Genomic DNA, 72,089 nt, shown 5'->3' on the forward strand with positions numbered 1-72,089 from the left:
ACTAGAGTTTCTCTTGACAGGTGAATTGTATAATTATAATCATAATTCCCAGTATCATAATGTACATCCTATAGTCAAACCAATGAAAAATTCATTCACTGCAAAACAAAGCAAAACAAATCAGAAAAACAACCCAAAACACACCCACACACACACACACACAAACAGAATTTTAAAGAATATAAGAAATAGACGAAAGAAGTCGCCATGCATTATTTTAATGTCACACATACTTTTTCTTGTCTTTTTGTTCTCATACTAACGTCATAGCAAACACATTCGTTACTATACAGTTATGTTTGCCATTGCATAGAAGGAACATAATGTAGTACAGTATACAATATAAAAAGACGATGATCGTGCGAGAGTCACTGGCTCGTCACAAATGCCTTCTGCGGTCGATACATTGAACTTCGTCTTTTTTACCACCTTGTGAGGACAAGGGCGGTCAAGAAAGGCAATACTCACTGTCAATTACAGTGATAACGCGATGTAAGTTTTGATTTTCGGTTGTATTTTCATGCGCATTTGACGTGTGCGGGTTTAATGTGTGTCTTCAGTCTGGCATGCCAAGATCGAGCTTTAGTGTTCGGCAAAATAATGTTACGGAAGTAAATGCAGATAGGACGAGAGTGGCGTTGGATTTTATCTGTACGTGTGCGCGCTTGATTGTGCTGGGAGTGTATGCAAGCGATGGTGCGAGCGTTTGTTTTCGGTCCAACACTTCGAACCAACTTTGACGACAGTGATGACGCGAAATGACTAAAGAGGGCGCACTACCGCCAAAACAGTGACGTCAACATCACCTTTAGCTGTGTTATTTCAAAGTACACGATGCCTATTTCCAACAAGTTTAAAGTACATTACTTTGTATGATTTCTCGAGCGAGTTTGCAAAAGTCCATAGTGGTCTGGGTGCCTTAGTCGTGTTTATTGTCCGCAAGGGTTTTTGTTTAAATTATTTTACTTTATTTTTGAGATGTTCGAGATGGCCGCCAAAATCTGAAATTCCTATCCATTGTAATGAAGCAAATACAGTAAATAAGGGAGGATGTGTTTCAAAACTAGTGATTCAGGAAGTTGAAGCCCTACTGAAAACCAATACACTTGTACTTCGTAATCTATTTACATTTTAGTCTCGCAAATTTGTCATATCAGCCAAAGATTTACTTGAAATATTACTTACTACTATCTAATAGTATCCAAAATGCCCGACACACTAAGATTCCCCGATTATGTATGCCTCACAGGATGTTCTCACTCGCACAGAAAAAGCTGAAATTAGCAGCTTTTTAAAGAGATAAGGAGCACTTATGGGAAAAAGACGTTAAAAAAATTTCAAAATGGCCGCCAAGATGTCTCGCAAGATGTGAAGATACCATGTGATGTAAACGAGTTGCGTGTGACACGTGAAAAAAAAAATGGATACCATTCTTTCTGATTTGACAAATTCGCTCAACCAATTAATGTAAATTAAGTATGAAATACTGATTCCATAACTCGAATCACTAAAGAGCACTATTTTCATAAGGTATTGATATTGATATTGGTAGTCATCTTGAATATCTCAAGGGTGCAAGGGTTGCACCATCCAGGGATAGGATTTATCACTCTCGAAAAGAGGCTAAAATCACTTTGTTTCAATTTTCCCCATTTCAAAAGAAATGTGAAGGAGTTTCAGATATGGACGCCATTCTTCGGCCATTTGGTAGCCAGTTCGTTTGTCATCTATGATAGACCTAGCTCAAAACACTAAAGGATGAAGGATTAGCATCAATCCAGGTTAGCATTAAGAACTCTCGAAACAGTGTTAAGAATAATAATTTCCCCATAATTATCTCATGGTTGATAAAGAAATATGACTGGAATTTCAGGATTTGGCGGCCAGCTTGAATACTTCAAAACTCTCAAAGATGCAAGAGTTGCACCATCCAGATTTGGATTCAGGGGAAAAAACATTAAGGAAACTTTGGGCGTATGGTGAAGGTTCTCGGGCACCAAGACAATCGCCTTTTGACTACACACATTTGCAAAGTTTTCACCATATAAAAGCATGTAGCTTGATTAAAGAAAGAAACTAAGCATGAATTGATGGATTATTCGTGATGCCAAGAGTAGTTGCCTCTTTTATTGCATGTTCCTCATTTATGAATGCATTCGCATTTGACAGATCTATAATATATAAAAAAAAAGTACAGACAACTTTTCTAATTCGACCTCATACATGTTGAAAAACTGAAAGTTGAAGAAAACTTCGACCCGGATGAATAGACTGTGCCGATTATATTGTGAATGTCAAAATTCACGTTAAGTGGAAGGATTTTCTCTGGTCCCTGTGTTAATAGGTGACGGTAAAACACAATATAAGTTAACTATAATTATACAGAGGAGATATAATCTTCCAGGCGGTTAGAGAGTCTGACTTTATCAATGTACACAGTTACGCTAAAACAGACAAAGAGACGATGTACTGATGTAGTCATAGTTTTTATTAACAGGTGTGCACAGATGCAGAGAAAGGAAGGAGTAGGGGATATTAATTTGTCCCTTTCTGGGGCAGGGATATTGGGGAGTGTGTGCAAAGCAGTGGAGTTACCTGTGCCAATTGATACTCAAAGCTGACATAGGGCTGAGGGGCCAGATAATGCTCTTACGAGACACGAACAAGTATAGGTCTTCAGGTCTACCTCCTCACTATTTTAAAAACAAAAATAACAGGAGTCTCTTTGAGGTCACCCTCCAAGAACCTCTCACTTTATTGAAAATGTACGTCTGTGAAGCATTTGCGGTGGATGGTGGCGGGGAGACACCATTCCCTGCAATGTATTTTCTTCTTCTTCTTCTTCTTCTTCTTCTTCTTCTTCTTCTTCTTTTTCTTCTTCTTCTTCTTCTTCTTCTTTTTCTTCTTCTTCTTCTTCTTTTCTTCTTCTTCTTCTTCTTCTCTGCATGCTTCATCATTTTCTTGACGCATAATCATCATGAAAGGAATTTAGATGATCCTGAACGCATGCTTTAGCCTCGCGTATTATTTATAAACGTGTAAACATTATTTTAAGAACGCATTTAATCAAAAAGTGACAAACAAAAGTAAACATAGTTAATTGATTATCGAAGTGACTAAGTTAACATGATAATACCCATGGTGAGGATTATGGTAATGATAACAACAATCATGATTAAAAAGATAAGTACAGCAACAATTTACAATATCACAAGTATCCACAATGCTATCCACAATTCTACTGGCCTTCGTCATTCACAAAACATGAATGGTACCCTTTATAGTCGACGATACAACGTAAATTTAAGTAATTGCACAAATCATACGAAATAAAATGCATCATCTGTCTTGTCCAGTTTGCATAGTTAATATTTTGATACAATGTGTGACTTGGCTGGCTTGAACCGAAGTTTGAATGTTTCGGCGGGAAGATCATGGTCCCATGAACCTTTGCTTATCATTAGCGCCCCCATGCGGCCGATCTCGTCACTAGACTTCGCGCCGTAGCCGTTCATGCAAGCCAGCACTCCGACCCGAGGCGAAGCCATGTCACAGTAGAGCTGCCCGGATGGAGTGAGTGTTGTGAGACAGCAGTTCGTAACCATGGAAACAGGCTTCAGATCTGCGAGGAAATGTACAGATAACAAAGGAAAAAATATCATTAAACCGAACGTACCAAAGCAAAATAAAACCACCAGTGGTAAAGGGTTCAGGTTTGTTAACTACCAGACACAAATACAATCTGATAAAATGTCTTAAGCAAGAATTCGGCTAAAGGTGACCATAAAATAACTCACTTAGATGTCGTACAATTATAGGGATGCAGTGTTTTGTTTTTGTTTTTGTTTTTGTTTTGTTTTGTTTTGTTTTTTTTTCTGTGGCATCGTATGCTATCCAACTTTAACAAATTACACGACCTTGTACAAGAGACAGGTGACCCGGGGGTCTAATGCTCACCTGAGCAACAGACTTCAAATTCATGGATATCCATATGAGGTATACTGTTTCGGAAATCTTGGGATTCTGGAATTTCTGCAGCCCCATTGGGTAACACCATCCAAACTTTAGGCACTTGGCCCCGACCTAGGGTGGCCCCTTGGGGCTCCACCACTATCTGAACAAAGTATAATTACCTCCCTTCTCCATCCCCTTTCATTAGGTTGATGATTCCTGCAAAGTTTGGTTATAATCAAGCCTTGCATTTTCCATAAAAACCTCTGACAATTATTTATAGCAAAGTTGGGGTATTTGGAGTCACACCCAAGGCTTGGTTTGGAACACCATTTATTACAAACAGTGGTCCCCTTCTCCATGGATGATGTCTGCCAAAATTGGCCCCTGAAGGGACATCATTGCCACTGAAAAATACTGCCCCCTCCCCCTTCTCATTGATAATATGCCATAATATGCCATATTATTTGGTCAAAATCAAGCCCTCGAGCTTTAAAAGAGAAGAAAAATGTTGAAATTATCGCACCCTTAAGAACTAGGGGAAAAGCAGATGTTACGATATTCGTCCAGAAATCTTTTACCATCTCAGTGGTTGAAATTCCAACCCAACTCTCCAGAATCATAATTATAATAATAGCTATCACGACCCTTCTTCAGAACAAGGACAGCAATATATTCATATGCTGTTACTCTCCTTGTGGTACGTCTACTACTACACATTCCTGCCTTGCAGTGATATCGCAAATCACATCCTCAAAACAGGGAGCAATTTTCATAGCCGGAAACTTCAACGCAGGTATTGTTGGCAATAAGAAGACCAAGAAAACATAGTCAATCCTAAAGGTCTTTATGAACCAGTACTTTCTCACCAGCCTCACTGCTCTATACCTCTATACTTTATGGAATTCTCTGCCAGACGCACTGAGAAGTCAGATGCCAACAGACAATTTCAAGCAAAAACTCAAAACTTATCTATAGAAAGAAGCCTATGATTGTTAAATTTGAAGTTATTAATGCAGTTGTCTCAGTAGTACTGGCAACTCTAATATATTGTGCTTAGTAATTTGTAATCTCTGTTATATTTTGTATTATGGTATAATTTGTTTGTTTGTTTGTAAAGCGTATTGAAATTCTTTTCAAGTTTGAAATGCGCTATATAAGAACTTGTTATTATTGTTATTATTATTATTATTATTATTATTATTATACTGCCACGACGACCCGATCTCTTACTGTTCTGATGACGGAAGAAATAAATCTAGCATTGATGGCTTCCTAGTCCCCTCCTCAAAAGCCAGATTCTTTCATAACACCAAGACTGGCTACGGTCCCACCAACACCTCAGGTCATCTCATGGTTCTTACCAAGCGAAAACTCTCCCCAGACAAAACTACACAGAGAGCTGCAGCCCACACTATAATGGGTAAACCGCCAAAGAGGTTAATGATCAAGTGTATACTGGCAAGCAAACAAGAAATCAAGGAACAGTATTCGTTCCCAATGGAAACCTCAGCACTGCACATATTCCAAGAGGTCCCGGACGTCAGATGGACTAACTCTGCCACAGTTAAAATCTTTTTAGGGCAACTTACCCGATGTATGATCAGCTCCTCCCTCAAGCTACCACACTCCTTCCCATCGAGGAAGAAAAGATGAAAGCCAGAGTGGTCTTCCAAACTGCAAAGCTCCTTTTATACAGCACATGGTGTCTGGAAGGCATGGCAAAGGAGTGGTGGTGAAAAAGAAGGAACCCTCTATGACAACCACATCAAACAAACAAAAAAGGAACTTCCGACGCAGTCATCGCCAGTCCAGAGCACGGCAGGAGAACTCACTTATGAAAGAGATCGAAGCAGCCTCAACTTCAAACCAAGCACTGTTCTACCGACTGATTAAACGGAACAGAGACACCTTTCGCGATGGAGGAGAGACCACCTCACTCTCGCACGCCAGCATAACATACGTCGATGAGGATGTGCTAATGGCACAAATACTTCTCAGATCTAGCGCATGATCCTGCTTCATCACCCACCCAGGCAGATAGCACAGTCATCAACCCAGACAACAGCTATCCGGAACCTTATAACAAGAGTGACTGGCAGCTTACCTCATGTGATCTACGAGGAAATCAACCGATTACATACTGGAAGGGCAAGTGGCTCGGATAACATCAGTCCAGAGCACCTCAAAAACCTGGGGATCGGTGCATGGAGACTACTTTTGTGTTAATTACCATCATCAGATGTGGACTTTGCCCAAAGTCCCTCAAGGAAGGCATCATCTTCCCCTTTCACAAAGGGAAAGGCAAAGACATAATGGACCCCCCCCCACCCCCCACCAAAGAAAAAACAAACTACCGTGGGATCATACTTACCTCCGTCTTGGGCAAGCTCCTGGGGCAATGCATAAAATCGAACCTAAAACAAAAAAAAAACAAAAAAAAAAAACAGCTCGCATCACCGAATATACTGGACGAACTTCAATTTGGATTTCGAAAGGGTTCTCTTGTCAACTTACCTCTCTCTGTCACCCACCTTCATCGTCTTCCCTGACGCAGGAAAAGCCTTTGACAAAGTGTGGCATAAGGGCCTCTTAGGAAAACTCAGAGCTGCCCACTTGGAAGTCTGCACGTACAGTGTCGTCTAAGATATGTATGATGGTATGGCAAGCATAGTCTACTGGCAAGAGAGAATCTCGTCATCCTTTCACATCACCCAGGGAGTTCGACAAGGTGGAATCCTTTCGCCCTTCCTATATACTTTATTCATCAATGATCTTATCAAAGAACTACGCACCAGAAACCTTGGATGCACCTTCCTGAACAGATATTGTAAGGTCATCATTTTGGCGGATGACGTAGCATTACTGAGCTCTACTCCCAGAAAATTTCAGGAGCTGATGCTAAATGTGACATAGATGTATGCCGACAGGTGGCACTAAAAGATTAACCCCTCAAAGAGTGCAATAGTGGTAAATAAATGGGAAAAGATTCGACAGTCAAATGCAATAGACAAAAAGTGGCTCCATCATCGAATAGAAGACCTCCTATGAGCATCTTGGGATCATGAAATCTGGAACCCGGCTCGACCTAACAGACACTATCATCGCAAAAGGGCTCAAAACCTTCTATGCCCTCTCTGGAGTCGAAGCCCATACTCTAGTCCTTATCTCCACACAATCCGCATACTTATGGAATACTGTACTTTCTGTCTCCCTTGCATGCTTTTTGGCGTGACCATATACCATGTAACAAAATGCATGATTGCCAAACTCGACCAGGCGCAAACACACCTTTTTGAAGAGGATAATCCGTCTACCCATTTCAGCTGCAGACGAAATTATCTATTTCCTCAACGGCTGAAAAATTCCTACTGCTCGCACAAACCCTCAACCTAAATCACCCAAGGTTTGAGTGACGTACCTTTCTCCATGCAGTACGCTGCAACACCCCATTCATCTCCGCTCTGAAAATCACTCTATCGAAATACAACCTGCCCAAGCTCAATGATCTCGTTAACCGTTTCATTCCATACCCCCAATGGAAACGCCTCATCAGAAATACCATCTCAACAGCAACACAAAAGGCCCACACAGAAAAGGTCAATCTCAAGCCCTCACTTGTATTCTGGATGTAATGGACTCACAACAACCCGAGGATACTCTACGTTGTTACCCCTCAAACTCTCCATCCCATATCATCCGCCAGGCCCTGACAGCAAGAGCTCAACTCCTAACATTCACATACCTGCTACAAACAAGACTCCTCACGATAAAGAAGGATGTGGACCCCACCTGCCCCCATGCAAAGAGGAAGATGAGACCATTGTACACTGCGCTGCTACCTACAGCTACACCACTGGAATCCGCCAAGAATTCATTAGACAGAACAGAAAGTACATACTGGACCATCCCTCTCCTTCTAACGACTATTCCACCAAAACTGCAATTCAGTTCCCGTATGCCACACTTATACCATAAATTATGACCCTAACCTCCCTCAGTCTGTTAATGACAATATCCTGATGTGTTCTCTCCAATTTTATTCATAAAATCCATATTAACCACTGAACATCAATCTATCCAACTCTGCCCCCTGATATACCAAATATCTAATAGGGAGGTGCCCTATCCTGAACACTTATCTGCGATCCACGCTCGTCAATCTCCGACATAAACGGAGGGAGTGGAAAAGAAGAAGAAGAAGAAGACGCTGGAAGGAGGGCAAATGACAGACGACGCACAGCGCATGACACACCATGTACCACGTACGCCCCACACTATGACGATCGGAATTAGCTCCCCTGGACCGACAATGACTCACGTTCAATAATAAAACAAATATACATACATACATACATACATACATACATCAAAAAAAAAAAAAAAAAGAAAAGAAAAGAAAAGAGGGAGGCCGTTTACATGAAGTGGGCCTACATATAATTCCCATATATCTTGCTGCCTTTTCAAGCTCATATCTTTAATTGACTAGGGTATCATTCACATCACTTTGAAGAGCAACTTACGAATCTTTATCAGCATTTTGGAACTTAGTCTGGGATCGACGAGTAGCAATCACATTCAACTAGATGAAAATGAGAACACAACATCGTGCAGTATACCTGGAAGAAGAGCCCTGAAAACTGTCATTGTCTTCGCCAGATCCCATCCTTTCCCGTGGCTCCTATACCACGCCGCGGACTCCGAGAGACCCGTCACCTCTTCGGCTTCGTTCGGCCACAGACCGAGCTTGAGGTAATACTTTCCTGCTTTATGAATGCAAAAAAAGAAATTACTATACTATATATCATATACATATAAAAACACTGTATCTTATATATTCACATTTCTTTAGATAATTGTATTATTATACATAGGTCTATATATGATAATACAATTATCTAAAGATATGTGAATATATAAGGTCTATATAATGTACATTATATTCTTCAAATTCTGACGCACATAACAAGTTCATACATCGTAAGATTTCAAGATAAAAATCAAAACAGTTCATAAACACGTGCGTCCGACATGATGCACACTTTTAGATTTAATTTCCATATATAAGAACGCTTAACTTTTGTGTATATCTGTTTCAGAACGTATTATCAACGAGATTAAGGCACGTGATGTACTTTGGGCAGCTGCAATTCACAATCCTTCAGCAAAGACGGCGTTTTTACGCGTGTTTCGGCGAATGAATTTACGCGTTACTAGCGATTTCCAAAAGGAGTTCACCAGTTTTGATTTTTGTCATAGTTTAGTACCAACGAGATGTTATTTGTTTCTCACGCGAGAGCGTGTACATTGTAAATGTATTATCATACTCAAATAATTTCCAATAAGTCGTCCATGTCGTCCGAAGAGTTTCTGAGTTAAAGTTGGATCCCTGAAGAGATTCTAAAAGCTTCCCAATGATATTCATTATTTCCTCGATCAAAATGGAACGTTTCCACATACAACGTTGGTGGAAAAACATGGAGGAATGCTATCTCTGAGCAAAAGAGCTTTGAATTATGATATCGCTCTATCAAGGAGCGCGGAGTCGCCTTCTTATACATTTTGTTGTATTTTTCTACATTCAAGGGATTTCAAACTCTATACTAGCGATACGAAAGGGAGAATCAGATTACTTACAGTAGACTGAGAGTAAACTGACATTAACAACATTCTATACACGATTGTAAAAATATCAAAGTGACTGCTCCTTGTTCAGTTGTACATAGAGTTTTTGTATGTTTTTTTTTTATGCACCCCTTTACACATCATTCATAAATGGGAAACTGTACAGCAATCTAGTCAAAATACTACATACTCATATACTGGTCTCTTTCATACTTCCAAACGGTGAACTTACACAGACAGGAAATATCCCCGAGTATCCCCTGAATACAACGCAAACCGCGAATCGCCCACGTTGATCTAAAATGCATTAATTTACCAGCCGCTCCTGCTCTAAGGCAAAATCATGTTGAAGGATTTCGGCGATACAGGGTGGCACTTACAAATAGGTAATAGAAGGTAAAGCTAACTACAGACGGTGCATGCTTGAAACCCCCTGTAACGCTATTACGACAGCGAACCAGTCAAATGTTTTACACACTACCCAAGTGTAACCTGTACGGTTCGATGAGCTCTCCAGTCAACAGTGCAACAAGGTCAATTATGTGTACGCGGTTACGTAATTTGATTGTATAGAGCATGCTTGGCAGGCACTACACACGAATTGCTAGAACGAAGTGACAAATTGCTACATCTTTCCTATAACTTATAATGATAGGGAGTTATATCGTAAAGGATACACACATTCATGTGTGTATCCTTTGTGTGAGGGAGCACTATCCTTTCTCATAGGACTAATTCTTTTTTTCTAAATTGTGTTTGAATAATCTCGATTCCAATTCCTGCGTAAATTTCGAAATGTTTGAACACTTTCTGAAATGTATATGAGTACACGATATACATGTATATTATTATCATTATAATTTTACGTGTGTGTGTGTGTGGGGGGGGGGGGGGCATACACCATGACAGAACACGAGTTAAAAAAAAAATGAACAACAAATATTTCATCAAAATCGGGTAGAGTATGAAACACGCACACACACACACACACACACACAAATGTACCTTGGCATGCGTCTAGTTAAAAGCAGTGGTTAATAATAATAATAATAATAATAATAATAAAACCACATTGTGTAAATTAGACTGACTGAGTGATGATGATTTATGACAACTCTCCTATGTTAAGTACGTCAGTGTGTGTAATAATTACGGTGATTCTTTCTGACAATATTTTGCAGAGACACATTATAATGACATTCATCCAGTAAGTGTCTCACCTTGATTGGGACTTCACGAAACTTTCACTATTTTCTATGAATTCACTCCAATTATCAAAATCTGTTTTTACTTAAATTGTTTTTCTTTTCTTTTTTGCCTCTAAATTTGTTTTAATCTGAAAATATACATCAAAATGATGAAAGAAGAAATCACTTACGACGAATATGAAGGGAAAACAAATCAACACACGTTGTGGTTCTGCCCTGAAACTTCATCCGTAGCGTTATACTATAATAACCATCATTATAGATATCATAAGTGGCAAGAGTGTATTTTGCGGAAAAGCCCGGGACCATTAATAGCATTCCTACTTCGAATCCCATCCTTTTTAATCATCATGAAATTCTTTTACCAAGCACGAACCAGCCTCTTTCTCCAGGTGTATAAATAACATTGTACCGATTGAATGGGGGACAACTGTGGCAGGACCCAAATGGAGAACAATATTTGCAGTGAAAAAAAAAAAGATGTTGTCTGGGTAAGTGAATTACATGCATTCATATTTACAAGACATAAAAGTAAATGAAAAGAAGAAGAAGAAAAAAGAAGAAGAAGAAAGAAAAAGCAGATGAAGAAAAGAAGGAGAAGAAGAAGTAGAAGAAGAAGAAGAAGTGTAGGAAAGAACAAGGAAGGACTTGCCATCGGGATATTTGATAGGAGGGAGCGCGTAGCAATCCCAGTGTGCAATGGACGGCATCCCACGAAATCTTGACAGGTCTGCAGCGCTCATTTCTGCAAGGACCACCAGAGTTCTCAAACTTTTATAGTCAAGCTTCTTCTCCGGGGGGAGGAGGTGGTAGAAATTCGTGGAGGCGCCGCAGCAAAGGAGGACCCGCCTTGCCCGAATCTCCGTGCCAGTTTTGGTAGTAACTTTCACGCATCCATCTCCTCCTTCTCCTCCTCCTCTTCCTCCCTCTCGTCCATCTCGATCACCATCCCCCTGAGACTCCTCCTCAACCTTGACGACGACATCGTTGATGATACGGCATTCGTTCCTGAGAGCGATCCGTTGCTGAGCGGAGACCAGAGTTCGTGGGCTGATGAAGCCGGCCCGATGGGGTGTCCAAATGCCCTCCGTGTCTTCCTCAACACGTAAGTAGGGGAACTTGGAGTGGACCCCTCTGGAAGACATGATCTCATTTTTGATTCCCAGGGTATCTGCAGTCCGTCTGCAAGCCTGGTTTGACTCTGAGCCCTTCGGAACGAGGAAGAGGCAGCCGACCTCTTCGTAAAACTTCAGCCCTATATTATAACGGAAGAAAGGAAACTGTGTATAAGGTATACACATTTTGCATTATATCAGGATTCAAACGCTTCTTTTTTTTCAGTAGGAGACGCTCTCTTAACTTCACGTTATACAAGAAACTACTTGGGCTTGTAATACAATGTGAGTGTATTATTATCATTATTGTTATTATCATCTTTGATGATAGGATATAAAATGGAGGTCCTGTGTATGAGAGAGTCACAACTCATGCACGTTAAAGATCCCGCTTCATTCATTCATCGCAAAGAGCAGGGTGTTTAACCCGGTGAAGTAGTCCCGCCTTTACATCCAACTGGACCCCATGGAAGACCAGCTTAGTGTAGCTGAATAGCTATACAATAAACTATACAATAAGTTCATAATTATATTTGTAATCATATAACATATGAAATGACTTGAACAAATATATCAGGATGTGCATAATCATTGTATTCCGCGGTCCTCTCCTTACCACTTTCTCTCTCGATGTCCCTGTAGCGTTCGATCGAACGTTTGGCCAGCAAGGCCCAAATGGGATCCTGGTCCAACTCCCTCGTGATGCGCCCCTCGTCATAGTGACAGCCGAAGATCTCCCTGTCTGGAGAGTTCCATTCCTGGAGGGTTTCAAGATAGCGGGCAGAAAAATATACGAACAATTAACAATAAAGAATAAGCAGGGACAATAATCACATAAATATATTTCATAATATATCAATTAGTAGTAGTTATAGTATAAAACTATTGAAAAAGAAAAGTAACAGCACTGATTTATTTATACCTATTTATTCCTTTTTTATTTTCACAGGGTAGTCCTTTTAGTTAAAGAACTGATTTACAAAGGGGTCCTGCATAAAACAATACAAAATACATACAAAGTTGCATACAACGTATAGAAATACAGTAAATCAAAAAATATATATATATTGCTTACAGACTTAATACAAAACAAAAAAAAATGAATTACAGGCAAAACATATTTTACAAAAAGGATCGGCGAACATTTTCCAACATGTTCCCCCAACATTTGCAACCTGCATAATACATCAATGCAAGAAAGACATATGCGAAAATGTCACTATTAATATACCATTCGCCTGGGATGGAAAGAGGGGCTTATATCATGTGTTTTAGCAGGTGTAGTTCGAGCATTGTTCTGCCGGATCGAGAAACCTCTATTCTGATTACATCATAACATTTATCAATATGCAACCAGGGGGATGTGATGTGATGTTTCACAAAGAATTTAAGTCTAACTTAAAATTTAAGATTGACTAGAAATTATGGTATGCTGTATCTTCAATGTTGCTCAATTTTCTAATGAAAATGAAGATTTTGGAGACTTTTTTTCATGTAGCCTGTTGATAATACATGATTACAAGATAAGATAGATGACAAAAGAATTATTCTGTAAACACTAGTGAAAATTTAACGTGGGTGGTGATAAGGCTAATGAGATTGAACCGGAAACAAGCGGCATGTATACCATAATTTTTAGTCAGTCTTAAATTTAAAGTTAGACTTAAATTCTTCGTGAAACACCCCCAGGGACCAATCTCTACAGCACCTTTACTGCTTAGGATTCAGCATTGTATCCATTACACCTCATAATGTACAAGCAACTGACGAGTTAGTCTGGGCTCCGTCCCCTTTTCCTTGGTGCGACCAAGAGAGGGCACAAATTCTGATTGCGATAATTCCTAAATTATACAAGTAATAAGAAGTATAATTAGAATTCTATTAGTAATAATGAAGTTTAAGTCGAAGAGGTTAGCATTTCCCAGGTGTTTAAGGCAGTGAAGTCACATAATGAAATTCAAAGTAGGTAAAAATTCCGGGCCGTCCCAGTTGGCTATAAATACCCGTGTCAGTGAGCAGTAAGCATATTTTCAAAGAGAATACGGCTTTAAATAGACAGACCAGCAACACCATGCAGTATTGGGTGCAATGCAGACAATTAGCTCACTGGTCCTTCTCATCATACAGACAAGCAATAAATAAAGCACAATCATTGCTGTTCCATAGGCACGGAGCATTCTTATACGTATGGACATCTCAAGTCATGCGATTAAGCAGAACATCAGCATACAGTATATAAAAGGGCCCACCAATTTTGACTTCTGTACAGTGTTGTAGAGGGAGGATTCAGAACTGAAGAGTATCGATCAAATGAGATGCTGGGTGGGAACCTCTTCGACTTATACTTCATTATTACTAATATAATTCTAATTATACTTCTTATTACTTGTATAATTTAGGAATTCTATTACGTAATACTCGTATAAGTCTTCAGAGGTTAGCATGTTCAAAGTTCCGTACAGAAGTCAGTCTAGTGGCATGAGTGAGGGCAAGAGGACAAGAAGGATGATGGACAGTTTTCACAACAAGGTTGAAACTTTGGTCATGACTCCTCATGCATAGAGAATGTCTATCGATGGTGACACACATTGTCGCAAACAAGAGAAGAACTCGAGCAAATTTTGCTTGAGAACCTACTAGTATAAGGTGCAAGGCATAGGTTTTGAGTATGATATCATTTTGATACCAGTTCCTTGCGTGCTTTAACTGGAGCAGGATTAAGCATGATAGCGCACAGACAAATTAATCAAATACAATCACAATTTACATGTATCTTTCTAACTCAGCAGAACTGATAATTGTTGAACTAATGTGGAATCAATTGTTAGATTTGTCTGCCACTTGTCATCGCTAGCAGAGAGCACCCATGCAGGCGGCTAGTGTGAGCTGGAGGCTCGTCGGTGGGTGAGGGTGTGGGGCAAGAATTTTCTCTTGGAGTAATAGAGGTGGGGCTATTCGCATTTTGAGCGATAATGAGACCCATGGCTGCCGCCGCCATTGGGGCAGTGAGGATTGCTCAGGTCACCTTGTTCAGTTGAAGCTTGTGGAGGACTGAAAACGTTCTAGGGTAAGGAAAAAGGGCATCAAAATTCAGGGCAATAAGACTTGGCTTCCATTTGACATGAGGAGTGTTGCTAATCCATATGTAGAGTTTGTGGATTGTGTGGTGAAAAACATGTAAAATAGTAATTAGTTGTTCATGTCTCTGTGAGACAAGCAGAAAACTTCAGAATTATCTACATCTGTTGAGTGTGAAGCTGGTATCCAATTGCTAGACACCAATTCCAATGTTGGCCGTGAATTCGTTCGGGTCAGGTATGCTACTAGCTGTAGAAATGTCTGACCGAATTATGAATAAGCATATTTTTGTACACGAGCCACACAGCGCTTCAAGACCGTTCTGAATTGCAAGAGGTTCACACACATCGCTATGCGGGGAATTCTGTTTGGCACTCCAGACTCTCTGATCAAAGGAATTGTTCAGAATTAACTACTCTCCATACTGAGATGCAAGCATCGCTTGGAATTATCATGCTAATGAAGGTGGAAAATAATTCTTTGTCTTGCGAGACAGCCACCACCAAAGAATGTCTTGTATCGCATGACTAGATAACGACACCAAACTTCGTGTCGATGTCATCTTCTGCTTTACGCAGAGCATTAGTTGATTTATTTTTTCTAGTCCCAAGTGACGAGAATGTAAATTTCTTTGTGGAAGGCATTAAAATCCCGAAATTTGGTTTCGTTGCCATACAAGATTGAATTTCCAAGGGCAGTAACCTTGTCAATCTTGTTCTGAGGAAAAAACTGAAAATCATTTGCTGGGAATTAATATGAGATCCAAGGAAGGTCTCGACGTGCTTTGGGTCGAAACTGGATTTGTCAAAATCCTTACTGAAACTCTTTAAGGGTGACAAGTTGATCATTGGCTTTGTCAAGACACTCTTCTCTGGTGTGAGGAAGAATATGGATATCATCGAAATAGGTGATTACGGTTCTAATGCCACTACTCACCGAGGCAAAGACAGGTTTCATAACTTTAAGGAAATTCTGTGGGGTCGAATTAAGGCAAGATGGAAGGCACTGAAGGAATGCAGTGAAAATACTACTTAGTATTTCCATTCGAAAGACTATGCTTGATGAACAAGGTGAACGGATACGGATAAATATGCACCCTTTGGAGGGGCAAAATTAAGGCCGTACTCAAGCGAAACTGTTCCACTCTGAAGTGTTCGTATCTTACAAATTTGTTCAAGTTTTTCAAATTTATGATTGGACTTAGACCGCCAGTCTTTGGTAGCGCTAGAATAGAGTTGATACTCCATGTGAGGAATCTCTCTAATAGCTTGCTTTGCGAGAATGTTCGGAGACAATTCTTCATGGGTTGCCTTTTCCTCCTCGGTAGAATGTACACTTTGTAGAGGAAAAATTTATTGGTATGGGGTTGAAATGAAATTATTGGCTTCATTGCCAAATATTGTGGCCAATATCCAAAGCTCGGGAATTATTTTGACCAGTCATCTTTGGAAAGCTTGAGATTTCCAGCACTGAACGGTTTTGGACAGTACTCATCCTTTTTTTTTTTTTTTTTTTTTTTTTTTTTTTTTTTTTGCTGGCTTGCGTAGAGACATTCATGACACACGATGTATGCTTATGTGACACTTGTCAATTTTTCTCAGATGTCTTTCTGAACAACTTTCTACCAAGTGGAATCGACTTGCTGCGCAAGTGTTGTTGAGAAGGGTTGAGAAGGGGTTCAAGATACCTCGATGGTGCATGCTCAGATCATACGATAAGCAAAGCCCGGGAGTGTCAGGCCATCGATGGTGACATGAGTTGTTAAAATTCTCGTTGTGTCAGTTGCATTGATGATTATCCGTGCATGATCTGTGAATTTCAGAAAGGATTTATCTATGTGGTAGAAGTCCCTTCACTACATTTTGTTGTAGAAGTTGGGAGCTCACAAGACCCAAGGCCTCGTGAAGGAGGGTCGCCCAAATGTTACTCTCGATTTTTGGTGTGAGAACTGCTTGGGCATTCGATGGCAATTGAGCATTTGCTTCGCGATTTTATAGAGCAGTGGGCAGTGTGACTGCCTTCATTAGCAAATCAGCCAATTTCTAAATTTGGCCCAAATGAGATCAGAATTTAAGTTAAAATCAAATTTGGTACCAGGCTTCGAAAGAGTTTGGCTGTAAGGACATGGCATCCGGATCAATTCGGTTGTCAAAATGACCATAACCACAAGGGCATAGTCACGGCCACCCATACAGGGCAACGCAATCAGTTTTGCCAGGAAGGAGGCTGACATGAGAATATCGTCGTCTGTTGAGCTGCCGATGGGGATGGCTAGCTCGCTGAAGTCTTCGATGGGCGGGGCAGCGCCCCTGTCCCCGCGGACATGGCTCGCATGCCCGGACTAATCGCCGGGAGGAGAAGCTCTCCTGCACCAGCTGGCATGGCTCGCATGCCGTTTGTCATTACCACGGTGTGCCGCCGCCCTATCCATGAAGCGGGAGAGTATCTCGGTCTCTCTAGTTGAGCTTTTAGGCGGCCTTCCATGCCCTGATCTCCACGCGGGGATGGGGGCTGAGAGGTAGCGTCGTCTTCATGATCACTAGACATTGGAGTTTGAGATGTATAATCATGGAGGTGTCTCACCTCCCTGGTATAATTCACTGCCGTCACACTTGAAAAAGATGCTTACTGCTCACTGACACGGGTATTTATAGCCAACTGGGACTGCCCGGAATTTTTACCTACTTTGAATTTCATTATGTTACTTCACTGCCTTAAACACCTGGGAAATGCTAACCCCTGAAGACTTACACGAGTATTACGTTATAGAATCAAGAGACTGCGCGCCCAATTGTTTCTCGGGTATCGCAGTTCTCGGCGTATTCGCAATCCTCGGGTGTCACGCCCTCATACGGCTTGTCGCGTACACTGAATCACCCCTACGAGTAAAAAGAATCCAGAAGGTAGACTACTGACGAGTAGGCCCTACGTGTCAGCCAGAATCCCCCCCCCCCAAGTTCCGACGTGTTTCCACGAGTACACTGTAGGAGCAAGTGACTGATGCCTTGTGGGGCATTCGTCCAACATTCTGTATTCATCATACATTATACAAATATACCAGGCCTGAGAGGCTCTGGTTGAAACTATGCGCATGAGGTGACTTCAGTAGCACTATTTTCTGAGGGGCGCAGCCCCGAAGAAAATAGTGCTACTGAAGTCACCGAAGGCACATAGTTTCAACCGGTGCCTCGAAAAATTGGCCTGGTATATTTGTTTTATATCCCTCCCAATGAATTTAAGAGTATTCGACTGCTGGTATTCTGTAATTTACCTCTTTTTTAAGGGCATCTTGCTTTACTTTTCAAGAAGATTGACTAGTCATTCACGCTCGGGAAGCAGCTCAGCAGGAGGGCAGCGCGTACGCGTACTATGAAGAGACAATTGCGCGCTCAGCCGCTGAAGTGTACTCGGTGCATTGCTGTACAACGTACAAGGGGGGTACTGGTAAACATGCGCAAACTGCAAAGTCACTACGCGCTTCATACATGCAATACGCCTACGCCTATCCGATTTGTCAACAAGTACGTTCGGTTGCCAGTAGTGCGGTGATGTGCGTGCTCGAGCTGATCAACGATGTGACTGTGAGCTGCAGTTGATTGTGTTTTCTGTCGTCTTCCTACCTAGCTGTCATGTCTGTACATGAATATGGACTATCATTTCCTGTTAAAATGCAAGTATACATTGTAAATTTGGGTAGCATTCAGTAACAGCGTATAAGGTTAGATTAGGCACTGGAAAAATTCTAGCAATTAAAGCATCGAGTGCCACTGTAAATTCGTGTGATTCGTACGGTGTTCTAACGTAAACAGTGAACAAGTTTATCTAACTTACTCGCTAGACACTCTAAAAAATAATTATTAGGAATGAGATTACGGGAAATAGGGCATACTGTTAGACAGGTAGAACTAACGTATAGGCTTAACTAGCGCTAACGTTAGAGCAGGCCTACTATCTACTGCACTTTCGTTTGTCAACATCTTTTGGGTGGATCGCTCGAGTTAAATAGTGAACTGCGAGACCAACTTTCAAACGGCGAAGCATGAACTCCCCAAAGGCCTACGGTACGTCGAAGAACCCTAGCTTGCTTATTGTTGTCTAATTATAGATCTACGATATCGCCTACTCTGTTGTAACGTAGAATGAGGGCTTTATAAGAGTCTGAGTCTGAGTCTCTCCAACGTAACCCGTGTCGCATTGAGTGTATGCGTGCCTTGTGGTTCTCGCGAAGTGCAGTGATCTAAGGCGCCGCGATACCTATTCATTTGTCCATGAAATCTCTCGCGAAGCGAAGGTGCTGCGATACCCATTCATTTACACGTGAAATATTTCGCGTCGCGACGCGAAGCAAAAAAGGCGCGAAATCACCAGCGTGGTATAGTTTTTACCATTTCCCTAGGGAGTATAGTCTTTTTCGCGCACTTGTATGGTAGAATTATGTTTTGTTGTTTACAGTGCTCTCGACCAATCAGAGGACGAGATGCATTTTGTGAGGGATATAATAGGAATTATAAATTCTTAATAAATTATTCCACCTCCCTGGCCTGACGTACGTCACAATGTTTACACTAGCAGTGCGCACTCAATCAGTTGTTACAAGTGCGTCACGCGCTACTATACGCGCTGTCAATCCTGTAAACAACTTCTAGTTCGGGCCGCGGGCTGCCACAACAGCCGGCGGCCGCGGCTTTTCTTGTGCATAACACGTGGCGTACGTATACTCTTATACGTACGTACAGTACTTATGTGCGGGATTTCCGAGTGCGACGTGCGTAAATGTTTGGGACGAACATCTTCGGACATCTTGACTTTTGAGCGAGTGCTACATGTAGCTGACTGGTATTGACCCATAAAGGTACGTGAATAATGCTGTTAGTTTTCGACCCATTTTATAAAACAAATGATGCACAGGATTATTTCGTGGCGTTAGTGAAGGTGCGGCACACTCTCGAGTATTGACAACGGTTGCAAACATGCACTCGGCTGCGCCTCGTGCATGCCGCACCATCGTCAATACTCTCGAGCGCGCCGCACCTTCACTAACACACTCTATCCTGTGCATCATTTGTATATTAGGCACAAAATTGTATACTAAGATAGTGCATGTATCATTACAAGCACGCAAACCACGCGGAACATTCATTATATACGTTGATATGGATGCATGATGACACCTGTTGTTATGACTACCTATTGTGAGGAAACACGGTGAAGGTCCATTGATGGATAAACCATAGGTCAATGATTACATAATACTCTCTCTCTCTCTCTCTCTCTCACAAAGGACTTTATAGAGAGTGACTATGGTATCGACGTTGGGTCGCAGAAAATTGTCACTCCATTATGAGCAGAAATAAAGGCTGACGAACAAAATGCCATGGGTCCCTATTTACGGAATTTAATTTAATTTAATTCAATTTTATTTCCATTTCCACTGAATAAACAGAAAAAAAATATATATATACAATACATTTACAGAACAAATTCATATATAACAATTTCAAGGAAAAACGTACAAGTGGTAACGAGTAACAACAGAATTTCGTTTCTGAGATATATACCTAATACAAAGATCAGAATGAAAATGGAGGGTCCCACTTAAAAAGCAAACTTGTAGGGTATGGTACTCTAAAAAAATACGTACACAAAGTCAAAAAAAAAACCAATGTCAACTGACATGAAATTAACTTAGGAAGGGGAAAAAAAGAGAAAAAGAAAAAGAACAAAAAAAAAGAACAAAAAAGGGGGAAATGAGACTATGGTACAACACACGCCATCGTGGACACAAGCATACTGTACTTCATGATGAAAATGCAATAACAAATCAATACAACGCTCCCTGGTTTGAAATTGCGATTGATTGGGTGCATATGCCGGTATGAATGCATAGGAACGGATATTAACTCTTTATGTGCCACGTTCGCACGTCCGACTCAGTCGACGGCGTGCCAACTTCGCATATTCTGCTCAACAAACAAAGCCGCCAAAACCGATCGATAAATCGCTAATCACTGCTAATCCCGCGGCACAATGAAAGCGTTTCTCGTGCTTTTGTTCCTCTCATATACGGCTTGAATTCTATGTGGTGATTGACTATCAAGCAGTGTTCCCAACTAGATTTGCTCGTACATTCTATGTTTCTGTCACGGTTTTATGTGCAAAAGTCATACCTTTTCAGTAATGTAGCAACTGGTCATTCAAAAGAAAAATTGAAGATAGATTCGTCATACAATTTATATCGAAACAAAGCTTAGCATTCCTCTTTAACTTTGCCTGCTATTATATCTTAATCTTATATCTTAACACAAATTTGTAGAAGTTATACAAATTGGAAAAACAGAACTCTTTCTCAAAGAATGACTACCTTCCTGTCTCAGAATAACGTGGCACACAGGGGGTCTCCACCATGGCACATAAAGAGTTAAAAAAAAAAGAGAGAGAAAGAGAATAGACTCACTGTTACTGGTACAATAAAAGAAATATCTGAGGTAAACTTATGTTAGACAGCTTGTTTTCCATAAAAGATGATTTCTGTGTGATATCTTAATACTTGTAAAAACAAACAAACAAACAAACAAACAAACAAACAAACGACTTGATTGAGAGAATGAAACCGAACCTAATTTGGTTGTATATCATAAGATTTCAACAGAAAGAATTTTAATTTGTTCTTAAAAGAATTCAAAGTTTGTGCTGTTATTATGTCGTTGGGAAGTGAGTTCCAATACTTTGGCCCCTCGTAGATGAAGGTTTGCTGAGCCAGCAAAGTCCTAAAAAATGGCAAATGAAATAAACTATTCGTTGGATTGCCTTGTAGGATAATTATGAACAGATTGATTTTTGAAAACATTGATTCAAATATATATGGAAGATTATTTTTATTGTACTTATACATAAATTGTCCTAAATTAAACAAATACAAATCTTTAAGTCTAAATATCTCATTTTCAAAAAATAACGGATCAGTATGAGACAAATATGCAGTGTGACATATAATACGCAGTGACTTCTTTTGTAGCAGAAGTAATTTATCCAAAAGAGTTTGATATGTATTTCCCCATACAAGAATACCGTAATTTAAATAAGGCAATATGAGGGATGAACATAATGTAAGCAGGGACGACAAAGGAAGACAAAATTTAATTTTGTTGATTATACCGATGTTTCGAGAAATAATCTTACATATACTATCAATATGAAATTTCCATGAAAGCTTATTATCAACTGTTATTCCCAGAAATTTGATATAAGAAACATTTTCCAGTGGTGTGCCATCAAAAATAATATCAACAGGTAGTGCCTCAATGGAGTTGCTGAAAAGCATATATTTTGTTTTTTGAAAATTGAGAGATGATTTATTAGCTTTTATCCATTGAGTAACTTTTTCTAATTCAAAATGTAATGTCTTTACTAGGGTAAAAGATTATTATGCGAAAAAAACAAATTTGAATCATCCGCAAAGAGAATGAAAGAAAGCATATCTGATGATTTACAGAAATCATTTATATAAATAAGAAACAGAAGCGGACCTAATAAACTTCCCTGTGGGACCCCACATTTAACATTTAACATTTGTGAATTGCAACCATTTAAAGAGACATATTTCTTCCTGTTCAAGAGGTAGCTCCTGAACCACTCCAAGGCCTTCCCACGGACTCCGTAATGTTGCAATTTATTAAGTAAAATATCATGATTAATGGTGTCGAAGGCCTTCGAGAAGTCCAGGAACAAACCTATGAGATGTGAAGATTTGTCGATAGCATGTGCTACTTTTTCTACAAAACTCAATAATGCATGTGAGGTGCTATGTTTTTCTCTAAAACCAAACTGAGTATTTGAGAGTATATTATTGAATTTCAAAAAAGTAAGAGTTCTTTTGTAAACAATTTTTTCAAGAATTTTGGACAATGTACATAACAAAGAAATTGGTCTATTATTATTAACATCTAATTTGTCACCTTTTGTAAACAAAGGGATGACTTTTGCTATTTTCATACTTTCAGGAACAATACCATAAAAAAGAGATAAATTGAATATATGAGATAAAGGATCCGCAATTGAAGATATTACCCCATTCAGCAGAAAATTACTGATGTCATCGTGTCCAGCACTTTTTTTGGAACGAAAATCAGAAACAATATTGATTATCTCCTGACTATATGTTGGACTAAAAAACATTGAGTTTAAATTTGGCGGACCTAAAAATTCAGAAAAATGTTTACTTGAAGATGGAATTTTACTTGCAGGATTTTCCCCAATGGAAAAAAAAATGATTATTTAGAATATTACAAATATAATGAGGATCTTCATAAATTTTATCATCAGATCTAATTTTAGTAATATTCGACTTGTTATTTGATATATTCATTGCTTGCTTTAAAACTTTCCATGTATTTTGCATATCATGCTTATGAAATTGTAACTGCTTAGTATAATATTTTTTCTTTTCAATACGTATAATTTTCGTCAAAGTATTTTTATAACAAGTATATTTCAGTTTTGATTGCTCATTAGGTTTCATTTTAAATTTGTAATATAAATTATTCTTTCTATTTATTAAACGCAAAAGTGACTTAGAAATCCAAGGTAACCTGGGTACCTTTTTATAGTTGGATGACCTTTCTCTTCGTTTTGGAATATGAATGTCCAAGAGTTGAGTAAAAATATGCATAAAATATTCAAATGACAAATTCACATCATTTGAGTCAAAAATAGACAACCAGTCTGTCCTGTCTAAAGTAGCACCCAGACTGGCTACATTTTCATGTGTAATTCTTCGTCTAAATAAAAAACTAGATTTATTATCAATAATATCATTTAAAAAGAAACTAGTCGAAATGGGGAAGTGATCTGTAATATCTGAAAGTAATATAAGAGAATCGGGAGATGGCAGAATATTAGAAAAAATATTATCAATAAGGGAGGCGGATTCATTAACTATACGCGTGGGCTTAGATATCAAAGGTAAGAAAGAAGCAGATAGAAATATTTCCATAAAATCTTGTGAGATTGTATTTTGTTTCAATAAATCTATATTAAAATCTCCCACAATGAAACATTTTTTTTTTGTGAATAAAAACTGGATCCTTCATTAAATTCGCAAAATATTCCAAAATGATTTCATATTCGCACTGAGTGGTCTATACATTACACCTATGATTATATTTCTACTGCCAGGGACTGTAATTTCAATAAAAAGAGATTCAATAACTTCGGTCATACTGTTGAGCTCATCACGAACTATATAATCATACTTTTGTGAAACATATAAAGCAACGCCCCCACCCGCCCTAATTTGCCTGTTATTAACTACAAAATCATATCCGTCGAGGGCGAAAGGAAGACTTAAATCATTGGAAAGCCAGGTTTCGGTTAAACCTATTATCGAAAATTTTTTCCTGATGGGATCATCTAAAAGTAACCCCAGTTCTTCAAAATGTTTATTAATACTCCTAATATTAAGATGTATGAGTGAAAAAAATGGTGTCATCATATTCCTTGACAACATTATTAAACTGGTTGAGAGTAAGATATTCCGAAGATAGGCTTTGCAATTGGTTTTCTATATCAAAGTCATAATGAAATTCTTTCGACGATGTATTAAAACTATCTGAAACACAATTATCGAAAAACATAGATCTGTGTGAAATAGCACCATATTATGATTTTCCTGTGGGATTTTGGACAGTTCCTGTGGTACTCTCCTGTGGTATACATCGAAAATTACCACAGGAATTCCTGTCGTACTGTCCTGTGGTACGTCCCAAAATTCCACAGGACAATTCGTGTGGTACTGTCCTGTGGTATGTCCCAAAATACCACAGGACAAGTCATGTGGTACTGTCCTGTGGTACTATCCTGTGGTACTTTCCTGTGGTATTGTCCTGTGGTACTGCCCTGTGGTACTGTCCTGTGGTACGTCCCAAAATACCACAGGACAAGTCGTGTGGTACTGTCCTGTGGTACTATCCTGTGGTACTGTCCTGTGGTACGTCCCAAAATACCACAGGACAAGTCGTGTGATACTGTACTGTGGTACTATCCTGTGGTACTGTCCTGTGGTACTGCCCTGTGGTATGTCCCAAAATACCACAGGACAAGTCGTGTGGTACTGTCCTGTGGTACTATCCTGTGGTACTTTCCTGTGGTACTGTCCTGTGGTACTGCCCTGTGGTACTGTCCTGTGGTACGTCCCAAAATACCACAGGACAAGTCGTGAGGTACTGTCCTGTGGTAATATCCTGTGGTACTGTCCTGTGGTATGTCCCAAAATACCACAGGACAATTCCTGTGGTACTGTCCTGTGGTATGCCCCAAAATACCACAGGACAAGTCGTGTGGTACTGTCCTGTGGTACTTTCCTGTGGTACTGCCCTGTGGTACTTTCCTGTGGTACTGCCCTGTGGTACTGTCCTGTGGTACGTCCCAAAATACCACAGGACGAGTCGTGTGGTACTGTCCTGTGGTACTATCCTGTGGTACTTTCCTGTGGTACTGTCCTGTGGTACGTCCCAAAATACCACAGGACAAGTCGTGTGGTACTGTCCTGTGGTACTATCCTGTGGTACTTTCCTGTGGTATTGTCCTGTGGTACTGCCCTGTGGTAATGTCCTGTGGTACGTCCCAAAATACCACAGGACAAGTCGTGAGGTACTGTCCTGTGGTACTATCCTGTGGTACTGTCCTGTGGTACGTCCCAAAATACCACAGGACAATTCCTGTGGTACTGTCCTGTGGTACTATCCTGTGGTACTTTCCTGTGGTACTGTCCTGTGGAACTGCCCTGTGGTACTGTCCTGTGGTACGTCCTAAAATACCACAGAACAAGTCGTGTGGTACTGTCCTGTGGTACTATCCTGTGGTACTTTCCTGTTGTACTCTCCTGTGGTACGTCCCAAAATACCACAGGACAATTCATATGGTACTCTCCTGTGGTACTGGTGTGTGGTATACATCCCTAAATACCACAGGACAAGTTGTGTGTATACTGTCTTGTGGTACTGTCCTGTGGTACTGGTGTGTGGTATACATCCCTAAATACCACAGGACAAGTTGTGTGTATACTGTCTTGTGGTACTGTCCTGTGGAACTTTCCTGTGGTAATGTTCTGTGGTGCTGCCCTGTGGTACATCCCAGAGTACCACACAATCCTGTGACACAGTGCCACACAGTTCCTGTGTTAACATATATTTGTGTGGTACACTGTGTGGTACCAACAAGTACCACAGGGAGTACCACATGAGCCTGTAAAACAGTACCACACAGTTCCTGTGGTAACATTTATTTATGTGGTACATTGTGTGGTACTGACAAGTATTACAGGGAGTACCCTAAGCCTGTGGTACAGTACCACACAGTTCCTGTGGTAACATTACAAGTGTGTGGTACATTGTGTGGTACCGACAAGTACCACAGGGAGTACCACAGGACTTTTTTGTTAGGGATTATTTTGATCAATATTTGCTTCTCTTTCTGCCAAAGAAGGTCCTACCGTATCAAAAAAGTCATCATCAGTAATTGAATTGAATGCAGTGTCTATTGGATTGTGTAGTACAGGGTGAGCGTGATTGCCATTGCTTGTGTCCACGAGGGCACCTGTCGAGAGCAGCATAGGGGATTTTGACATCTTGAATGTCTGTGATGTACGAGACTAAAAAGAAAGAAAATGCTACATCTTAGTTGGAAACAGAGTCAATGTAACATTAATCCCATACACGAGGTACCACATATATTACAGAATAACGTATTAACAATTATCTAAGAGCGTCTTCAGCCTTGCTCTACTATATAATAGGAATTAGAATACACCAGTTAAGAAATCAGGTTACAGAAGGAAAAAGAAAAAAATAAACTAGGTAAAATGTCCCTTGACATTTATGAGTATTACATTAACCATTTTCAGAGAGTGATAGAAAAAAAAGAGGAAAAAAAAAATAAAACAACTCTCCTATACCAGATGCAGACATCTGGTATTAACACATAGGTAAACCATAGGGATTTTTGGTATATATTACCACAAAGACCAGAGTCACTCTGCGGTTTAAGCATGGAGCTACAAGATACCTCCATGGTGTAAGTATTGTCTAATACGTTATCTGAAAAGAAATTGCATAGATTATTACCCGCTTCATGATAACTATAGTATAGGGTATCACATAAACAATTCTCGCACTTTCGAAAAAGGTAAAAAAGGGGAAATATATAACACTTTTCTTTTTGAACCTGTAGATGATTCAGAAAATGAATCAGAAAATGCAGGTCATCGAGTGATACAGTTTCGGGCTGGCGTGAATCAGATATGACCGTCGTGTACTGACCTCGTCCGTAGGTTCTCGAGGCCCGATCAAACAAACTTTTGTTTCTCGTTTCAGTGACAGCCACCTGGCGGCCGCGGAACCCACCATGCCACCTCCCACAACGCAGACGTCGTACATCTTCGGCGGCTGTTGGCACATCATATCAACCTTTCCTCAGTTAGTGCAGGAGTAGGGCGGTGTTTTCCGTAGTCCAGTATACCGGTAGTCTGTACTGAGTAGTATAAAGGAAATTCGGCAGATAGGCCCTATATAACCATGCCCATTATTATGCATACACAGCCTCACGGGTATGGGTAGTACATGTAGTACGTTGTAGGAGGAACGACACAGCAAGAACTGACGCTCCAACGCACACAATTTTGACCTCACTGTCTCGCGCAGATTATCACAATACCGTACTTGAATTATGGAAGCATAAGGCTGCGTTCACATAGAAGTATTCGGTATTCGCTATTCGAGCACCGAATACACCATCACCCGCACCGTCAACTCACCATCCCATGCAGTGAGGATTTCTTCCTCCTACATCCCAGCAAATCTTATTAACAATTTCCAAACTGCATCAAAATGTCAGTCTACATGCTTATTTTTGCTAAAGGGCAAATCCAGACCAAAAGTGTCATTCTTTCATAAACAAGAGACGGTATACGCTGCAAGAAAATCGAACAAGCTCGATTCCCACTTTGCTATACTTTCGCAGTTAGGTACTTTCGAATAGTGTCCTCATATGTGAACCGGTGTGAGGAAATCCTATCGTTCGATTCAAGCTATTCGCGTGCCCTCGAAAAACGAGCCCGAATACCCGAATAGTATACTTCTTTGTGAACGCAGCCTTATATGCACATGTATATAGTCGAATACGCTTTTGTTCTCGATCCTGCCAATGCCCAAATCGAAAATGTACTGAAAATAAAGGTCTCCTTTTGTTGTTTTTTTTTTCTAAGATGCGTACATTTGCTCATGTTACTTCTTTATCATATAATGGCACGTTCAATCTCTCAAATAGAGTGTATTACATACTCTGCTAAAATCGTTGTCCAACATGTTTTCTAATCGTTGCATTTTGATTTGCTGCTCTCATTCAAAGCACACATACTCATTGTGGCTAGCACAAAAGTGAACTATGTACCTTTCGGAGCATTCAACACATTGAAAGAGCACTTGACCTACCTCTTTCAGAAGTAGGGGGTAATATTACCTTCCATACATGTTTATTGTGTCAGTGATAACAAGTCGATGTTATGTGAACTTTTCGTTAACATTTCGTAGAATTCTTCTTATATTTTATCTGTAGAGCTATCGTTTTCCATTCATGGCACGTCACGGAATGTACGTAATACAATCACGTAGTCTTCTCCGGCTCAGCGAAAAAACAACAACAAAACAAACATTAAAGAATTCATACACTGTAAAAATTATCATCGGTGTTAGATTTAACACCACGGGTGTTAAATCTAACACCAATCAAGTGTCAATAGAGGACCATACCCACAGGTGTAGAAAGTATGTTGTGATGGTGTTGAGAAGTGTTCACCTAGCACTTCGTGGTGTTATTTTGACACTGCAGTTGGTGATATTTTTGACACTGCGCTGGTGTTAATTCAACACTGACTAAACATGGTGTTGATTTCATATTGCTGGTAGTAATGTCAATAGTATAACACCCGCCAAGCTTCAAAGGAGACCACACCGACTGGTGTTACTGTGGTGTAAATGTGTTCACACTTTTTTTTTCTAAAAAATCGAGTACTTTATCGGAAAATTCTTGATTTTCTTGTCAACAAGAAGAACAGTAACTAAGAAACTATTCAACAAACAATTTTATATTTTGAAGTGACATCCAGAGGTGTTAATCTAACACCACAAGAGCGCCGGAAATTTAACACCTTCTCGGTGTTTCATATTTAACACCGGACTTTTTGTAGTGTAACGTCTCTACAGAATACCATAATGATTGTCCGACTATCCGCAAACTTTTATTGAGATGTCAAGTGCAAAATGATATTGCTTTCTTTTTGTCTTGTTTCCTTCACTTCATTTTAAGGCTTATCTTTAAATCGGCACGTGCTAAAATACAGTATGATTGTGTAATCTGAAGGTGGACAGAAACGACTATTAAAGGGATCGTATAGTTTTGGTTGAGACCTAATTTCAGGTTTCTAACATTTTTTTTTTTGTGAGATGATGAGAAACTTCTTATGAAATATGAAAGAATGTGTAATTCTATGAAGAATTCAATTTTTATTTGATGAAAATTGGTTTTGAAATGGCTGAGATATCGAAAAAAGGGTGATTCTAATAAAGCGTGGGATCCACACTTTATTACGGTCGTTTTGTTTTACTTTGTTTTTAAATGTTTCAGTCATTCCAAACCCGATTTTCATCAAATAAACTTTGAATTTCTCTTAAAATGGTATGCTCTGTACTATATCACAAGTGTTTTCTCGGTATCTCGCAAAAAGTTAAAAGCCTAATTCTCATCTCCACCATTACTGTATACCATCCCTTTAATCTAATTTTTCTAATGTTATTTTTCGCACATATCATTTCGATGCCGCACAATGTTGCAATCAGAACTTTCATCAGTCTGCATAGTTATCATGTCTCCCTCTCCCCTGTCTGTCTGTCTGTCTGTCTGTCTGGCTCTTTCTTTCTCTATCTCTCTCTCAATCTCTTCCCCCACTTACTTTCTATTCTTTTTCAGAGACTCCCGGCAAAACGCGTTCCCACATAACCTCTTTTCCCTATTACGCCATTGCATAAAAATCGCTGCAGTACATGTACTACGGAACAGTAAATCAATCAGTGGGAAAAGTTAATTTGTAGTCTGGATGAGATATACTCGTACTTTAACACCATTGTGTAACTATACACCATATAGATTGTTTATTCAGGTTCAATAAAGAATGACATAATACAGCGCGTGTAAAACAGTTTAGCCTGTTTATCTACGCTTGTCCATGATTAGATTTACAGTAGCAAACTAATACAGTGTACATACCTTAAGACTTAATATTCCTGTAAAGTGCTGAATAGTGTACAATTTAGTTGGAGTTGGTTTGAATATGATAACTTATATATCAGTTTCATGAAATCCATGATTAATTTCAAAGTTATGTTCCAGATTTTGGTCAATTTTTTACCCTCTGTACGAAACATGAACAATGGACATGGATTCCACCTGTTCAGAGCTCTGCACCAAGGCACATGAATGCTTCCTTAATTATTCATGATGGATTGCCCTGCATGGGCACTGCTAGTCTGAATTCATGGCAAAGGGTGAAATGCATGCTCATGAAAAAAAAAAAAAAATAAGCACACGTTTCCATGTGCTTGCATACGCCACATTTCAGAATGAAAAAAAAAAGACTAGCTGTGATTGTGGAATTCCTCATGAATAAATAATGAACATTCCAATCCTGGCCATTGTTCAGGACCATTGTCTGGCAATCAACTACACACTCCCATACACACCAATTGACTTCTGTGCAAAGTTAAAGTTTTGTACAGAGGGTTGAAAATAGAGCAAAATCTGAAACCTAAATGAAAAATTAATGTTTAATTTAATGAAATTAAATTATGCTGTCATTGCCTCCAACAAAATTGTACATTATTAAGCTAATGCTCGTATCAATGTCAGTGTTATCTGATATATAGTTTGTGAACTACTAAGGCACAACAGAAAAACTGTGTTAGGGAGATATCTTCGTCGCGACGATATGAGACAAAAGATCGTCGCCAATCGTCCCCGACGATCCAAATTTTGGGCCTCATGTGCTCATTACTGCGCTCTTTTTGGCTCATTATAAATATCAACAAAAGATGGTTCCGACGAGTCGGAACGAAGTCGTCTCTTTTCGTCGCGACTAATCAATTAAGGAGGTCTTTTGTCGATCGGCGAAGCGTTTCAGTGATTGTTCAAACGTCGCACATCGTCCCCGACGACTGCGTATTCAACTTGACTAACCGTTTTGTAAAGGTTTTGGTGATGGTTTCGCGTCGCTCATCGTCCCGACGATTGACCATTGAATTTAAATCACCGTTCCGTGGCGAGTTTGTTAATCCATAATTGTTCAAACGTCGCACTTATCGTCCCGACGATTGTCCATTCAACTTGAATCACTGGTCAGAGACGCGTTTAGTAATTGTTAAAGCGTCGCGCATCGTCCCTAGGCTTGCCCATTGAACTTAAATCACCGTTTGGTATGAGTTTGAAACGTCGCACATCGTCCCGACGATTGCCCATTCAATAATAGAAATTGCTCGATGCTGAGGTGTTTATTTTTTCTAACATCGCGAGTGGTCCCGACGATTGCCCATTGAATTGAAATTGTCGTTCAATGATTGCCACCAGGGTAATTCATCTTCTATGAAGCCTTGCTCTCATGTTTACCATACTTGTCTGTAAACAATACAAAAACATTGTAACGAGATCCGATGGCTGTCAGACTCCCGAAATTCTTGAATGAATCATAAAAAAAAAAAGTGATGAACGTACATTATTATTTTTCCACAAATCCAGAGCTTGAAAGAAAACATCCGGCATTTATTTTATCATCGTACGGAGTTCAATATCATTGTTATTCATTTCCGAACGTCAAAGCAAATTTCCGACACTTATATTAACATCTTTCAGAGCTGAATGTTATTGCTATTTACTTTCAAACGCATAAGCAAATACCCGGCATTTATTTTATCATCGTACGGAGTTGTATATCATTAGTAGTCATTTCCGAACGTCAAAGCAAACATGCGATATTTATTTAATCACCGTACGGAGTCGAATATTACTGTTATTCATTTCCGAACGCAAAATCGAATTTCTGACATTAATTTTAGCACCGTACGGAGCTGAATCTTACCATTATTCAAATCGAAAAGTATAAGCATCCTTGGTATAAGCAAACATCCGACATTTATTTTAGTACCGTACGGAGTCAAATATTACCGTTATTCATTTCCAAAAATAAAAACAACTTCTGACATTTATTTTAGCATCTTATACGGAGTCGACTGTTACCGCTGTCCATTTCCAAAAGTAAAGGCAAACATCCGACGTGCGATTTTGGTGGCCCCGGTCCACCGAGCCACCGTTAGTGTCGAGCCCTGGTGTACACCTCACTAACATCAGCTTGTTGGGGAAACTTATACTGCCATACGAGGGGAGATGCTTTCATCTCTTCTAGAGAGCTTCCCTATGAGCGAATGGAAATCTTTGTTTGGCATTTTCATTTCTATACTCCATAATCATTCGTTGTTTTCAAACATTTTCATGATGTCGGTATTTCAATATCATAATATTTTTCTTAATGTATTCCATTTTCATTCCTTGACCAAAGTCAGTATGTCCGCCACAAGTACGGTAATCGCTACGTTTCGCGCAGTGCAATATGTGCCGAAGTGCGAAACACGTGGTTATCAAGTTCAATGAAACGCGCCGTCCATGCGTGATTCTTGTTTGGTTTCGTAGTAGCTCCATGGTTACGGCAAAGACAATAAACGGAGGAGGCACTCCGTATATTTTTTTTTTCGTTTACAGTAAACAGTTTACATTCGATACAAATAAATTAATAGTCACGTCTTTTACTGTTTGATGATCGCCAAGTCGGGAAGAAGTATCTAGAGGAACTTCTCAGTTGATATGTCCGTGATGTTCATTCTAATTTTCACACGCAGTGGTACGCAGATTTTATGAGTGTGAGATCGAAAGAAGTTTCAATATAATATGTTGCCATGATATTAGTAGGCCTACTGTTGTGTAATTGGGTAGGTATAGCTCTTACACTATAAACTTCAGCTTGTTGCAGCGGCATCTAGGAAAGCGATATTTTCTTCGGCATTCGGGACCTTTTTTATATCATCATTTTTTTTTTGACACGTGATTTGATTGTAAGTATGAAGCGACGAATAACCCCTTTGTTTTGTTTTAGTGTTAACATTAATGTGTAATACACCAATACTGTTCAACGTGTGTTTTTTTTTTTTTTTTTTTTTTTACTGTTAAAGAAGCCAAGATAAGGCGACATTTTAATAGAATTATGCCGTTCGTTTCATCAACGAGTTCGTCGGAGGTTTTCACCGACAAATTTGCCATCAGCCAATCAGACGCAAGGATTTCAGTAGCTTTTAACAGTTGTCAGTGTAAATCACTGACAAAAAGTTTCATGAAACGGTCCCCAGGACGGTGGATTCATGGTACAATATTCCGTATGGCATACCAGCAATACAAACAGACACGTTACTGCAAAATAAATGATAGAACACAGCAAGCGAGCAGGCTAGAATCAAACCTCCTTTTGTAGGAAAGTCCAACAAAAGTCTTACAACATACCTGTAATAGGGGGTTCACACGTACACAAATCAGCATGTTACAGAACTCAATTTTTGTTACCCTTTAGCAAACTCCAGTCTTTTGCACATGTGGACACACACACACACACACACACACACACACAACAGAAAATTAGTGCGAACCAGTAGCGCGATGCATAACCTCAGAAATCTTGCTGATATTTCTGAATGAGCGCGGTATTTGCCCCGGCAGTACTTGAACGGTCGGGTTTAGAAACTTGATTGAGTTCTTTTATTCTCATCATTAACAACAGCGTGCTCTCCACACCACTGTGAGGCACAATGAGAACAATAGTTTCATCGATTGGCAATTAGCGGGTTATTTTCTGTACGTGTGAACGGTTGCAAAAAAAAAAAAAAAAAAAAAAAAAACCCTCAACTTTCCGAGGGTGGCTGGAGCGTCTGAACCAAAAAGTGTACAATCCTCGCGTGTACGCTCTTTTGTCTGAGAAGTTGGAAAAAAACCCTCGAGTATTGGAGCATGTTCAGTAACGCGCTATTTTGCACATCGTGAAGGCGGGTATTGATATACCAGACTCAACATGGGGAGGGGGCTGATGAAATCTAGCATTAAAAGAATGAACTACACTGACATACTAAAAATGATAAAACTGGACATGAAGTTCATGACCTCTATCCTCGTGCCTCGGACACGGGAAGTACTATGCATGTATCTACAAGCTACATTAAAGTAAAGCATAATGATATAATCATAAACGCTGCGATTCGAAGTGTTCTTCTGTTTTGCTTTCAGCAATAACCAAAACTGTATTTTTACGCTCGATTCACAGTGGAGCACTAAATAAATCGAGTGTATAATATCAATACTAACTCTTTAAGAAGCAGGCCTGTGATTTCTCTATTTAGTCTGTTGAAATATCTCATTGATATGATTTTTTTTTCAGTCAATTGTGCTCCCCTGACTAAGCTATCAAGAGTATAGCTTTTGTGTTCGGAAACTGGATTTACGCAAAGCATACATTCACCATGTATAGTACAATGCTCCAATATTGATGAAAGCGGTTTCGTGTGTGATACGTATTCCTCTTTCGGGTGAGTGTGCTGTGAAATCCGGTCATTTTGTTTTATTTTCAACTGCATCTCCTTATTTTGTAACTGTGGATGAGACTTTATTTCATTTTTTTAAATCATGCAGGATGAGCCATACGTTTATTTTTCGGCATAGATAGATAATTCGCCTTTTTGAATGACGTACCTTCGTGTAATTTTTGGATTAACAGATTTGTTACAGCTGCACTGGGATGTCTTCTAAATTATATTTTGAGGCCACTGAGATCAAGATGATCATGCGTAGGCGTATATAACTCTCTACACTTAATGTACATGAAGTTGATCAATTAAGAAAAAATAACATATTTACTTTTGCTTACAATCCAGCACATTACAATGCATCGCACATCAACCTGCAAATGCCCAATAATCTTGGTAACAGCTCATTATTCCGAAGGTTCGTTATTCACAAGACTCTTTAGTCCGAAGATTCGTTTTTCCGAAGCTTCGTTATTCCGAATTTCATTTTCAACCTAACGAATCTCCGGAATAACGAACCGTCGGAATAACGCAATGTTCGGATTAACGAACCCTTTTTCATTTTCGGATTAACGAACCTCGGTATAGGAAATTTGTGCGTTTCAGATTAATGACCCTTCGGAATAGCGAACCTGGGAATAACGAACAGCACCAATAATCTTGTAAAGAGAAAGGATGCCCGATATACACATTAAAAATATTGAGGTATAATTAAGATACAGCATTATGTACATAACAACAACAACAACAAGATTAGGATTGAGTAAGCAGACAAGTTTTCAACAATGATTTGAACATATCAACACTTTCAGCTATACGAATATAGACAGGGAGTTTATTCCAAAGGGGTGGGGAAATACAGAAAAGGTCCTATATCACCATAGCGGGTATGTGCGGGACCACGTGATAATTGGAGAGAAGAGAGAGAACAGGCTGAAGTGGAGGAGCGGAAGGGAGGTAAGATTAATCCATAATATTTATCTTGTAAACAATGAGGATGATTTTAAAGGTGATACGTTGATGTATGGGGAGCCAGTGGAGGGATTGGATAACTGGAGTAATTTGGTCAGATGTTTTGGTCAGGGTTACAAGCCTTGCAGCTGTATTTTGAATTTTGAATTTGGTGCAATACTCGAAGCAGGGAGACCAACAAGAAGGAAATTGCAGTAGTCAAGATGAGAAGTAACAAATGCGTGAATTAGACGTTCGGTGGAAGACTGCTCCGATAACTTACGGATATTAATAATGTATTTTTACAAATACCCCTGAAGCAGCAGAACGACATGAGTTCTTAATGTGTGTGTTATTTCATTTGTTCGTTTGTTGTTGTTTTTTAAAGTTCAGATGCTTATCTACCATAACTCCTAGATCTCTGACGGACTGGGAGATGAATTTTTGTGAGAAAACTAGCCCGCCTGACAATTCTGATTTATCAGAATTCAATTTCAAATGATTATCGCGAGACCATCGCTTAATATCATCAACACAACTATGAAGTTTGCAGAGCTCTTCGACGTTGGGTATTTGGTAGTATGATTATGTAAATTTGAGTATATCGTAAGATATCTTCACGATCTTTCACAAATATTTCTTAAATTAATGATCAATATTGGATGCCCGCGTTCTACAGCTGATCTAAATTACAGCGAATTATGTGTCCTGTCAATTGGAAACCTTCACAATACCGCAATTTAACCGTCAAACGCAATAGAAATGCCACAACCTAAGGATTTGAATCCTCGTTCATCATTATAGTTTCTATTAATGAAAAAGAAGGGACAGAACGAAATGAGATTAAGACTTTTATGTTAGTGAAATTGATCACTCTCAGCTGCATATATTTTGAAGGAAAATTAATGATTTCGGACATGTGTTAAAAGCATCGTCGACAGCGCGATGCCGCTCCATTTGGCATGTTTGGTAAAGCCTATTATATCCCCTACTCCATTCCCCCTTTCTTTATGAATTTTGGGGATCACATAAGGGTACGCGCTCTTTTGAAATGAGTCAAATCTTAGTTAGGCATATAATCTTACCTTTACAGTGATCACACTAAAGAACCCGATTCCACATCATTCTATCTAATCAGAGAATCGAAAAAGATAGCTTTTCTAATTGATGTTTGTTGATAGACCAAATCAGTGTATCCGTCCCGTGATTGCCTATCAGTGACGTAACAGCGCGAATACTATGCCCATACTAACTGCTTGTGTTATCATAGGCCTAATCAGTTACACTAAGAAGCTGTTCGTGATGTGTGGTGTTTGCACCAAAATTAGTATGTAAAATTCATACAAATTTTCCACTATTAAAATGGCTTACATGATTTCTTAGCTAGTTGGCAAGAGGGATACCCCAACTCACAAGCGAGCGCACCCTCTGCGAGCTGTGTCTAAAACGAGTCTCGTTGTGTGTGTTGTTGAATCAGCGTGTCTTATTCAATTCTTCTTGTATTGTTCCGCCAGGATGGTGTCTTTCAAGACAGCTGGACACTGCTTTCATTGTTTCTGGGAAAGGGTCATCTTTCTTTTGACGGTCAAGCCTTTCATTATTGTCGTGGTGAACTTCACTAATCGTCCCCACGCTAACGTACAAAGGAAGGAAATGCTTTTATTATGTATCAATGCACGCGTAATACCATTAGTATAGGCCTATAAAACGAAAGTTTCACTCTATGTCCCGAACTGTAGGCCCTGTAATAGCAACTATACATGAAGTCAAGTATGGAAACGATGGATTCCCACTGCCAATCAAATCTCTCTCGACAAGGACGCGATCGGAATCGATCTGGATGTGATCGATCTACCTTGATCGACATTGGTTTTGGCTTCCTCCTATACACGATATTTTTTAACACTCTGTCGGACTATAGATCATAACATGCAGATTTGATCGGCTGTGGAACCCAGCCCTAAGGCGGATTCTTGTTCGAAAAGTAATAGCAGAAAATATCCTACACGAAATTCAGCATTGCATATACCGAAAGACAGATAGAGAGGAAAACATCGAGAAAGTAGTTCCAATCTAGGATTGAATGGAAGGTATATATATGTAACTGAATGCCATAAAAAGATAGATAAATAAATAAAGAAATACAGCTCCAAAGTTATTCGCTTTGCGACAACCGCCACGTACACAATCTGAAAGTGAAGTTGGCTGTATGATTACATATTGCGCATAATGTCCGTTGGTCTGTCGAGGCGGTTGCTCAACCAAAACACGTAGCATTACACTCTTAAAAAGAAAAGGGTAAAACAGCGTTTTAAAAGGGGCGAGGAGCGACAGCGTTTTCAAAATGTTGTATTCACCCTTTTTCTAGCTGTATCTAGCACATCTAACGTTGGATTCAGCTGGATAGATAGGGTGAATGCAACATTACCTTAAAAACGTTGTCACTCCTCAGCCCTTTTAAATGTTGATTTACCCTTTTCTTTTTAAGAGTGTAGGAGGCTAATTTCAATTTCAGATCGAACAGATATAGTCACGAGTTCTTTTGATCGATGTCATGCAATTTGCCGTAATTCGCTATAACGGGTTCGGTTCAAATTTACGAAGGTGATCGGAAATTCTATATTTAGCGTTCTCGTCATTTTGGTGCAAGTTGGTACTTGTTTAATTTGATAAGTCCCCATGGGAATGAAAATAGGCCCTACACTAGCGCCTGATTCTCTTTATTCGAGACAGTGTGTATATTGGTATTGTGCCATCATCACACTTGTGCTTGTTTTGTTCAAAACAGACTGTCTTTTTCTCCATCCTTTACACGTTACTTTCAATACGCACTAGTTCAAAGGATGTTTTGATTTATTATACAGGAAGGTAAACGAGTAATTGTTGTTCGATCACCGCGATCCCCTGACTTTCAGCTAGAGCCGCGTTGGCCAGCACGCAATGATAAATCCCTCTAACCAAAGATTCTACGGAACAGTATTACCCAGTGATGAAAGTAAAATCCAACAAATCTTTATTTCCCTTTTGTTGTTGTTGTTTTTTTTCAGTCTCAAACACTGTCATTTCTCGTTGTAAAGTTATCTTTCGACATTATTGCAATAGTCGGGTAGCGGGAAAACAAAACGTAAGGATTTTGTGTGTGATTCCGCACATATTCTCTTTATTTTACGTAGAGAAAGAAAGAAAGAAAGAAAGAAAGGAAGAAAGACAGACAGAAAGAAAGAAAGAAAGAAAGAAAGAAAGAAAGAAAGAAAGAAAATGATCCCATGCTCGTCTAAAGAAGTTTAAGCTTTTCACGCTGCAACCTATTAGGTGACGTCTATTCGGTGTGGCGCTCTCTCACAATGAGTACTATGTCGCACGTGGAGTTTTCCTGTAATGAGCCAGAGATGAAGGGGATGCACTACTCGGGTCAAATAGGGAATATATTTTATGACGGATAATGATTCCTTGGTGTTTTATTTATCTGTTCAGAAAATTTCAGTGTGAAAAATTAGTAAAAGTGTCCCAAATCACGGTTGCTTTGAGACATTTTTTTTTTCCGTTACATTTTTTTTTTCCAACCATCGACTTTACGGTGCGCTTTGCACCTATTGTTGTTGTTGTTGTTGTTATTTGAATTTATTTGGCGTTTATCATTCCTCGAGGAATATTTACGCCAAATCTATATTCATAAAATTTCTATAAATTTCCAAATTTTACCCTATATTATTTTCATTTTATTGCAAATAAATCAAAATTAATATATCATATCAAATCAAATAAATCTCCCTCACTGGCCTCGGTTCGAGTTGCCCAATCGACGATCGTATTTTCTGGCTAGTCCGGCTCGGTACCTTGAGCAGACTTCTCGGCAAGGAGGGGCCGTGATTGGCTGTCCACCTGCCTAGGCCACTCCAATACACGAGAGGGGCTCGATCGGTGCTCGTGATTAATCGGGAGTATTTAACGCGAATTTTATCACAAATGTACATGAAATTGTTCTTGTCCGATCGTAGCCTTTTGTCAAGGCCCTCTCGCTGTAATGGGCGAGCGAAGCGAGCCCAGCCGACCGCGCCAGCGCGCAACCCCACTCAGCTACATTTGGGCTTTCTTCACCATACAGCGAGAGGGCCTTGACAAAAGGCTGGCCCGATCGAGACTCCGCTTCCGTTGTAGAGCATAAGATGCTAATGAGCATTGCTCTTGACCCCATTGAAGACAAAAGGCATAGAGCGTGCGGCGGCGAGGGCTTTAGAATTGCGCAATACTGATGAGCTGAACAAGACTCTGATCGCCGATATACACGCACCACATTACGTGGTGATTGGCATGACGCACAATGGCGTTTGAAAAGTGTAGACACAAAGTACGATATGTGTATATATATGTAATGTGAGATATTTTATAACAGCTAAAACACAAAATAGGGAACTTACGACAGCTCTCTGTGTGTACATTTACAAAGGTTATTGGCTTCATCAATAGATAATTCATTCAAATAATGATAATAATCAGCTGTTCCCTACTATGTGACAGGCTGTTCAAAGTTTATCTTTGGAGATATACAAGGTTAATTTCCTTTTCGCAAAGACAATTCGTGTAATAATTCATTCGCTAATTCGCCAAATGAATATATGTGTACTTTTCCCAGTCCAAAGACTTATTGAATAAGTTATTGCCGGCAGGGAGGGAAATCGGAACAATAACTGATGCCCATTTTTAACTCGTGTTCTCTTTGTGAAATCTCTTCATCTGAGCACTTTTAGAAGTAGGGCCTATTTGAGAAAATGACAGAAAGCTTTGTCGCTACACAAAATGTGTTTGTTAAATAAGAATGTTTTTCGTGTAGTACGTGTACCTGACAGTTCAGAGGTCAATTAGTGTGCAAAGAATTTGCCTCAACAGCTTTGCGAAACTCGAATCAGTTGCCTGTATTGAAATGTGTAATCAGAATGAAAAGACTCGGACCTTCACGCCTTGTAACTGAGTACCACAGAACCACACACAACGAAACACACACACAAGAAAGGTGAGCTTCCTGCAATCTCAAGGAATGGATAATCAAGCAGCCATCATCCTTTCTTCGCCATTGATAGCAGGAAGTGACGTAATGGAGCGATGCTGTTGGAGAATCTGCATAAATGTCTGCTACAAGTACTATGTACAAAAAAAATTTCAGACCCCCTTTGTGTTCATGTTTTGCCAAAACAAAAGAATCACAGTCAGTGAGACGCTAACTTACTTTATGTCCTATAAACCAGGGCTCCACACTAACTTTTATTTTTGGTGGCCCAAAGGTAAACATCCGTCCTTTTTTGTCTTCATTTCTGAAATTTTGGTGGCCCGATGTGCGTTTTTGATGGCCCCGGGCCACCGGGCCACCGTTAGTGTCGAGCCCTGGATAAACTATGGTTACTATAAGTTGAACGTTGAAACTGCCTTTTGCCTCCAGGCTTTTATGATAACATGGACAAAGCTTTTATTGTTTGCCTGTATAAAAAAAGGCGGGAATACATACACCCTTCTCGCAATCATCCTGACCTGATAACAGAGTGATACATTTTTTTTTTTTGTTATCTTTCCCCCGACCAAGACCGATGCCATTAAAAAAAAACAAGATCAATGCCATTAAAATAATGACCAAACAAACAAATAAACAGATCCATGCATAATCATTATAACGAACAGAATATGCGTTTGTTTCATGTTTGTATAGGTTATCTCTTGATAATTGTTTTTATACCGTTTCCTAATAAGTACCTCTAGCGAAAACCCGACTTTTTTCTTTTTCTCAAGGAGGGAAGTTAACTTCAACGTAAAGATAGCTTACAGCTACATGCAAATGGGGCAATCATACATTCGCATTGTCAATTGTAAATTTGTCGGATGACGCTTATAAACGTTTGATGATTTTTGTCTCCTAAGGCATTTTGGTTATGATTACAGACGTATCTATTTACAAGACATAAGTGATGGTTTAAAGAATTGATCTTCAGTTTAGCAAGGATTAGTCTTATAAAGTCATGAATTCCCTTTACCCATCATGGTTAATGGAACTGCGACATCGTTGAGGTAACCACACCTTTCAATTTTCACAGTTCAAACCTAAATCGTAACATAATCAAAACACAAGCAAAATATCTCAAAATGCTCAGAGGATGGCATGAATCAAAACCTTTTTACGGAGATTGGATATATGGCAATCTTTATTGACCTATATTTAATACAAGTTTTCCACAGCTATAATTTCCGCCTATGATAGCATTCTGATGATTTCGATTGCGTTTTGAACTCGTACCGAGCTATGGAACTATCGAAACAGCTTTGACCTTTATACATGTTGTTCAATATGAACGAGTGTTTCGGACTCATAACCAACGTTCGTAATCGTAACCACACAGTTACAAATCAAACGAATATTGAATAACGACTATGTTTACATATAGGCTGCCTCACTGATTACATGGTTTGACTACTACTTCAAGCAGGCTGAAAATAAAAGAAGAATGAATACACTTTTAATAATGATACGATGCTTTACAGCGTATTCACAGTATAATCATGATAATGTTTGCTTGTGTTTCTGTGTGCATCAATACGGACGGAAAATAAAATGCAGATGGATGCTATTAAATGCTAACACCCAACGCATCCAAATGTTTTTGAAATACATTTCATTGTTTTACTATACTGTTTGAAACGTCGAATTTACGAGTCCTTTAAAGGGTTACTACTCATATTATCAGGCAAAAATAAAAGTATTAGGATTTCGATTTGCTCGCAAGACTAACGATGCTATGGCGATCGTTCGCAGCAGTGACAATCCGCTTCAATAGATCTATTCAATTATTCTGTTTTCATTGAAAGAGGAAGGAGAAGTCAACTTTAAACTTCATTAGTTTTCTCGCCTTTTAAACATGTTTTCATGTATCATGCGTGGTATCGCTATTCCTTCTCATGGTAGTGCGTGAGATGGAGCGTGAACGCCGTCGCTAAGCAGGACTGCTTTAGCGTTTCGTCCGAGAAAAGAAACAGGTTGTAAGCCTCTCTGATATACAATTCAATGGTACGCGGCAGTTTCTTTTTGAATGGACTCCTATATTGTACTAGCTACTTTCAGGAGATTAAGATGACCACGCGCTTAACGTTTCACATAATAAAAGAACCTTCTTCATCCCCATCCCGACAATAGAAAGCGTCGCCTAAGCAACCACATCCTGTGTACCACCGATGCTTTTCGTCCCGTCTCTTTCGCGTATATACTACTGGGAATGTCTACACCATAAAGTCTTTATAGATCCGAGCATGAATCATAAGAGGGCTTGCTCCAGTCGATTTGAGCGACATCATTAGTCGTCTTTAAGATGACAATAGCCTTTCAAACACAAAGTTCAAAATTGATGCGCCCCTCTAGCCTGAAATAACTATCATTCTCATATTCTATATAGACACTGAGGTGTCCACCGCGTACAAAAAAGAGGGAAATTTGGCTCTAGCATAAAAATGGGCCAATGGTGCAATTCTAAGCATACTAATTCTTAGTTGTAAACTTACTAGACATTTGATAGAATGCATGGTACTGAAAAAAAAGCACTTTGAATATGTTTAATGTAACAAACCGTTGTCAAGAATAACTCTATTTGATATCTAAAGTCAAGAATAACTCTATTCAATATCTAAAATGGCGCATGTCCATTTTGATACATAATATATATACTGAAAGTTAACGTAAAAGACGAAAATCGCAAAGTTATAATTAAAGATTACAGGTAACAGTGTATCGTATAAGACTCGATAACTTATTATGATAACATCCATAAGTTGGCTTTCATTGCAAACTATTCCGCTGCTATCAAAACGAAACTAATCTAAACATGTAAAAAAGTACAGCCTCAGTATTGCAGTTTCATCAAATCAATGTGCTACATGCTGATAAACTGTCCGCATTTTTTTTTTTCGAGGTGTTAAGCATGAAATAGTATAATTTGTTGAGATGAGGATTCAGCTATTAGCCTTTTTACAGATACAACGTACTTTGAAAAGAAAGAAATATTAAAGAGCATACAATTCTGACAGGAAATCAAATTTCATTTGGTGAAGATCGGTTCTGAAATGGTAGAGATATCCAGAAACAAAGTGAAACATAGCGATCCTTGTAAAAGGCGGGCACCTATATCTCAGCCATTTCAAATCGCACTTCTCTTTGGGTTTTGGATTCACGATGAGCCCTTCCTGTTATACTAAAAAAAAAATAATCACTGTCTGATTATGTCAATTACTATCGCAGTATTTCAAAGTGAAATGAATATCCCTACTAACTAGTTACTACCTGTAAAAGTGGAAATTTTCGTGGTGTTGAAATTTTCGCGAATTTCGCGCAACCAGAAACTAGCGTGAAAATAAAAGCACGTGAATATTTTTTGCTTGCTGTATGTTCCTGTGCGTGATGTCTTTATTCCGCGGAATTAAAAACACGCGAATCTCTTCTTACCCGGCCAAACGCGAAAAATTAGTCGCGCGAAAATATCCACTTTTACAGTACATGACACAAACATAATGATGTCTTGAAATTTGTTGTGAAGATGATAGATGAATGTTACAAAGAGATAGGAGGTAGAACATATCCTAACCGCATTCATGCAAGACTAATGATATTGTAGCAATAGTACCCTCCCCCCCAAAAAAAAAAACAACAACAACAACAACAACAACCCCGCAATAATCATAATAATAACAATAACGATAACAATGATGATAATTGCAAAAAAGTCTTCTCTATTTAGAGTAGCCTCTTCAATGCTATCAGTGCTCTAGCTATCAGAGGGCCCGCTTGACATTATTATCGTATATAGAGTTGCTATAGGACGGAATAGAACGTAATCGCTGCGGGGAGGGAATTGAACTCGGGTCCTTCGACTGGGAGTCGTGAAGCTTAAATATCCACCGTGCCACGGCGCCCTCGCCCCCCCCCCCCCCAAAAAAAGAGGAAAACCAAAAACACCCAAACAAACAAAAAGAAAAAAACAATGTTATTTGGCATAAAACAGTCATGATTATGACTGATTTTTATGGTTCATCCCTGCAATACTGAAGATTTGCGATTCTTAATATCATTAAAGTAACCGTGGCATAAATAATAATCATGCTTATTGTCGCTGGCATTCAATGCATGTAGTGTAGGCAAGAACTTCCACTTGCATGCTAATCTCTTGGTTCTCGGGAAATTTGCAAAATTATCATGCACGCAATTATTCCTCGTTTTACAGTAAAACCTTGTGTTCGCATGTTGCAACTTAAGCGGTAAAACAATACAAAACCAAAGGCAAGGTTAAACTTCGTCTTCTTTACACATCATTCTTAGGATGATCACTGACATGACAATTTTGTGTGTCCACCGCTTCAGAAAGATTAACTGTCTTATAATTTGATCGACATTGTGGGATTAACATCTGCAGGAAGAGAACCTGAAGCATATTCCAAAATTCGGTTCAAATATATTAGGCGCCAAATCTTCAAATTTCATTCTATGTTGACGAATTCATATACACGGACGAAAGGAGAATGGTTAGCAATGTATACAAATTTCCGTCAAACTTCCAATGGCCCATTTAAAATATTATGCAACATGTAGGTTAATTGTCAGATCATCAAGTGATCAGCAACAGTGTGAATACCGCTGTGCCAGCGTGTAGTCATCACAACAAGCAAGAATAGCTTTTTCGTATAATGTACAAGCACGTCAACAGTACGCGGCAGTTTCTTTTTGAATGGACTCCCGCTATCTACTTTCAGGAGATTAAGTTTGCTACGCTGAACGTTTCACGTTATAAAAGAACCTTCTTCATCCCCATCCGGACAATAGAAAGCGTCGCCTACATCATCATCCCCATCCCGACAATAGAAAGCGTCGCCTAAGCAACCACATCCTGTGTACCACCGATGCTGATGTTGTTCTTTTAGATTTGTGGAGCTCTCTGCCGGGTGTGCCGGGTGTGCCGGGTGGGCAATTTACTCCAAAAAATATATTCAATTTAAATATACACTTAAATTCAATTATAAAAACCTACACTATACTTCTAATTATTTACAAAATCTAATAATAATAACAATAATAATAATAATAATAATAATAATAATAATAATAACAATGATAATAATAATAATGATAATAATAATAATAATAATAATAATAATAATAATAATAATAATAATAATAATAATAATAACCATATATATATATATATATATATATATATATATATATATCAATATTTACAAACGAGATATTTACAGAGAAAGAAAAGAGAAAGAAAAGATATCGCCTGCCTATACTCCTGCACCGACATGCAGGGTTACGCCGTTCCCGTCGGCAAGCAGGTAGAGGACCCGCCCGCCGACGCCGGTGAAGTCTCGGCCTTTCCCGGGGGCAGGCGCCTCTAGTGTTAGCCTATATGATAGGCGGGGATATCATGGAAGAGGAGGGATGATAGAAGAATAGAGGAAAGGGTGAGGACAGAACAGAGAAAACAGACACCGATGCTTTTCGTCCCGTCTCTTTGTTGGGTATGTCGGAGCACTAGACCATAAAATCTTTGTAGATCCGAGCATGCATCGTAAGAGGGCTTGCTCCATTCAGTCGATTTGAGCGACATTATAAGTCGTCTTTAAGATGACAATAGCCTTTCAAACACAAAGTTCAAAATTGATGCGCCTCTCTAGCCTGAAATAACTATTCTATATAGACACTGAGGTGTCCAACAAGTTCAAGAAAGGGAAAATTTGGCTCTTGCATAGAAATGGGCACATGGTGCAATTCAAAGCATAAGATACTCATTCATAATTGTAAATTTACCCCAACGTTTGAAAGAATGCATGTAACTGAAAGAAAATATCTTTAATATGTTAAATGAAACAAACCATTGGAAATCGGAGTAATCTCTCCACCTGAAGCTTAACAATATATTGTTATATCAATAACAGTCATGTTTCTTTACAACTCGTCGTAGCTACCATCAACCTTCTTGGCGACCATTTCTTCGCACTCAGCCGGAAAAGGACAGCTGAAACAAGTTCTGCAGTCGAATTCCCGTTTGAAAGCTGGACAGAATCTCTCCTCCAGCTCTTAAGTATTACAGGACGACATAGATTTTAGCAATTATATTACAACCATCACGAAGGCCGACGACCAGTTGAAGTAAATGCCGCAACAGAATAAAAAGGCAAACCCGGTGTTAAGATACAAAGATTTGATTCAATGGTGTGTCAAAGAACACAAATATCAATGTATTCTACAGCAACAAAAATGACAGAAGTTAACGGAGTTTGACAAAGAACGACGACCAGCTGAAATAAGTATTAGAATGTTAGTCTAGTTCCCGTTTGGAAGTCGGACAAAATCTCACCACCTGATGCCAAACAATATTATATCACTAACAGTCAAGTTTCCTTACAACTCGTAGCTACCATCTTTTAATATCATCACAAGCCCCTTTTTACACTTTCACGGATTGCTTCACGGATGACCACGGATCGTCATCCGTGGTGTTCCGGCATGCAAAATATTGATTTTCCTTTCAATGCCGGTGTGAATACAGTCCCAACTGGTTGTCTACACGGACAAGTACGGAAGCTACAAGGACAAGTACGGTGCCTACACGGACAGACAAGGAATGAACGCGGACCACAGCGGAAACGATACGGAGCTAACACGGATATCAAGGAAGAGCACGGATGCAACTGGGTCCCTTCGCGGTGTTTACGCGGATATCCCCAAAAAGTTGACACATTACATTTGCTTTTTCTTTTGATACTTTATCATTCTTGGGCGACATGCTTCCAGAGCTGAGTAATATGTAACAAGCACACCAGAAAATCTACAGCAGATTACATACGCATCTGCTTGTCGACATCATAAAGGCATATCTCTTTGTTGCAAAATCTCATTTTGCGGGAACATAACAACATAAACAAAGCAAAACAAACTAAGACAAATCAACCCCCCCCCCCCAAAAAAAAAAAAAAAAAAAAAACAGCAAGAAGATGTGTGTGGGTCACTTGAGGATTCTCATGCGATATAAACGTACTAGAGGAGTCGATTGGCTGTACTGATGGGTGAAGATGTAAGCAAATTTCATTGACTTTCTGAGCTTGTATTGGCAAAATATACACGAATTTCTCATCCCGGATGGAGCCGATGCTAATACGGACGTTCAGATGTCTTCACGGAGGCAACACGGAGTAGCCGGTGCCTACAAGGAAGGAATACGGATGCAACACGGAGTAGACGGTGCCGACAAGGAAGAGTTTATTCAAATTTATGAAATTCTTCCGTCGAGATGTTTTCATTGCAACTGATTGACAAATTGCCCTACATCGACGTAAATAAGCACTGAATTGATCAGTGTTATAGTAGTAGCCATGATAAAAAAATCATGGGCGTACATACTCGAGCAGGATTCGAACCTACGACCTCCTGATCACCGGACAGGCGTCATCTCCACTAGACCACCGAGCTTTCGCCCGACAGCAAGTGTTGGTTCTAATCCTTATAGCATGCAGCGGGTACTGCTTTGTTATTCAAATTTATGAAATTCTTCCGTCGAGATGTTTTCATTGCAACTGATTGACAAATTGCCCTACATCGACGTAAATAAGCACTGAATTGATCAGTGTTTTAGTAGTAGCCATGATAAAAAATCATGGGCGTACATACTCGAGCAGGATTCGAACCTACGACCTCCTGATCACCGGACAGGCGTCATTGATCACACTGATCAATTCAGTGCTTATTTACGTCGATGTAGGGCAATTTGTCAATCAGTTGCAAAGGAAGAGTTTGTATTGATTTCCATCCGTGATGTCCGAGATGAAAAATTAAGCAAGCTCATTTTTTTTTTCCGCGGACATGCCGGATTATCAAGGATAATGTCGGATGACTTCACGAAGTCAACACGGTCATGCCGGAAATAGTACGGATGATCCCGGACTGACGATCCGTGGTCATCGGTGATGCAATCCGTGAAAGTGTAAAAGGGGCTTATAGCGACCAATTCTTCGCACTCGGCCGTGAAAAAAAATAGTTCCGTGTGTGTGTGTGTGTGTGTGGTTTATTTTGTATGTGTGTGTGTGTGTTCCCGAAGACATCATCTCCCGAAACATAATGGCAAGTGAAAACATTTGCATAATTTTCCTTTGGTGCTAGTTTCTGGTTGCGGAAAGTGGGCGAAAAAAAAAAATCCGCCTTTACAGTAAAGTTAAAAGGCGAACGCAGATGACATTCTATGGTATGTTGACAACATGAAATCAATTTTTTCTTTGTTTTGTTTCTTTTTCTAAGAATAACAAACAATAAGAACAGTTAACAGGGATCGACAAAAGCGGGATGGACAGCTGAAGCAAGTTCTTCAGTCGAATTCCCGTTCGAAAACTGGACGGAATCTCTCCTCCCGCTCTAAAATTTTACAGGACGACATAAATTTTAACAATTATATTGCAACCATGACGAAGGCCGACGACCAGTTGAAGTAAATGCCGCAACAAAGTAAAAAGGTAAACCTGGTATTGAAATACACAGATTTGATTCAATGATGTGTCAAAGAACACAGAAATCAATGTATTCTATGCAGCTACAAAAATGACAGAAGTCAACGGAATTTAACAAAGAAAGACAACCAGCTGACATAAGTATAAGAATGTTAGTCTAGTTCCCGTTTGGAAGTCGGACAAAATCTCTCCACCTGAAGCTTAGCAATTAATTCGATAACAGTCAAGTTTCCTCACAAGTCGTCGTAGCTACCATCAACCATCTTAGTGACCAATTCTTCGCACTTGGCCGTGAAAGAGAGTTTCGTATTTTACCGAAACCAAGACATCATCTCCTGAAACATAATGGCAAGTGAAAACATTCGCATAATTTTCTTTTTGCGCTAGTTTCTGGTTGCGCAAAGTGGGTGAAAAAAAAAATCCGCCTTTACAGTAAGGTTAAAAGGCGAATGCAGCTGACATTTTCGGTATGTTGACAACATGAAATCAATATCCGTTTTTTAGCATAACAAACAATGAGAACAGTCAGCAGGGATTGACAGCTGAAACAAGTTCTGCAGTCGAATTCCCGTTTGAACGCTGGACAGAATCTCTCCGCCCGCTCTAAAATTTTACAAGACGACATAAATGTTAACAATGATTACAACCACGCGAAGGCCGACGACCAGTTGAAGCAAATGCCGCAACAGAATAAATAGGTAAACACGTTGTTAAAATACAAATATTTGATTCAATGTTGTGTCAAATAACAAAAAAAAATCAATGTATTCTACAGCAAAAAATATGACAGAAGTTGTCGGAGTTTGACAACGAACGGCGACCATCAAATAAGTTTTGCAACGATGGTCAAGTTTTCGTTTGTAAACCGGACAAAATCTCTCCGCCGTGTTTCCTACGCGTAAAGACAAGATAATACAAATTCAATGTCTATCGACTGCGGTCAAGTCTCCTTTCACATCGCCGTAACTACCATTTGCACAAAAGACGGAAAGTCAGCCTGTTATTCACAATTATCTATAGCAGCGAGAGTACTTTTTTTTTTCTCGTGAAAACACAAAACTTCCCATTCATCATCGTACTCGGCATTGCGAATCATATCACCCAGTGGATTAGCTGTAGCCACGCGTTTTGGACGTTGCTCGACGATGGAACAGAGACGGAATTTCGGTGGTACAGTAATGGTAATTCGTCGGGACGATATGCGACGTTTTAGATCACACGGATAACGGGCTTTATGCTGTGACAAGTAAAGCTGAACAAAACATAAACTTGAACACGAACGGCATTGAAACGAAGCCATATAGTCAGAACGTCTCCCAACGGTTGAACAATGATTCGTCGGGAACGATATGCGACGTTTTTAACAAAAGAAACGCAAGGCACAATAGAAGCCGAACTTTGAAAATAGCTAGTAAGTCGGGACGAAGAGCGACGATTAGTGAAAGGGAATCCTTTCTCTATCGTCGCTTATCGTCGGGACGAATAAACAAAGGTATGAATAGAAAGTACGTGTATTCATATGCACGGTTGCTTATTCATATGCACGTGACGCCTGTTCATATGCAAATCATCAAACATGCACAATGCGACATCGTCGCGACGAAGATATCTCTCTATCAGGTTTTTCTGTGGTGCCTAAGGATGAAAAGTGGGTGGGAAATGTTTTTGTAACACCTATTATAATGTTACGGTATTGCATGCGACAGGATATAATATGACTTTGTGTTCACAAATTGATTCAAACAAACATGAATCTTCTCGTGTTTCATAAAAAACAGACATGATTATAATAATAATTTTCTTGGTTGCACTTTGCGTCTGATATAAAGTGAGCGAATTCCGATGAACCGCCCAAACGCCGAGTTTACAGCGATTGAAATCGTAGTCCTCTGAGTACGATATTGAAAACTAGAAATGTCGCTATGGCGACTGGTATGCCTCCGCCATAATGCATGATTCTCCTAATAGGTCTATAGTACATGTGGACAATGTGTGATTACATTTTCACAAAACTGGCAAAATATGACATGTTTGTCACGAATGTGTTGAATGTTCATCTTCCTTGACATAGGTTTAATCGGATGAATAGGAGAGCATGTATTTGGGGATCTAAGGACTTTAACTTGACTTTGACCCTTTCATAAGTTTATGCGTTGAGTAGTTTTCAAGGTGTGGAGAAAAAGTGCAATTTCTGTATTGAATAGTAAATTGTTCCCATTTTCATCTGGTGTTCGACCCTAAAATTTAAAAGAGAATCACTGTCTGGCAGGACATGCATAAATATGTACTAAGTTTCAAGATAACTTGAGCCACTTCCGAGATATGGAGGAACAAGTAAGTTCAGCACCTTCACTCGATCTTTGACCTTTTGATCTTTGACCTTTTTTTAAAAAAAAAAAACCTTCCCACAGAATCTCTATTAGGTTATACATGCATATACCAAGTTAAAAAAAAAATAATAATCCTGCTGGCATTGCATAAATATGAGGGAAAAGCATCAGTGTTATCTGATATATAGTTTTTGAACTACTAAGGATCAAAAGTGGGTGGGAAATGTTTTTGTAACACCTATTATAATGTTACGGTATTGCATGCGACAGGATATAATATGACTTTGTGTTCACAAATTGATTCAAACAAACATGAATCTTCTCGTGTTTCATAAGAAACAGACATGATTATAATAATAATTTTCTTGGTTGCACTTTGCGTCAGATAAAGTGAGCGAATTCCGATGAACCGCCCAAACGCCGAGTTTACAGCGATTGAAATCGTAGTCCTCTGAGTACGATATTGAAAACTAGAAATGTCGCTATGGCGACTGGTATGCCTCCGCCATAATGCATGATTCTCCTAATAGGTCTATAGTACATGTGGACAATGTGTGATTACATTTTCACAAAACTGGCAAAATATGACATGTTTGTCACGAATGTGTTGAATGTTCATCTTCCTTGACGTAGGTTTAATCGGATGAATAGGAGAGCATGTATTTGGGGATCTAAGGACTTTAACTTGACTTTGACCCTTTCATAAGTTTATGCGTTGAGTAGTTTTCAAGGTGTGGAGAAAAAGTGCAATTTCTGTATTGAATAGTAAATTGTTCCCATTTTCATCTGGTGTTCGACCCTAAAATTCAAAAGAGAATCACTGTCTGGCAGGACATGCATAAATATGTACTAAGTTTCAAGATAACTTGAGCCACTTCCGAGATATGGAGGAACAAGTAAGTTCAGCACCTTCACTCGATCTTTGACCTTTAAATCTTTGACCTTTCTGAAAAAAAAAAAACCTTTCCACATAATCTCTATTAGGTTATAGATGCATATACCAAGTTAAAAAAAAAATAATCCTGCTGGCATTGCATAAATATGAGGGAAAAGTAAAATTTTGAAATGTTGCCCTTTACCTTTGACTCCTGATCTTTGACCCCATGAACCCCATATTCCCTAGATAATCACTGCCAGTCAGTACATGCATACTATGTTCCATGAAGATACCTTGAACAATTATTTCCAAGATACGGAGAAAAAAAGTGAAATTTTAACATTTTTACTTAACTTTTTGACCTTTGACCTCATAACCCCAAACTTTCACCAGAGAATCTTAATTGGGTAATACACGTATACACTAAGTTTCAAGAAAATATCTTCAGGCATTGCATAGATATGGGGAAAATGTGAAATTTTAAGCATTTGACCTTGACCTTTTGACCTTTGACCTTGAGCATGTGCACCCAAAAGTTGGCAGGCACAACTTCGCCCCCTAATACACATACATGCCAAGTTTCATTAGGATACCTCAAAAGAGTTTTTAGTTTTTACGCTGTCCACAAAATTCATTACAGACAGACGGAAGGACGGACGGAAGGACAACCCGAAAACATAATGCCTCCGGCACCACTTCGTGGCGGAGGCATAAAAAAATGAGGTCATCCTTACAAAGACACCATGATGGGAGTCTGGTAAACTCTATTACGACCATGAGGAAGACACTTCTCAAAGCTGGAAATAACCAAAACAAAATCTTTACAAAGAAATTATGATGTTAATGTTTGCATGAAATTCAGTAACGAGTATGCCAGTAAACCAGACTGGTATAAAAGTATGGAGCCATAATTATGCTGAGCAATAGATTATGAAATTCTTCCTTAGGGATGGCACAGGTGTGATTGACAATAAGATACGGGCTTCCAACGTTTTATCATCATTATTATCATTTCTTTCTTCTTCTTCCTTTTTTTTTTTTGATAACGAGAAACATTTTAAATGGGAATCCAGTCCAAACACAAGTTAGTCTGATAAGAAAGAATAAAATATTATGAGTTCAACAGTATTACTTTGATCGAAATCGGATGAAAAATAAGGAAGTCATGACATTTTGATGTTTCGCTATTTTTGGGTACACAGTTTTTGAACAGTCAATATGAATATGCAAATGGCAAAGTGAGCACGTCATTTCCTCACAACTTACCATAATTATAGTGTGCACATAAAATTTTGAAATTTCTAGTTTTTCATTCAAACCCAATTATGCCCAAGGCTCAAAGTCTCATATATCTAACCGATCATTATTGTGAAGTTATTCATGCAGGAATAACGTCATGTTTCAGACTTCAATGAAAGAAACATCGAATTTTCATTTTTTTTTACACGATCAATGGAATATTTGTGAGGGTATGACATGGTTACCTCACTCATTTGTATATTCATACACACTGTACAAGAACTGTTTTGGAGAAATTATCAAAACTTCAGAATTCAAATTCCATAACTTCCGTATTTTTCATCCGATTTCAGTCAAATTTTTACCGTTGAACTCGTAAACCTTTACTCTTTTTTTTTTATCAGACTAACCTATAGCTGGACTGAATTTCCTCTTGAAGGGTAATACGAAAGAGCACATAGTTCTTACATGAATGCACAGTTTGAAGTAAAAATTGGTTTCGAAATGACTGAATTATCCAAAATAAAGCAATCATAATAAAACGTGGGAGCCACCTTTTACTGTAGGATCGTTTCGTTTTATTTTGTTTCTGGACATCTCAGTCATTTTAAAACATCAAATGAACTTTGAATTCCTCATAGAATTGCATGCTCTTTAACATTTCATAAGTGGCTTTCTACTACATGTATCTAGCAAAAAGGTATAAGGCTGAATCCTCACCTCAACTAATACTACACCATCCCTTCAACATGAATAGCCTCTCAAATAAGTTTTTGAAAAATTGTTTATGCTCTACTACACAACAGAACGTAACAGTATTAAGCATGACAAGATGGTGCTACACAACTGAGCGTAACAGTATAAAGCCGCCAGATAAAATTACTAAAAGTAACTGTAAAATGGAATAAAACGGTTCGATAATATCTGAGATAAAAATATAAGCACGGACATGAAGACATCGTTACTTCATGGTATTATTGGAACATCAGTCTTTGGAACGAAATTTAGGAGAAATTCTTGAAAAGGCTGTTTCTTCTTTAATCATGTTTTTTTTTTTTTTTTTTTTTGCTACAATTTATTGTGTGACATGTATCTTTTCTTAATATCCTATAACGACCAGAGGTAATTACTAAGAACCTTGCGACATAACATGTGGTTTAAGCACAGTATGTGAGCCAACGAACAGAACGTGAAAAAGTGATCTGGCAAGTCGTAATAAGAGAAATGATTTGCAGCAAATTAAAGTGCTAGCATCATAGCCGTTAGGGCTAAACGAAAATAAAACATGCTTGCATATTCGTATATATTACTTACTTATGATTGAAGTGATATCATCTCAATGCAATTTTCTTCAGCTTTTACGCCTGTTCAAGGTAACACCACTGGTCTATAGCATGGTCAACCGCAGTTTGACCACTTTTTCCGTCATCAACACAAATTGAGTTGGTACACGCATAATAATAATAATAACAATAATGATAATAATAATTGACAGTGAAAAGCGTGTAACACAGTGATCCTGTCCCTATGAACCATGAACTAATTATTCTGCGGTGTGTTTGTCAATAAACTCTCGAATTTTCCCAATTTTGTAAAGTGCGAATGAAGCAGAGCGACGTTTTTTGCGACACAAATTTTCCATGAGCAATTTATCATCCAAGATTACACCTAAATTTCTGCAATATTGTGCTGCATGGATAGTAGTACTATCGAAATCATGAGACTGAATGTATTCTACTGCCCGAAGAAATATTGAGAAATTCTGTTTTGGCACTGTCCAACTTCAGCTCATTAAGTACCGACCATTCCTTTATCGCTTTAATACAGGATTCAATCTGTGGGATTACATTCTTAATTTCAGATTTCTTTACTAAATACAACGTACAATGACAGTGTATATCAAAATACAAAATTAAACATTTTTTTCACTTCTGTTTACTTCGGTGGGAAATGCGCCTAATATTTTGAAGAAGCTGTCCACGCTGGTTTAAAGCGTAGCTTAAATAGGTCTGCATTCAAATCGTGGTCAAAGGATCCCTTGCTAATCATCAGCGCCCCCATGCGGCCGATCTCGTCACTAGACTTTGCGCCCCAGCCGTTCATGCAAGCCAACACTCCAACTCGAGGTGAAGCCATATCGCAGTATAGGTGTTCGTTTGGAGTCAGGGTAACGAGACACGAGTTGGTTTCCATGGAGACAGGTTTGAGGTCTGTATTAGTCATTATATTTCACGAAAAAGGAATTGGAAAATGGATAAGTCTCTTGTTTCTTACTCAAATGTGGCTATCAATACTGTTAAGCGTGGTTGGTGACAGCGTGTCAATAGTTGCAATAACTATTTGTTTTAAACTGTTCGTAAACTAAAATACTTAATACAAGAAGGATATCCTGAGAATGTGTAATGAATTCACAAGGAACAAGCATTTATCTTCACATGGGATAATCCTTCAGTACTGCGATGGTTCGTTTCTTTATGGGCATACAGTCATCTGCCAGACAACTGGATGTATGAAACGCTAATGAATGACTCCGGTAAATTCTTGGTAAAAAGTTACTACTTTTTGGCAATATACACTAAAACGTTTTCAAGGAGTTTGATCACGAATGTTCGACATATGCCTTCTTTAAGGCTATTTTACACTCAATTGACGGTCGTTTAAACTGTGGTTAAAAAATGATTTTTGTTAGATATTATCTTGATATTAATAATTTCATGTCGTTGCTAAAATTACTATCTCTGTTTTCCCTAAGGGTCTTGCTACTTTTACACACATGGGTAGAGGGATGAAAAAGAATAGGAAATCAGGCTCAAGAGAGACACGCGCAGAGCACGAATCAAAACCCGACTTTTTGTTCAATTGCCTAGAGTCTTAACCACTAAATGACAGATACACTCAAAGCCATCAATTCAATTCAATTCAATTCAATTCAATTTAAAATGATTTTTCCATATACAACAATACAAAGTAATATACATAACGCTTACATGAGTACATTTTTAAAGGAACTTTGAATCACGTAAGTTTCAACAAAACATGAAAACAATTATTATAATGATATCACCTCTGGTTTATATAAATGAACAAGTAAGAAATACAATCTTAATTTATAACTGTACCTGGGAAAAGAGGAATTCACAAGAAAAGCATAGCTTGTAAAAATTGTGAATTACTCTAGAATCATTTCAAAGGAAGAAAAGAAAGGTTTGATCCCAAAACGGATGAAGTGTCATTTTTAAACATTTCAATGTAAGTCCATCATCAAATAGAGCGGAACAAAACCTTTCCAAAAATCTTCCCTTGTTCCACAACACGGAATATCCTAGAAGTTGTCTTTAAAAAATACTGAACATTGTTCTCAATATTTACTTTGTTTTACAAAAGGTTTCATTGCTAAAATCTAAATTTGAATGGAGTATATCCAAACTCTTCAATATTTAAGAAATAACTATATAAAACCATACCCGGAAAAAGACCACGAAAGACCTCCAACATCTCTGTGGTATCCCGGCCTCTCCCGTGGCTCTTGTACCACGATGCGGCTTCTACCACCGTGTGTACCTCATCTGCAGGATCTGCCCTGAATCCTAATTTCAGATAGAACCTTCCTGCAAATCAGAAAAAAATAATGAAATCATAGTTTCGACAGTAAATGGTTAAACAGTACGCGTGCATTGAATAATAAGACAACACAACAACGAAACTAACATTGGTAATAATGAGTATTAGCTTCCTTTCTTCTATATCTAATATGTACTGTTAGCAAGTCACTGTTTCACAATAAATTATTCAATACATTTTAGTTTACTTTCCGATCTTGCAATCGGTATTTGCGAAAAAGTACATCTGTTGCTTAATATCTATAATTTCTGTTGTCTTTAAAACAGTGACAATTTTAGAAGAAGTAAATGAATCTTAAGTTCTTTAAAAAAAGAATTACTGCTGTGCCTACTACATGTACTTGCAAATAACATCTGTGAGTTTGTGAGGATAAGCAAATAAAAAAAAAATCAAGATCCAACAAGCTAACATCATGTTTGAATGTAACTGATTGTGCATGATAAAGTATTTTTCACTTGTGCAACTATCGCCTGATGATCATTTAAATGAACTGTTTTCAGCCACAGAGGAAAATTATGTTTGTTTGTTTGTTTGTTTTTGACATCCAGTTAACAAAACTTTTTGAATCATGGACGATATTCAATGAAGTTGAATTTGTAATATACGTAACGATATCAATGTCTGCAGCATGACTGTAGAACATACGCAAGTGTTTGCGGCTTTTTTTTTTCTTTTTGCAAAAACAGCTATCAACAGATCGATCGTCTGTTTGTAATCACTAGTAACTGCGTGTCGTGACTTTCAATTCTGTCGAGGGAAGTTTAATACATCCCGGAAAAAGAAGGTGTGCCTTTCTAGTAACATAACACCCAGATGACTATACTTTTAATTACAGAATATCAAGAAAAAATTCTTTTGTCTTATACTCTCAGCACATGGACTTCTGTGAGAGAACACAACAAAAATTCTTCCCATGGATGAGCTGTAGCTGTTGTATTCATCTACTGAAGTGATAACGTTTGTCAAATCAAAAACAAACGGCCATAACTTAATGAATATTTGCTCATGTCAACCGTACTTCATATGACCTACCGTCAGGATACTGAATTGGCGGCAAGGCGTAGTTGTCATGGTAACCTAAAGAAGGCATCCCACGGAGTTTGTCAATGTCGTCTTTGCTAAGTTCAGCCAGGAGGACAATTCCCCTCAAACTTTTGAAATCCAGCTTCTTATCTCTTGGGAGAAGATTGTAGTAATTCGTGGAAGCACCGCAGCAAAGGAGAACCCGCCTTGCCAGAACTGTGTGGCCAACTTTCGTGGTGACCTTGACAAACTCGCCTTCTCCTCCTCTTCTACTACCACCGCCACGGTTCACCTCTTCGACGTTCACAGCGACTTCGCGGATGATGTCGCACCCTCTTCGCTCTGCGAGTCGTTGTTGTGCTCGCACGAGAGTTCTCGGGCTGATGTGGCCGGCGTGGCGAGGCGTCCATACAGTCTCAGTATTGTCCTCGACGTGAATATGAGGAAAAGTAGCGTGAAATTCTGTGGCGTTCAGGATCTTGTGCTGAATTCCCAGTCTTTCAGCCGTTCGTCTGTACGCAAGATTTGAAGGCGACCCTTTCCCATCGATGAAGGCACATCCAACCTCCTCATAGAATTTGAGTCCTTGAGAAAAAAAATAAACAAGTGAAAGGAATGTTAGAAAAGCAATTAATACATAAACGAGATTCGTGGTGCACAAATGATTGTAAGAATCGTCAGGAGCACACTGGAATGAAAAATAAGAGTAACAAAGTAGTAGACAATGTAAAAGGGTACGCCGTTACTTAGATTTTTTTTTTTTTTTTTTTTTTTTAGGTCACGGCAAAACAAAACGAATCCAATTTCATGTTTGCTGGATTTGAAAGTTAATAAAATAACACTGTCCTCAACGGCGTGAAGAATAACAAAGATTAATTGCTTTTCACAGATGGCATGTCGGAGAAATGTCTTAACTACAACTTTGCCTCATGAAGCACTTTGCAATGAGTTAAACCTGTTAGTACGGACAGCAAAAGCTAGGCAGACGACTGATCAGGCGACAACATCTCGTGTAGACAAGTTGCCATGGTGAGCACTAGTATAGCGAAGTTTCATTCACAGTCACAACTACATGCTTTCTTTTCCCGTAAAAATAGAACCTAAGTATCCCGCACGATTACCGCTTTCTCTCTCGATGTCTTTGTACCGTTGGATGGATCGTCGAGCCAAGGTAGCCCAGACCGAGTCATGGTCCAACTCCCGCGTGATGCGGCCCTCGTCGTAGTGACAGCCGAAGATTTCTCGATCAGCCGAGTTCCATTCCTGCTATGGGAGTGACAAACGAATAAAGATCTTATTCCGATACATTTGTAGACTGTCCCTCGCCTTAACTGTATGTCATTGACATTTAAAATCCGAATCAAAACTTGATAATGATAATGAGTACAAACAAAATGAATCAAGTTTTATTATGATAGGACGTAAGATATTGATATTCAAAATAAAAGAAATATATAAAAAAATAAGTGGAGTTTTAGAATTTTGAAGTTTCACCTATCCTCATCAAACATTCCTGTCTGGATGTCAAGAAATGACAACAATACCCTATACTCGACAGACACTCAAAAATATACTGTATATGCATATCAAGAGTATAGAATCAAACACCGAAATACTGGTGTTATGACTAAAAGTTCGACATTAAGAGCAATGTCCTTCACAAGACAGTGGTTATTGGCTGCTGCCAACATAAATGCGAGTACATTATGCATTCATGTCAACTCATGCAACTATCATTTTGTACGCCACACTAAAAAATACAAAAAAAAAAATCCTGACCAAATTAGTATCACTAAAAAGTAAGTGCAACCATAAAATGAAGTGATTTGCTGGAGAAATCTTGTTCCCTTTGGTATAATTTCGTTAAAAATGTAATTCTATGTGCAGGTCATTTTTTAAAGACTTTTGAGACAATGCCATAATCATAACTTTGGAATGCCAGTGCGACTATCACACTCACCTCACCCTCGGGCTCCCGCGGGCCAATCAGGCAAACTTTGATGTCCGCTTGGTGCGATAGCCACTTGGCAGCAGCCGAGCCCACCATACCAGCCCCTACCACACAAACGTCGTACATTGTTGCTTTCCCCTCCATTTCACATCTCAACTCTCTCTTTCTCACTGGTGAGCACATGTCATCCGTCACATTCTGTCACGTGATAAGCACACCGAATAGTCATTGCTTACAATTCGTTATGCCGAAGGGGTTTGCTTTTTCAAAGGTTTGTCATTCTGAAAATGAAACAAGATTCGTTATTCCAAAGGTTCGTTGATTCGAAAGAGAAAAAAGAAAGAAAACACAACAAACAACTAAATAAACAAACAAACAAACAAACAAACAAACAAACAAACATTCGTTACTCGATCCTAAAGATTGTTTATCCGAAAACAAACTGAGGTACGTAATTCCAAAGGTTTGTTACTACATGTGCAAATATGCACTTTTTTTTTTTACATTTTCTCATCAACGAACCTTTTGAATAACGAACTTCTCTTTTTTTTTTTTGGGGGGGGGGGGGGGGAGGGGGTCTCCTTTTCTTCTCATTAACGAACCTTCAAAATATGGAACCTTATTATTCATTTTTCGAACTAACGAACTTCGTAATAACAAAATATCTTCGGAAAAAAAAAGCCACAAAATAAATGTTTTAATAAAATCAATTTCATATTCGAATTACGACATCTATTTTTATAGGTAAGGCTTATACGAATTTGTGTGTTTCGGAATAACGAACCTTTGGAATAACAAGCATCACCCATATTACAGGTATTATTTTTTTTTTTATTATTATTAAGCCATTTAACCCTCTCGTGAACACTACTAACAACACTAGCACTAAACAAGTGCATACTAGTATATTGATATGATATTTGTGGACGTGTCGAGGCCGAGTGGATGAGAGCTGCGCACGTTTCTGAATCACATGAGGTATGGGTTCGTGGGTTTGCTCTTCAGCAAGACACTTTGTCCATATTGCACCCAGGAGTACCAAGCACACGGGAGGATGAGAATGCCTAACGGATGTCGGTTGATCAGCATGTGCGCGCCTAAAAAATGACGACTGGCTGGAATGTCCCTCGGGGAATGGAGAGTGAGCACGGTCAGTGTTTTCGGAAATAATGCATCCAGTGACCGGGGTTATGATAGTCTGTAAAGTGCATGGAGATTCCTACCAAGTCTGAAATGCACTATATAAAAACTAGCTATCTTTATCATTAGGCCCTATTACTATTCTTATCACTTTTATATATCATTTATGGCGTATTTCTATTAAATCAATACTATTATTATTATGATTTCACCTGGAAATTATGATAATATGGCCAGATTCTTGAATTTATCATGTTTATTGGTTTTAGAAATCCAGAATTGAGGGCTAGCAGTGCTCTTCTAGTAGACCCTGCTATCCAGGGGAAACGTTTGAGTAAGATGGGATACTTTATGGGTACTAAACTATAGCAGTTCTTCTATTTAAAGGGATAATCCAGTCCAAAAAATAAGTTAGCCTGATAAGAAAGAGTAAAATATTACGAGTTCAACGATATAATTTTGATCGAAATCGGATGAAAAATAAAATAAGTTATGACTTTTTGAAGTTCACTATTTTGGGAGGAAACAGGTCTTGAACAGAATTATGAATATGCAAATTGCACAGTAAGCATGTCATTCACTCACAACTTGCCTTGTAGTTTGTATATTAAACTTTGAAATTCCCAGTCTATCATTCAAATGCAATTATGCCCGAGGCTCAAATCGGATAACTGATCACTATTCTGAAGTTTTTCAACCAGGAAGAACACCAAGTTCAGACTTCAATGACAGAAAAATGGAATGTTCGTCTTTTTTGTTTGTGTGTGTGTGTGTGTGTGTGTGTACGTAATCAATGGAAAATTGTGAGGGTATGCCATGGTTAGCTCACTCATTCGCATATTAAAGGGATGGTACAATACTGGTGGAGATGAGAATTGGCTATAACTCTTTGAGAGATGCCAAGATATGATATAGTACAGAGCATACAATTTTAAGAGGAATTCAAAGTTTATTTGATGAAAATCGGGTTTGGAATTACTGAAATATCCAAAAAATAAAGTAAAACAAAGCGATCGTAATAAAAAGTGGGTCCCACACTTCACAATCACTGTGTTTTGCATATCCCAGCCATTTCAAAACCGATTTTCATCACATAAAGAATGTTAAATTCCTCATGGAATTACATGCTCTTGCATATTAGTATTTCATAAGAGGTTTCTCCTTATAACACCAACAAATAAATGTTAGAAACCTGAAATTAGGTCTCAACCAAAGGTATACGATCCCTTTAATATCCATTGTACAATAATTGTTTTGCAGAGAATAGCAAAACTTCAAAATGTCTTCTTTATTTCTCATCCGATTTCAGTCAAATTTTTACCGTTGAACTCGTAAGATTGTACTCTTTTTTTTTTATCTAATCAGACAACTTATATTTGGACTGATTTTTACCCTTTAAAGGACAAACGCACCTGCAAAGACTCGAATCCGGGACTGTCCGAATAAAAGTCTATAGCCTTGGCTACTAAACCACAATGTTGTTTACATAGTTTTTTATGCTCATTTTTTTTTTTCAATTTTATCACTTCAGAATCAGTCTTATAATATTTTGCAATTTACCATTTGCCTTTGGTGCCGTATTCAATGGTGTTGTAAATACATTGGGAGATGTCAATACATTTGGAGATGTCATTATTTTTCTTCAGCTATTTTTAGAGGTCGTTAAGTTTTTTTAGAAGGGAGTTGGGTCAAGATTTGTGACCCACCAAATTAACACACACACACACATACGCACACACACATATACATGCATTTATTATCGGTCCTACTGTAGAGCCTATGTACATGTATACAGCATGGAGCTACAAATGGCTCGATCCATTGTCATATAGGTTCGTACATAATCCATGTACTATATTGCTCATTTTCTCTGGGATTAAAAAAAACAAACAAACACAAACATACAATAGAGTTTGAGTAATCTGCGTTATTCTGGATTGCTTTCTGAGTTTATGACGACTCTCGCTACCTCATGTACGATACCGCGTAATATTTATGCGTAACGCAAGTATAAATTTAATGGCGTATGAACTCCAAAGAAGCATAGCATAAATAGTACGGATACTGAGCAAGCAACGCCCAACCATTCCGAGTGGGACATAATCTCGTATACCGATAGATCCATGAATTAGCACAATACGCTTTCGTTATGCCCTCTATTGATTTAATGAGTACATGTAATGACACCGGTACACGATCGGACGGCTTCCTTGACGCTAAACGTTAAACGCTAAACGACACGATGTAATGTATACAGACTTCTTTTATTGATCTGTATTTGCATCACACACACACACACACACACACACACACACACACACATACACACACACACACACGCCATTGCACACGTGATAGGGGAAATTGGCATGAGATGTTTTGATTTGATGTGTCACAGAAATAACGGTGTACGGGTTTACGTGTAGTAAGAGATGCTCACCTTATTCAGGTCAATCCTGATGGCAGAGCTGCTGTGGTTGCTCCGAGAGCTGCACTGCACAATTCCTTGCACGTTGAACACACTAACATGTATGATCTTTCGAACTTGGGCAAGGTGCACGTATGCACAATAAATGTGCGGAAGAACTCGCGGAGAACGGGTTTGTTTACTTCGCCGGCGGGGGTCACTGTGTGTTGTCCGAGTCCAGTCTGTGGGCAGCTAGCCTTCAGCTGAGGCTTGGTGTCTTTTTTTTTTCTTGATGCGCCTGACAACTGCGATCAAATCACGTTGCCTTGTCTATTCAAGAAGATACAGTTGTACTAGTACCCCCTTGGTCAAGTGGGCAGCTTTGTGTTGTTTTTTTGTTTTTTTGTTTTTCTCGATGCGCCTCAGCAGCGCCTGACAACTGTGATCAAATCACGTTGTCTTGTTTATTAGTCTAGTGGGATTTCTGAATAAAGGGCTCTCTAAAAAGGTGTCAGAGGCATTTTTGAGTAAATGTTGAGCACCGGTCTCTTTTACCTAATTTGTGTATGCTGAATCCGAAAAAACAGGTTCCCAGGCAAAATTCACTGATCTTGACCATCTAATTTTCATAAACAAAGTGGCTGCCCAGCCATAGAAATTGTCAGTTTCAGACACGCATTTTGCAGAAATTCTTTACAAACGAGCCGGATAAAAGTGATTTCAAATCTTTGTAAATCGAATGGAATGATTAATTTGAGGGATAAACGTTTCTCAGTTGGGAAATAGTATATTTTATTTATGATTATACAAATAAGTACTGAAATATACAGGTGAATATATATAAACATGTAATCAACACTGGAAGAGTAATTTTTTACGTTTTGTTTTGTTTTGTTTTTCTTGAGAGGCAAGTTAATTACTGAATATGTAGACTTTAAGGTTTTGAGGGTTAGGAAAAATCCGATTCCCAAGAGAAATTAACCAATATTGACCAGCTAATTTGCATAAACAAAATGGCTGCCCAGCCACAGAAATTGTCAGTTTCAGACACGCATTTGCTATAAATTCTCTGCAAACGTGCTGGAAAAAGTGATTTGAAATCTTTGTACCCAGAATGGATTTAGCAATATGAGGGATAAACGTTTCTCAGGTGCTAGATAGTATATTTTATTCATGATTATGCAAATTAGTACTGAAATATGCAGATGAAAAAAAAAAAAATATATATATATATATATATATATATATTATAAGTATATAGATAATTCATGTATGTATATTAACACTGGAAAAGAAATTTTTACTCTTTTTTTCTTGAGAAATAGTATATCGTCTTCTTAAGAAGAATATTATGCAAATTAGTAGACCTACTGAAATATGCAGATAAATATGCAGATAAATATAAATATAAATATAAATATAAATATATATACATATATATATTAATATATATATATATATATATATATATATATATATATATACATATATATTATCACTGGAACTTCAACGAGTCATTTTTTACAGATTTTTTTTTTTTTTTTTTTGAGAGGGAAGTTAAACATTAAATATGTAGACTTTAAGGTTTTAGGGGTTAGTTAAAAACCAGAATTCCTTCTCAGTTGTATCAAAAATGCAAATATTGCAGTTGATATGCAAGTCATAATGTAAGCTCTATGGCCCGAATTCACGAAGGGGGTACAAACAAAACCATGGTTTAAACCATGGACAAAAACCATGGAGCTCCAAGTGTCGCACGGAATATTTCGTTACGAAATTGGTCATTTCGTCGATAAAATGACAGGTTTCGTTAACGAAATTATCATTCCGTGGACGAAATGTTCATTTAGTTACAAAATGTTGTCATTTTGTTACAAAATAATAATTTCATCGACGAAATGACTGATTTCGTGACGAAATATTCCATGCGACACTTGGCACTCCATGGTTTTTGTCCATGGTTTAAACCATGGTTTTGTTTGTACCACCTTCGTGAATTCGGGCCTTTGAGTTTAATGTGCATGCAGTTCATTCAATAGCCTATATACCCCGATGGGATTTTTTTTTTTTTTGTCAGAGGATTTGAAAAAAAAAAATGCTCTCGTAGAGTCTTGATACAACACATCCATAGAACAAACCTCGTAAACCTTCACAACCTAATTTGTGCCTCTACTACAGGGGAATATGACATGGTACACTGTAGTTATTTGCCAGCGGATATACATAAACTGTGCAATTAAATGTTTTGAGCTTCCTACACCAACGGTAGCCACAAAATTCATTATCATGTTCATATGGCAAGAAATGCAAAATCCATTGTTTCTGGAGGAATTTAGAACCGATTTTTCCCTGTGTACAGCCCTATACAAGTGCTGTGACTTCAAAAACACATGCAGGGAATGAGCTTAGAAGACATTAAAGGGACTGTACAGTACTGGTTGAGGTGGGGATTCATGTTTTGAACATTCCTAAGTGAGTAAATGAAAAGCCTCTTATGAAATATGAAAGAGCATGTAATTTTAAGAAGGATTCAACATTCATTTGATGAAAATTGGTTTTCAAATGGCTGAGATATCCAAAAAAGACTAATAATAAAAGGCGACATGCCACAACTTTATTAGGGTCTCTTTGTTTCACCTTGTTTTTGGATATCTCAGCCATTTCAAAACCGATTTTCATCGAATAAACTGTTGATACCACTTAGAATTGCATGCTCTTTGACATCTCATAGAGTGGTTTCTGAATATCTCGCAAAACGTTAAAATCTAAATCCTCACCTCGACCAGAACTGTACACACCCTTTAACTAAGTAAATTTCCAATAAATTTTCTAGTACACGGCTAATAATTGTTTATTTAAACTCTACAACCAAATCGTCTAATTTGGGGCATTTAGTCACTCAGACACAGTTATTGAGGCACTTTGGAAAGTAATTTGTTTTGACACCAGAATCACATGATTTCCCTTTCACAAGTTTTACCTACACGCAATGCTCTTAAAGGAATGTTTCCCGTGGCAGCCATTTTGCATTTCAACATGGCAGTGCACCTACAGGAAGCAGTCCCGCCTACGCAATGATAATATTTATTGAAGTGATTGACTTACACATAGGTCCTACATGAAAGCGCTCCAGCATGCTTGAGTTTGCAGGGTAAAGGTCTTACAGCACCAAATATGGGTCGAAATCCATTTTGAATTGCAAGAGTGGCAGCCAATGCGAATAATCCATATTATTACAGAATGTATATAATTACATGTGTATATGTGTGTGTGTGTTTGTAAAAGAATGTACAACGTACACCACCATAAACATTGATATGCCTAGAAGTTGCTTGTTACCACAGATATTAGCTGAAAAACAGCCATTTTGAATGATAAAACGGCAGCCTCAAAAATGATCTGCAATTTTAGGGAGGGGATCAAAGTGTATCTGAATGTTCAACATCATGAGCCCGGTTTATGCCCGAAATGTGAACTTTCTGTGTTATTTGCAACATGAGATATGGGTCAAAATATACATTCTGGTATGGCGGCCATTTTGAATTTCAAGATGGCCACCTATAATATCAAAATGGACCATCATTTCAGAAAAAAAGATGTTTCAGAAAGTCTGATAGCATACGCATGCTCTTTGCCCAAAGTTAGAACCTTACAAAATACATGCGATACGAGATATAGGCCCAATTACATTTGCTATGGTGGCATTTTGAATTTCAAGATGGCCGCCAACCAAAATGATCCATCATTTAAAACAAAAATATATATTTTAGCATGTCTGACATCATAAGCATGTTTTTTGCCCCAAATTTTTACTTTCCATAATGCTTACAACCTGAGATACAGGTGAAAATACATTTAGCTATGGCGGCTATTTTGAATTCAAGATGGCAGCACTCAAATTGTATTAAAACAATCTACAATATCAGGAAATGGTGTATCAGAATGTCTGACATCATAAACATGCTTTTTGCATCGAATTTGAACCTTCTATGATGCTCACATTATGAGAACTGGGTCAAAATACAGTTTGCTATGGTGGCCATTTTGAAATTCAAAATGGCGGCTGAAGACGTGGCCGAAAAAAAAAATGGAACCAAAGTTTTTTGGATTCAGCACCCCAAAATTGACAAAGTTTAAAAAAAAAACCAACAACTCAATTTTGGCACGAAAATCTCACGGGATCCAATATTTCGACATGGCAGATCGTGCTATCAGTAGAAACAGCTCGAGTGGTCGTAAAGTACGAGATGATGCGGGAGACAAAATTCGCGGTGATGCGAGGTGCTCTCAGTAGAAACACGCTCATTGTACTTGGCGTGAACATTTGTGACGATCTTGCCAAGAATGCGCTCACCCCTTGTTGGTTTATCAACAACTTGTCGAAGGTTCACGTCGCAGAGAAATGGGTTCAAATCCAGTTCATTAAAATCCCCCAGCATGACAATAGCTGCAACTGGATGCTTGGTCAGTATTGTTTTGATCCACAGCAATTTGCATATGGTCGATCAACTGGGCAGCTATTTCTCTGTCTGGTTGCGGGTATTAGATTCTGGCGACAAAAAGATATTTCTCTTGGTAGACGACAGGGCTTAGATGTGACCACAACACTTCCACGTGTTCGGGGGGGGGGGGGGGGGTCATCCCACGAGACCGACACCCATGAGTCATACGGTCCACGAGACCGACATCAAAAATAGGTCCATGAGTCATACAGCCCATGAGTTCTACACTAGACGCAAAAGGCTCACGAGACCGACACTAAAGCCCCTTTTACACTTTCACGGATCGCATCACGGATGACCACGGATCGTCGATCCGGGATCATCCGTACTGTTTCCGGCATGACCGTGTTGACTCCGTGAAGTCCTCCGGCATTATCAAGCTTGCTTAATTTTTCATCCCGGACATCACGGATGAAAATCAATACGAACTCATCCTTGTTGGCACCGTCTACTCCGTGTTGCCGCCGTATTCCTTCCTTGTAGGCACCGGCTATTCCGTGTTGCCTCCGTACTCATTCCGGGACAATCCGTTAAGACATCGGGACCTCCGTATTATCATCGGCTCCATCCGGGATGCGAAATTTGTCTATTTTGCCAATACAAGCTCATAAAGTCCATGAAATTTGCTCACATCTTCCCCCATCAGTACAGCCAGCAACCCCTCATACTGTTCGATCTATTGTAGCCTGAAAAGCTTCAGTGACCCACACACATTTCCGTGGTGGTTTGTGTGTGTGTGTGTGTGTGTATGTGTGTTTTGATTTGTTTTGTTTTGTTTTGTTTTGCTTTATGTCATGACGTTCCCGCAAAATGAGAGTTTGCAAGAAGAGATTTGCCTGATGTCGACAGGCCTAGGCGTATGTAGGCTGCTGTAGATTTTCTGGAGTGCTTGTTGTTAGCTCTGGAGGCATGTTGTCCGAGAATGATAAAGTATCAAAAACAAAAATAAATGTCATCTGTCAACATTTTAGGGACATCCGTGTAAAGACCGTGAAGGGACCCAGTTGCATCCGTGCTCTGCTTTGATATCCGTGTTAGCTCCGTATCGTTTCCGCTGTGGTTCGCGTTCGTTCGTTGTCTGTCCGTGTAGGCACCGTAAGTGTCCGTGTAGCCTCCGTACTTGTCCGTGTAGACACCCAGTTGGGATCGTATTCACACCGGCATTGAGAGGAAAATCGATATTTTGCATGCCGGAACACCACGGATGACGATCCGTGGTCATCGGTGAAGCAATCCGTGAAAGTGTAAAATGGGCTTTAGCAAAGAAACCCCACGAGACCGACACTACACAATAAAGGCTCACGAGACCGACAGTATGCAAATGAGGCTCACAAGACCGATACTAGGCAAAGAAAGCCCACGAGACCGACACTAGGCAAAGAAGGTTCACGAGACCGACACTAGGCAGAGAAAGCCCACGAGACCGACACTAGGCAAAGAAGGCTCACAAGACCGACAGGATGAACAGCGCCATCTATATGTCAATTACAAATATGTACCTGTACAGGGTGTTCCATTAAGGGGAAAATTACATACTGGCGGGTGCAAATTCGTTACGCTGTCCAGCGAAAGATTGTTACTAACTAATAACAGCACCATCTACATATTAACGACATTAATTATGTATTTGAGTATATGAATATAAGAACGACCCAAGTCCATGGAAGACCATTTCGAGTAAACTAAAAAAAACTTCATATCTTTTTTGTTTGTCCAATAATATTCTATTTAACTGTGATGGGAAGGCAACATTGTATATACAAATTATAACATATATTATTATGACAATTAACATTAACATTAATTGTGGAGAGGCCATTTTGTGTGAATGGACTTGGGTCGTTCTTTGATTCGTATGGACTTGGGTCGTTCTTTGATTCATATACATGATATTCTGCTATAGAGACGAGAGAAGGACGAGAGAGGGCGCTATAATATGAATGTAAGAATGACCCAAGTCCTTCATTCTTACATTCATATAAGATTTAACTCATTTATTTCAGGCACTTCCGGGGGTATTTAGGATTTATCATTTATACACAAGATGAGTCCATGCATAAGCTACAATTTCCCATGTCAAAATGAATTTGGCCAAAAATTGGACTTGGGTCGTTCTTATATTCATATACTCATTTCTACACGTGTAGCTTTTAGGGGACAGTTTTGTTACGCTACGGGGAGCAACACTGTTACCATATTTTCTTTTTTTTTTATATAGAATTGTCCTCTTCATAGGACCCCCTCAAAAAAAAAAAAAAAAAGAATGAAAAAGTGATAGAGGACAAGAACAATGACTGATCTACTTTTAGATGCCATTATGCTATACTTAATAGGCTTTCCTATTTTCTACTTAGACGGTGGACAGGATATAATTTTTTTTTTCACTCTTTTCTTTCTCGGCCTTATTAAATATCCTCTCTGCCTGCTTTTACCCGCCTGTTTAGAGTTCAATTTGTAATTTTCTCTTTAACTTTAATGTATGAAATTCAATGGTTGAAGACTTTTTTTTTTTTATCGCAGCGATTCACCTCGATTTCAGCAGCTTGTGTTTGTAAAATTATTCTTCTCAAAACAGTACTTTTTCATGAAATAGGAAAGTCACTTTCATGGATCCATCTTCTTTTTCCGAATTCTTAACGCTGCCTATAATTGACGATTACATGATTTTCTGTGATTTTTTTATTATTTCAACACCTTTGATGACTACCCCCCCCCTATCATGTAAAGCACGTGTGCACTACAACATTGACCATTTTGTGAATAATTTTCTTGTAGTGAACTTCATTTCGTACCTGTCATTTCTAGTTGGTTGATCTGAATGTCCACATCATTTTATTATTTTTTTTTCTATGTAGGTATACCGGTATGGGCTTTGCATATAGGGATACGAGGGTGTTTTGGCATTTTCGAAAGTACCGTAATCTTGAAACATCTCATGCACATTACTGAATTTTGTTTATTTTTTTTTCACAAACACTCACACACGCAAACACAATTAAAGATCTTGAACCGTTCAGGGGGTGAGGGAGGGCAATTGACGGGGTAATACCCTAGCAACTCTCCTATTCCATTTCTTATACCTTCTTTACGCCATTATCTGGACACTCTATACAGTTAATTGGTCTATAGGTGGCGCTGTTCATCTTGTCGGTCTCGTGGGCCTTCTTTGCCTAGTGTCGGTCTTGTGAGCCTCTTTTGCCTAGTGTCGGTCTCGTGAACCTCTTTTGCCTAGTGTCGGTCTCGTGAGCCTTTTTAGCGTAGTGTCGGTCTCGTGGGCTTTCTTTGCTTTGGAAATCAAATTGTAATACCTATGGAACGATTGCCATTACCATGTTTCTAGCGCTATACACATCCAATGAGAAAGTTAAGTATCAAATGGTGCGGCGACCACTAGCATAACCTAACGTACAAATGACACCTAACTGAAGGCCTCTCCCTCCCCCCCCCCCCCCCCTCTCTCTGTCTATCTCTTTTGGTCGTGTTTAATAAGTAGATGGCCATAAGACATGGAACATATTGCTTTCGAAACCCCTTGGAATTTTATTGGACAATAAGACAGATGCTAGAGGGAAAAAGGCATTGCACTTTTCATCATGCGAATTGTTTTGAAATATCATTGTACATAAATTCAAGCTGATAAAAGAGATAATGTATTTCAAAATACATTTAGCCAATACGTCTGGCATACTCTTTTGTAAGGGGATGCTGTTTTCTTTGAGTACTGTTGTATTTACGTTAGGATGTGGTGTGTTTTAGTGGAGGTTAGATGTTTGCATTTTTTTTTTTTTGATTGCTTGGTTTTAAAAATGAATCTATTTGGGCCTCATTACAG

General features: G+C 38.8%; 2 protein-coding genes across 2 annotated transcripts; both read right to left on the minus strand.

The window, feature by feature from the left end:
- Positions 1-3,365: 3,365 nt before the first annotated feature.
- Positions 3,366-27,408, minus strand: LOC140230023 (peroxisomal sarcosine oxidase-like). Its single transcript, XM_072310229.1, has 6 exons — positions 27,292-27,408; positions 16,617-16,619; positions 12,516-12,657; positions 11,437-12,039; positions 8,571-8,714; positions 3,366-3,622 (listed from the first exon to the last, which is right to left on the minus strand). The coding sequence occupies exons 1-6, from the start codon at positions 27,406-27,408 to the stop codon at positions 3,366-3,368; spliced, it is 1,266 nt and encodes a 421-aa protein (XP_072166330.1).
- A 28,107-nt stretch (positions 27,409-55,515) lies between these two features.
- Positions 55,516-60,334, minus strand: LOC140229618 (monomeric sarcosine oxidase-like). The gene is made up of 5 exons (XM_072309866.1): positions 60,218-60,334; positions 59,379-59,520; positions 58,267-58,842; positions 57,078-57,221; positions 55,516-55,823 (listed from the first exon to the last, which is right to left on the minus strand). Exons 1-5 carry the CDS (start codon positions 60,332-60,334, stop codon positions 55,570-55,572), a joined length of 1,233 nt encoding a protein of 410 aa, XP_072165967.1. The 3' UTR covers positions 55,516-55,569.
- Positions 60,335-72,089: the final 11,755 nt, after the last annotated feature.

This window comes from Diadema setosum, chromosome 6, assembly GCF_964275005.1.
Source record: "Diadema setosum chromosome 6, eeDiaSeto1, whole genome shotgun sequence".
Lineage (NCBI taxonomy): Eukaryota > Metazoa > Echinodermata > Echinoidea > Diadematoida > Diadematidae > Diadema > Diadema setosum.

What these genes read in the sequence shown, in the direction of transcription:
- LOC140229618 (XM_072309866.1), bottom strand. Translation starts at nt 60,334, where the DNA reads ATGTACGACGTTTGTGTGGTAGGGGCTGGTATGGTGGGCTCGGCTGCT. An exon ending in CGCGGGAGCCCGAGGGTGAG is followed by an intron (nt 59,521 to 60,217) that starts GTGAGTGTGATA and finishes CTCCCATAGCAG; the next exon opens with GAATGGAACTCGGCTGATCG. An exon ending in GCCAATTCAGTATCCTGACG is followed by an intron (nt 57,222 to 58,266) that starts GTAGGTCATATG and finishes TCTGATTTGCAG; the next exon opens with GAAGGTTCTATCTGAAATTA.
- LOC140230023 (XM_072310229.1), bottom strand. Translation starts at nt 27,408, where the DNA reads ATGTACGACGTCTGCGTTGTGGGAGGTGGCATGGTGGGTTCCGCGGCC. An exon ending in GGACATCGAGAGAGAAAGTG is followed by an intron (nt 12,040 to 12,515) that starts GTAAGGAGAGGA and finishes GTTATAATATAG; the next exon opens with GGCTGAAGTTTTACGAAGAG. An exon ending in TCCTATCAAATATCCCGATG is followed by an intron (nt 8,715 to 11,436) that starts GCAAGTCCTTCC and finishes TTCATAAAGCAG; the next exon opens with GAAAGTATTACCTCAAGCTC.